General features: G+C 40.3%; 5 protein-coding genes across 5 annotated transcripts in view; 4 read left to right on the forward strand and 1 right to left on the reverse strand.

The window, feature by feature from the left end:
* Positions 1-24996: 24996 nt before the first annotated feature.
* On the reverse strand, positions 24997-29599 carry LOC145817909 (uncharacterized). Its single transcript, XM_082912771.1, has 7 exons — positions 29505-29599; positions 28351-29421; positions 26770-28155; positions 25766-25960; positions 25492-25543; positions 25244-25355; positions 24997-25121 (listed from the first exon to the last, which is right to left on the reverse strand). The coding sequence occupies exons 1-7, from the start codon at positions 29597-29599 to the stop codon at positions 24997-24999; spliced, it is 3036 nt and encodes a 1011-aa protein (XP_082768897.1).
* A 1111-nt stretch (positions 29600-30710) lies between these two features.
* On the forward strand, positions 30711-33530 carry LOC145818060 (uncharacterized). Its single transcript, XM_082912779.1, has 4 exons — positions 30711-31051; positions 31097-32473; positions 32578-32715; positions 32999-33530. The coding sequence occupies exons 1-4, from the start codon at positions 30711-30713 to the stop codon at positions 33528-33530; spliced, it is 2388 nt and encodes a 795-aa protein (XP_082768905.1).
* Positions 33531-40999: 7469 nt separating this feature from the next.
* Positions 41000-47217, forward strand: LOC145818230 (uncharacterized). The gene is made up of 4 exons (XM_082912882.1): positions 41000-42894; positions 42988-46612; positions 46837-46867; positions 46997-47217. The coding sequence occupies exons 1-4, from the start codon at positions 41000-41002 to the stop codon at positions 47215-47217; spliced, it is 5772 nt and encodes a 1923-aa protein (XP_082769008.1).
* Positions 47218-53693: 6476 nt separating this feature from the next.
* On the forward strand, positions 53694-54194 carry LOC145818290 (uncharacterized). Its single transcript, XM_082912908.1, has one exon. The coding sequence runs from the start codon at positions 53694-53696 to the stop codon at positions 54192-54194; it is 501 nt and encodes a 166-aa protein (XP_082769034.1).
* A 16141-nt stretch (positions 54195-70335) lies between these two features.
* Positions 70336-71278, forward strand: part of LOC145818747 (uncharacterized) — a 6859-nt gene continuing 5916 nt past the window's right edge. Inside the window, exons 1-2 of the mRNA XM_082912920.1 lie at positions 70336-70408; positions 70523-71215. Of these exons, the coding sequence (XP_082769046.1) occupies positions 70336-70408; positions 70523-71215 (766 nt within the window). The remainder of the gene's footprint in view (positions 70409-70522; positions 71216-71278) is intronic.

Raw genomic sequence — 71278 nt, forward strand, 5'->3', positions numbered from 1 at the left:
TGATGATAATGGATCTTAATGACCTTCTCTTAGTCTCTCTAGTAGCAAAGGGAATAATGCCAGGCCACTGAAAGTCAGGCCACTGCACATTACATTTAGCTTTGATTTCAGTCCAGATTTTAGCAGAGAAGACACAATCAAAAAAGAGGTGAGAATGAGTTTCAGTAATATGTTGGCAAAAGGGGCAAATTGGTGTAGGAGAGATGCCAAATAGTTGAAGCCTGTCACCAGTATTAAGTCTCTCCTGGACAGCCATCCAAACAACAAAACTAGCCCTAGGGATATGGTGAGCCCCCCAGATGAATTTATGCCAAACAACTTTATCAAGTTTAAGCCTCCAATGATTCCAAACATCATTAATAGTAAATTTCCCATCATAAAGAGACCAAGTAGGTTGATCATCCAGTAGAGGGTTAGGTCTACAGCTAGTGGGGGTGGAAGAAATCAGCTCCCTTATTTCCCAAGAGTTGGGGACAGGCCACTTCCAAGAAACCCCATCCACAATCTGATTGACCTTAGTCTCACTATTAAGATTAGAGTCATACAAGATTCTGTCCCTAAATTTTTTCCATAAAGGACCAAGAGGATGCCAATTATCATACCATAAAAAGGTAGAGTCACCCCTACCTATTTTGTGGATAATAAGAGGTGATATTTTATCCCTAAGAGCTAGAATCTTTCTCCAAACCCAAGATGAGTTGTGGGGTACCTTTACTTTCCAGAAACTTCTGCCCTTAAGTAAATACGATTTAACCCACTGGCACCACATAGACATCTCCCCTCCAGAGAAGAGGAACCAAATATGCTTGGTTATAGCAGCCATGTTCCAAACCTCTAAAGATTTAAAACCAAGACCACCTTCATTTTTAGGCACACAAATCTTATCCCAAGCAATTTTGGCACTATGTTTCTTGGGGAGGATGAAGAGAGAGGACCAGTAAACCTGCATAGAAAAGAGAATGGTCTGAATGAGTTGAGCTCTTCCAGCATAAGAAAGAGCTTTATTGGTCCAGCTCTTAATACGATTTGTGATCCTATCAATGAGAATTTGACAATCCGAAGCCCTAAGCTTAGTTGTAATCAGGGGGACACCAAGGTATTTGACAGGAAGAGTACCCTCAGTAAACTTAGCAATTTTGAGGATATCCTCTCTCAAATCCCCATTACAACCCGAGAAGTAAATATTGCTTTTGCTGAAGCTAGAGGTAAGGCCTGAAAGAGAAGAGAACTCCTCCAGACCTTGCATGATTAAACTAACAGTGGGAGCATCCCCACGACTAAAGATCATAAGATTGTCAGCAAAGCAAAGATTGACAATCTTAGATTTCTCACACCTCCAATGGAACTTGAATAGAGGATGATTGGACTTTTCTGCAAAAATTCTAGCAAGGATTTCCATAGCCAAAACGAAGAGATAAGGAGACATAGGATCTCCCTGTCTAAGACCTCTAGCACCCTTAAAATAACCATGCAAGCTCCCATTAATGCAAACAGAGAAAGAAGGACTTGTCATACAAGCCTTGATCGAAGATATCATAATGGGCGGAAAAGCCATGGCTACAAGGATATCAATGATAAACTCCCATCTCACACTATCATAAGCTTTCATAATATCCACTTTCATCGCACACTTAGGGGTAGTGGAATTCTTATGGTAACCCCTCAAAATTTCCTGAGACAAGAAGATATTATCAGAAATTCTCCTGCCTTGCACAAAAGCTGATTGCACAGGATCAATGAGGTCAGGCAAGACTTCTTTAATCCTGTTAGCAATGATCTTCGCTATACATTTGTATATCGTATTGCAACAAGAGATGGGTCTAAAGTCTCCCACTTTTGCAGGGTTAGGAACTTTAGGGATGAGAGCTATGATTGTACTATTGACTTCAGAGAGAAGTTTTCCAGACTCAAAAAAGGTTCTAATAGCCTGGGTAACCTCTCTACCAACAATATCCCAAGATTTTTTGAAAAAACCAGCAGGGTAACCATCAGGGCCAGGGGCCTTGTTAGGTTTAAGAGACCAAAATACATCCTTAATCTCCAGATCAGTCACTGGTCTAGCAAGGAGAGCAGATTGATCATTGGAGACCCTAGATTTAACAAGGGCATTAATTCTTTCAAACCCATCATAATGGCCAGCAATAGGAGTACCAAACAAGTCAGAGTAAAAATTTGTGAAAGCATTTTGAATCTCTTCAGGCTTGTTAGATATACTCCCATCCTTTAACTCAATATTAAGAATTTTACCCCTATTAATATTACCCTTAATAGTCTTAAAAAAGAACTTGCTATTACAGTCCCCCAATTTAAGCCACTGAACCCTAGATTTTTGGTGAGCCAAACTCTCTTCAACCATAGTCAGATCAACATACTGTTTATAGAGAGTTCTCTCAAGTCTCTGTAGCTCAGGCTTGCCAGGATCCTTATCCAACTTCCATTGTACAGAGTCCAACTCAGATTTGGTGGCCAACACTCTGGTGGAAATGTCACTGAAGTCCTTTTTATTCATGGCCTTAAAAACAGGTTTCAATTGTCTGAGTTTTTGACAAACTCTGAACATAGGGACTCCCAGAATATATTGATGCCACACTTTTGATACAGCAGGGAGAAAGTCCTCATGATTTGACCAAAAGTAAAAAAATTTAAAAGGTTTCTTAAAAGAAACAATGGCTTCAGACACAGTAACCACAGCAGGAGAATGATCAGAGATAGAGGAAGTAAGGAAAGTTGCACAAGAAGTAGGGTACAGGTCAAGCCAACCCTCATTGACCAGGACCCTATCAATTTTCGTTGCAATGTACTGACCACTATCCCTTTTATTGGCCCAGGTGAATTGGCAGCCACTATAAGAGAGCTCAGCCAAACCAGAGTGAATGATACAAGAATTAAACTCCTCCTCAGGTGACCACACAGATGTACCCCCAAATTTCTCATATTGGTACCTAATTGCATTAAAATCCCCTAGGAATACAAGGGGAACATTGGACTGAGACTGGGAAATTTTAACCATATCATCAAAAAACTCTTTCCTAATAGCATGCTTATTTTCAGCATATACAAAGCAAGCTTTAAAAATAGAGTTATCACCCAAAACAAGAATTTCACAAAAAACAAACTGGGTAGAAGCTTCAATCAAGTTAACTTGACAGAAAGCAGGGTCCCAGCACACACAAATACGCCCAGTTTTAGTTGGTTGTGAGTTAGTCAAAAAGGACCAATTTAGAAAACAAGAGGAAAGGAGTGCCTTTTCATTTGCAGCTTTTATTTTGGTCTCCAAAATGCCTAAGACTTTTATATCTTCATGTAACAAAATTTTTTTCACTTCCTTATGTCTAGAGGTATCATTGAAACCTCTAACATTCCATGATGCAATTTTAAAAGTCATATAATAATCAACAAAAAGGCAGTAACCCACAACCACTCAAAACAGAAGTTACCTTTGCTTTTTCCTCTGGCTTTTGCTGCCCTTGCCAGAGGAGTTACCTTTTGCAGCCGATTTCTGCTGGGTTTACTTTTGTATTGGGCTTTTCATTGCCTGTGTTGCTTCCACTAGACTTTCCACTTTAGTGATCAATTCAGTTTCATTGGGAAGAGCAAGCCTTGTTATTTCCACTAGGTCCTTCTGGAAATTCTCCAAATCTGTAGTGTTAGGGGAATTGACCTCCCCACCAGGACTGGGTTCAACTTTGTTACTGTCACTGGAGGTGCCCTCCCGATGTGATTTCTCTTCCAGGACTTGGGTATTATGGGCCTCTACCCCTTCTGGTATGGTCTCAGTATCTGCACCCAATTGTCCATCTACCTCTTCATTCTGCACCCCATGTTCTACACCTTCAGGATCCCCCACCTTCCTCTTACCTTTTGCTGTAACTGTACGCCACCCAGGGTCTGGATTCTCCTCAGTTTCCTTTTGGAGGTTGACCAACTTCTCAACCTGTGATTTAACACATCTAGTTGTAGCATGCCCAAAAGCTACACAATTATCACATTTTGCTGGGAGACCCTGATATTCTACTTTTACTACAATGGTATCCCCTCCACAACTAACATTAAACATAGCTGGTAGTGTAGATGCTGCATCTATTTCAACGCACACTTTGGCAAAGGAGACTCTACTACCTTTCTCAGTGAGGTTGTCCATAAACAAAGGAACTCCCACAGCACTAGATATTCGACTGAGCCCATCACTATCCCAGTATTCCATAGGCACATTAAAAAGCCTAACCCAAACAGGGACTTTGGTAGCTTTCTCCTTAGTTAGTTTCATCATCCAAGTCCACTGTTTGAGGATTAGATTAAACCCCCCAACATACCATGGCCCACCCTCAAGAACCATTTTACAGCAGTCTGGATCGTCAAAGATGAAAAACCAGAAACCTTCCCCATTTGCTAAAATCTCCTTCAAACCCTTGTATTTCCACATGCTAAGAGCACTATTCCTCATGTAATTATAGGAGACACTCTTATCCAGAAAATAACCCACTAGGCATGAATCCCATTTTCCTAGAGAGTAATGTCTAGGTGGTAATTCAACACTGACATACCCCTCATTACGAGTGGGAGGTACATACCTGAGAGGGATGGAAGATCGAGCAGACGGTGCAGCGACCTCGGCCCAAGATTTTTGTCCTCTGCCCCCCCCCCCATGACCACGTCCCCCTCTCCCTCCTCGACCTTGTGGAAACCCCCCTCGTTGAGTTAGAAATTCCTCATAGTCACTATCAACCTCTGGATCTCCCGAGTTCCCAATCGGATGCACTTCTTGGTTGGACTCATTGGCTATTGTACCCCTTTCTATCCTAATCGTAGGATCCAATGCTAGATTGTCACTAGCACCACGAACCCTAGCATCAACTCTGTTATGAGCAACAACGAGACTATCAGGAAGATTTTGGAGCACTAGGTTTCCCTCCTCTACAGAATCTGACCACCTAAGATTGGGGGGGTCCGAAGTGGAAGCAATCCTTCCCTCATTGGAAGTTGTAGGAGCCTTTAGCCTCGCTAGACGATCTGTAACTTCTTGGAATTTTTCCGATGTAACCATAGATCCCAACTTCAGATCCGTTTGCCTCATGGTTCCCCCTTTACGCGAGGCATCAAGAGTTTGATTAGGTTCAAGATCGCGATCCTTAGGACTCCCCTCCAATGGATCCATGTTTTCCGAAGACAACACTTCAAACGAGTTTTGCACAAAACCTAAAGCCTCAGTAGGTTTGACCAACCCTAAAACTTCCATCCCAATATTGCGTACACGTGCACTAAGGGAGCACTCAGATTTGGTTAGAGCATTAACTCCGATCATCACTCAATGAGATATTGAAAACCCTAGAAACAAGGAGTTTCTAGAGAGATGTGGGAGCTTCTCTCTCTAACCCATCAGGACGAATGTGAATTCCCTTTGATTTTCTTCCTACTTCTCTTTCTTTTCTTTAACTTTCTCTTCTTCTAGCTCTCAAGATAAAAGTCTCCCTCTAACTTTCTCTGTGCTTCTCCATCCTTCTCTCTTCCGTTCAAGGAACTAATTAGCTTGGGACCCTAATTGTTCCATTAGCTTAAGTGACCAAGTTTAAGTCAAACTAATCTTGCTTAGCCTCAAAGATAGAGAATTTACTAAGTAATTATCGATATTAGTGTGACTTAAGCACATCATTTAAGGTTTTTCAAGTCACCTAAGTGTTCAATTCCAAAATCCAAAAGGATGAATTTGAATTCCCATTGATTTTCTTCCTCTTTCTGTTTCTTTTCTTTAACTGTCTCTTCTAGCTCTCAAGAAAAGGGTTTCTCCCTAACTTCTCAGCGCTTCTCCATCCTTCTCCCTTTTTTGTTCGAGAAACTAATTAGCCTCGGCCCCCTAATTGTTTCATTTGTTCAAGTGGCGAAGTTTAAATCAAACTAATCTTGCTTAGCCTCTAACGAAGAGAATTTACTGAGTAATTTGTAACTTAATTTATTCACCCAAAAATTGTAACTTAACAACCATTAGTTTAACTTAAACACCTCATTTAAGGTTTTCGAAATCTCCTAAGTGTTCAATTCTCATGTCCAAAAGGTTGAATTTGAATTCCGCTTGATTTTCTTCCAATTTCTCTTTTTTTTTCTCTAACTTTCTTGTCTAGCTCTCACGAAGATAGTTTCTCTCTAACTTTCTCTCTAACTTTCTCTGTGCTTCTCCATCCTTCTCTCTTTCGTTCGTGGAACTAATTAGCTTCGGCCCCCTAATTGTTTCATTTGTTCAAGCAGCGAAGTTTATATCAAACTAATCTTGCTGAGCCTCTAACAAAGAGAACTTACTGAGTAATTGTAACTTAACAACATTAGTTTAACTTAAGCACCTCGTTTAAGGTTTTCGAAATCTCCTAAGTGTTCAATTCTCAAGTCCAAAAGGTTGAATTTCAGTTCCGTTTGATTTTCTTCCTATTTCTCTTTCTTTTCTCTGACTTTCTTGTCTAGCTCTCAAGAAGATAGTTTCTCCCTGACTTTCTCTGTGCTTCTCCATCCTTCTCTCATTCGTTCTAGGAACTAATTAGCTTGGGCCCCAAATCGTTTCATTAGCTTAAGTGGCCAGGTTGAAATCAAACTAATCTTGCTTAGCCTCTAAGAAAACGAATTTACGGGGTAACTGTAGCTTAAAGATATTAGTTCAATTTAAACATCTCATCTGAGGTTTTCAAAATCACCCAAGTGTTCAATTCTCAAGTCCGAAAGGATCAATTTGAATTCCCTGTAATTTTCTTCGTCTTTTTCTTTCATTTTCTCTAACTTTGTCTTCTAGCTCTCAAGAAGAAAGTTTCTCTCTAACTTTATCTGTGCTTCTCCACGCTTCTCCGTTCTGTTCTAGTAACTACATAGCTTGGGTCCGTAAATGTGTCATTCGCTTAACTGGCCAAGTTTAACTCAACCTAATCTTGCATAGCCACTGAGCAATAGTATTTTTCTTTCATAGCCAAGTTTAACTCCATCCTTCTTCTCACTTTTGTTCCGGGAACAAATTAACTTGCGCCCCTAATTGTTTCATTTGCTCGAGTGGCCAAGTTTAACTTAAACTAATCTTGCTTAGCCTCTCAGCAAGAGAATTTACTGAGTCATTGTCGCATAACGATCTTAGTTTAACATTAAACACCTCATTTAAGTTTTCCGAAATCACTTAAGCGTTTAATTCTCGAGTCTAAAACGATGAATTCGAATTCCCTTTAATTTTCTTCCTATTTCTCTGTCTTTTCTTTTAACTTTCTTGCCTACCTCTCAAGAAGATAGTTTTCTCTCCAACTTTCTCTGTGCTTCTCCATCCTTTTATCTTTTGTTCTAGGAAACTAATTCGCTTGGGAGCCTAACTGTTCCATTGGCTTAAGTGGCCAAGTTTAACTCCAACAAATCTTGCTTAGCATCTAAGAAAGAGAATTTACTGAGTAATTGCCACTTAACGATATTAGTTAAACATAAGCACCTCATTTAAGGTTTTCCAAATTCCCCAACTGTTCAATTCTCAAGCCCAAAAGGACGAATGTGAATTCTCTACGATTTTTTTTCCCGTTTCCCTTTCTTTCCTCTAACTGTCTCTTCTATCTCTCAAGAAAAAAGTTTCTCTCTAACTTTCTCTGTGCTTGTCCTTCTCTCTTTTGTTCTAGGAACTAATTAGCTTGGGCCCCTAATTGTTCCATTAGTTTAAGTGGCCAAGTTTAACTCAAACTAATCCTGCTGAGCCTCTGAGAAAGAGAATTTACTGAGTAACTGTAGCTGAACGATATTAGTTTAACTTAAACACCTCATTTATGATTTTTCAAATCACATAAGTGTTCAATTCTCAACTCCAAAAGGATGAATGTGAATTCCCTTTGATTTTCTTCCTACTTCTCTTTCTTTTCTCTAACTTTCTCTTCTTCTAGCTCTCAAGATAAAAGTCTCCCTCTAACTTTCTCTGTGCTTCTCCATCCTTCTCTCTTTCGTTCAAGGAACTAATTATCTTGGGACCCTAATTGTTCCATTAGCTTAAGTGGCCGAGTTTAAGTCAAACTAATCTTGCTTAGCCTCAAAGATAGAGAATTTACTGAGTAATTATTGATATTAGTTTGACTTAAGCACGTCATTTAAGGTTTTCCAAGTCACCTAAGTGTTCAATTCCCAAATCCAAAAGGATGAATTTGAATTCCCATTGATTTTCTTCCTCTTTCTGTTTCTTTTCTTTAACTCTGTCTCTTCTAGCTCTCAAGAAAAAGGTTTCTCCCTAACTTCTCGGCGCTTCTGCATCCTTCTCTCTTTTTTGTTCGAGAAACTAATTAGCCTCGGCCCCCTAATTGTTTCATTTGTTCAAGTGGCGAAGTTTAAATCCAACTAATCTTGCTTAGCCTCTAACAAAGAGAATTTACTGAGTAATTTGTAACTTAATTTATTCACCCAAAAATTGTAACTTAACAACCATTAGTTTAACTTAAACACCTCATTTAAGGTTTTCGAAATCTCCTAAGTGTTCAATTCTCATGTCCAAAAGGTTGAATTTGAATTCTGCCTGATTTTCTTCCTATTTCTCTTTTTTTTTTCTCTAACTTTCTTGTCTAGCTCTCACGAAGATAGTTTCTCTCTAACTTTCTCTCTAACTTTCTCTGTGCTTCTCCGTCCTTCTCTCTTTCGTTCGAGGAATTAATTAGCTTGGGCCCCCCTAATTGTTTCATTTGTTCAAGCGGCGAAGTTTTTTTGGGTGGATAAGTCATAAAATTAAAGACGAAAAACTTGCACCACTACAAGGGGCATACCCCAGGCCCAAACCACAACTATACAAGAATTAAAAAAAGCCAAGGAACCAAGGCCAACCCTATAAAATCCCAAAAAAAAAACGCTAACCCAAAAATAAAAGAAAAAACAAAATAAAATTGCACACCACAAAACTAGAGATCCCAAGCCTACTAGGAACAAAACAAAATGTGTTCATGGGCCGCATGCAAATCAGATGAGGAGCATGAACACACCCAGAAATCTAAGTAGCAAAAGACATACAAAATGAAAAAAAGAAAAATCCATGTTCCCCGTGTACATCCCACACAGGTAAGCCAAAAGCAGTCACACACACTAAACAAAACAAACACATAAAGTAACGTCTTTCTTCACACCGGAGGCGCATACAGCAGCCATCACAACGAAACATGTCCAGCTTCAGGCACCACTCTTTCACCCAAAAAAAAGCTTCAGGCACCACTCTAGCTGAAAACCAAAGCATGTAGCATCAACCGACGGGAACATTGCTGCCATCCCCATACAACCCGAACAATGTTCAGACTCTATAATAGACCCTGTCATCCAGCAGATATCAAACAAGATCAAACGCTGATCAACAAAGTAGTATTCAAGAATCAGTAACATTTTACAGTTTACACCACACTTATAAATGCTCACTAAACTCAACCCACAAATATATATGCTCACATCACTCGAAACACACTGCTCCATATACCTGCAAAAGAAAAAAATACAGAAAATATATAATAACATGTTAGTTCCTCTCAATGTGGCTAGTGATTTTGGGGTAAGTGATTGTTTATTCCTCACACTATTCTCAACCCTCATAACAAATGGCACAAACTCCTCATTCGGCTGCACAGTGATCCAAGCACCTATATCAATAACAAACATTAGGAAACCCCACAATGTATATGCTAAACCATCACTCAACACACAATTTGTGAACTCTCATTTCTCACATCATCCGCCGCAAGCTTCAGCACAGTGTTGGGTAATCTCCATGAACTGAGATACCATCTGTCAGATTGGTGAGACTTCAAATTGGTAATATGCATTACCCTGAATCTAACCATAACCACAATACACTTTATAACAACCTCTTCAGGGACCATATCCTTACTAAACACTCTATTATTCCTAGCAATCCACAACTGATACACAGTGCAAGTAAAAGCAAGCTTGGTAATAATGGTTCCTAAGGAATTCCCTTTAACAGATTTAGCAATGTGCTGGACTAAGTCACCCCAATGGATTGGAGGCCAATAAACATTTAGTTTACCCTTAATGCAAGACCACACCCTTTCCGAGAAAGGGCACTCAAAAAACAGGTGGTTGTGGTCTTCAAAAGGGCACTAGCAGAAAACACAAGCAGTATTTTGGGTTACGCCAAACGGCGAAGTTTATATCAAACTAATCTTGCTTAGCCTCTAACAAAGAGAACTTACTGAGTAATTGTAACTTAACAACATTAGTTTAACTTAAGCACCTCGTTTAAGGTTTTCAAAATCTCCAAAGTGTTCAATTCTCAAGTCCAAAAGGTTGAATTTGAGTTCCATTTGATTTTCTTCCTATTTCTCTTTCTTTTCTCTAACTTTCTTGTCTAGCACTCAAGAAGATAGTTTCTCCCTGACTTTCTCTGTGCTTCTCTATCCTTCTCTCATTCGTTCTAGGAACTAATTAGCTTGGGCCCCTAATTGTTTCATTTTTTTTTTTTTGGGTGAATAAGAAATAATATAAAACAGAAAATTTACAAAAATACAAGGGGCATACCCCAGGCCCTAACAACAGAAGACAACACAAGCCTCAGCCAACATGCACCGAGGCCCAAAGGATCACTAACAAAATCTAAACCAAACCTGAGAGCTACATCCGAAAAATAGAACCAAAAGAAAAAAAAAACGTTGCCAAGCAGATTGTACAAAGGCCATATCCTATGATGGATAGGGACCTTGTACAAAGGACAAACCAGCAACCAAAAAGCACCATTACAATAGTCCAAAAACTCCCTACACAACCCGTAGGGATGGGCACCAACACACCCACACGCCTCCCTACACAGGCCGTAGGGATAGGCACCTGTAACCAATAAATGTAATACAAAATTGTAACTCAAGCAAGCCGAAGAGATATACCAAGAGGGGCCCATTCTACCGAGTTGCTCAAGAAACCTATTACACGAGATACCCAAGTACACATGAAACCTCCTACTCAACCCGTAGAAATAGGCAAGCTGCAAATTACAACTGTGACCAAATAAAAATAAAAGTAAAGACCACTGATTTGCTCTCATTTGTAGCATAACAAGGCGCTTGAAGCAGCCATCGCTATGGAACGTACACACCCTGCCAACAGCCATCCAAATCTGAATAGCAATCAGCCACCACCTTCACAGTAGGAAAGAGATAAAAGAAATGAAGATAGCTAATAAACCCACTGAAATGCCTAGGCAAGGCGCTGCTAGCAGCCATCACCGAAGGGTAAATCCACACAGCATACAAGGCCAAAGAGGTGCGCTGATTGCAACCATCTTCACACCACCAGACAAACCCCAACACAGCTAGCTGCCAGAGCCCAAAAATAACCAGCGGCAGACAACTTGCATCCAACGTCCAAATCCAATGACCATCCGAGATAAGCTGCCAGAAGCAATCCCACCTTACAAGCTGCTGCTTAACCTGTGCAGCATATAAGTCATACAGGAGAAGAAACAACAAACATACAATATAGGACCTCCCCTCACTCGACCCACAATAAAATAGCACTCTCCACTCAATGTAAGGGCTCCCATCACTCGGCCCACATATTCTGTGCTCTCTCATTCCAGCCAGCTGGACAATGAACTTGAGATACCATAAACCTGCACAAAAAATTATATAATATATAGTACATGTTAGTAAAAGAAATATATACTTCCTCCCAACACTCAACCCACATTTACAAGATGAACTGTGCTGGCTCACATCACTCAACCCTCCCTTCATAGGCTCCAGATTTTGTGAATATTTGGGATCCATAATAGCTGATAGAATCTAATAATAACACCATCTGCAAGACAACACAATTTATTAGTCAAAAACACTCCATATCTGCTCACCATCACTCAACCCTCAATGTAGTGAAGCTCACACCACTCGAATTCCTTTCGGTTGCAGCAGTTTGGGACTGTAACAGGATTGTAGAAGGAATATTCCATTGTTCCATATACCAGTTGTCACCTGCAAAAGTTTTCACATTTTCCATAGAAAGGAGTCTACCCCTAACCATTTGGATGATAGAGTTAGTAACAACCTCTTCAGGTTTGAAGACCTTACTAAAGATTCTACTATTTCTCTCCATCCAAATATGGTAGACAGTGCAGAGAAAAGAGAGTTTCATAATCATAGATTTCAGAGATTTACCAGTGATGGATTTAGTAACAAACTCAACAAGTTCCAACCAGGGCAAAGGAGGCCAGTGGGAATTACACTTATCTTGGATAACAGCCCAAATCCTAGAGGAGTAGTGACACCTAAAGAACAGATGGGAATGGTTTTCCTCAGGGGCACAGCATAAAGGGCAGCTAGGGTTGGTAAGAAGACCAAAGATTTGGAGTCTATCCCCAGTGTTAAGTCTCTCATGGATGGCTAGCCATACAATGAAACTAACCCTAGGGATGACAGGAGGACCCCAAACAAGATTAGACCAAGTAACCTTAGGGCCCTTGTCCCTCCAACAATCCCAAGCAGAGTGAATAGAAAAGGAACCATCAGAAGTCAAACTCCACACAGGAATATCAGGGGAACCAATAGAAGGTTTAAGAGAAGAAGGGGTGGCCGTGATCCATTCCTGTATCTCCCAAGAGTTAGGAAAAGGCCAGTTCCAAGAATCATTTGAGATGATTGAACTAACCTTAGAATTGTCAGGAAGGTTGGTATCATACAAAATTCTAGGACCATACCGAAGCAAAAGCGAACCAAAGGGATGCCAGTTATCATGCCAGAGGAACACATTTTCACCATTGCCAAGTTTGAATTTAATAATAGGGAAGATTAAATCCCTAAGCGATAAAAGTTTCCTCCAAACCCAGGAAGGATCACTGGGCAACTTAATACCCCAGAAACTCTTACCCTTAAGAGTGTAGGACTTAACCCATTGACACCACATTGAACAATCCCCACCCGAAAACAGATACCAAACATGTTTGGCTATAGCCGCTCTATTCCAAACCTCCATATCCTTAAAACCAAGCCCACCCTCATTTTTTTTTTTGCAAACATGCTTCCAAGCAATTTTAGCACTATGCTTTTTCAGATCCGTCCCAGACCAAAGGAAAGATCTGAGCAGATTTTCAATGTCGCGGATAACCCTCTTAGGTAGAATAAAAATAGAAGACCAATAAACTTGCATCGAGAAGAGAATAGACTGGATGAGTTGGGCTCTACCAGCATAAGATAGCAATTTATTGGTCCAACTTTTAATCCTTTTAGTCATCCTATCAACCAAAATTTGGCAGTCAGACGCTTTGAGCTTAGTGGTGATCAGAGGCACACCCAAATATTTCACAGGGAGGGAGCCCTCAGTGAATTTGGCAATTTGTAAGATGTCAGCTCTAAGCTCATTACTACAACCAGAGAAATAAATGTTACTCTTATTAGGATTAGGAGTGAGACCGGACAAGTTCCTAAATTCCTCCAAACCTTGCATGATGAGATGGACAGTCCCCGGATCCCCTCTACAGAAGATCATAAGGTCATCAGCAAAACACAAATTAACAATTTTAGTCTTCTCACATCTCCAATGGAACTTAAATAGGGGGTTTCTAGATTTTTCAGCAAGAATTCTAGCCAAAACCTCCATAGCCAACACAAAAAGATAAGGGGACATAGGGTCACCTTGCCTAAGGCCCCTAGCCCCTTTAAAGTACCCATGAAGACTACCATTGATGCAAATAGAGAAAGAAGGACTAGTCATACAAGCATTGATCCAATTTATCATGCAAGGAGGAAAGTCCATAGCTGTGAGGATGTCAATAATAAACTCCCATCTCACAGTGTCATAGGCTTTCATGATGTCCACTTTCATAGCACACTTCGGAGTTTTGGAACTCCGGTGGTAACCTCTCATAATCTCTTGGGACAGAAAGATGTTGTCCGAGATTCTTCTACCCTGGACAAAAGCAGATTGCACAGGATCAATAAGATCAGGAAGCACCAATTTGACTCTATTGGCTATTATCTTGGCAATGCATTTATAGATGGTGTTGCAGCAAGAAATAGGCCTATAGTCACCAACATTCATAGGATTAGAAATTTTGGGAATGAGGGCAATGATGGTGCTATTGATCTCCGAGAGGAGTTTACCAGAGTCAAAAAATGACTTAATGGCAAGGGTAACCTCCTTCCCAACAATATCCCACGAGCTTTTGAAGAAACCAGCTGAATACCCATCAGGGCCAGGAGCTTTATTGGCTTTGAGAGACCAAAAAACCTCCTTGATTTCAGCCTCCGAAATAGGTTCAGCCAAAAGAGCCGATTGAGAAATGGAAACCTTTTTATTCACCAACGATTTAATGCGCTCAAGACCATTGTATTCCCCCGAGATAGGGGTACCAAACAACTTGGTATAGAACTGGACAAAAGTATCATGAATATCCGTTATCTTAGTGGACTTAGTACCATCTTCCATAACCACACTCATGATTTTACCTCTATTAATATTACTCTTAACAGACCTAAAAAAGAAGCTGCTATTCCTATCCCCAAGACCAAGCCATTGGACTCTGGATTTTTGAAGAGCAAGACACTCTTCCAAATTGCTAAGGTCAATGTATCTTTTCAGCTCCTCTCTCTCCTTAGATTGAAGCTCACAGTTTAAAGGATCCTTATCAAGGTTAATTTGAGCAAGATCCAAACTAGCCTTAGAGATGAGGACACGAGTGGACAGATCACTAAAATCTTTTTTATTAAGAAGCTTAAGGCTGGCTTTGAGTTGTCTTAACTTCTGACAAACTCTGAACATAGGGACACCACGAATATATTGAGACCAGGTATTTGAAACAGTGCTAAGAAAATCTGGGTGATGGGACCAGAAGTCAAAATATTTGAAAGGTTTCTTAAAGGAGCTACTGTTATCACTGATGTTGACCACAACAGATGAGTGATCAGAAATACCAGCCGGGAGAAAAGTAGCCGTAGACTCAGGAAACTTATCCAGCCAGGCCTCATTAACCAGAACTCTGTCAATCTTGGTAGCTATGAAAGCTCCCTCGCTTCTTTTATTAGCCCATGTGAATTGGCATCCACCATAAGAAAGATCAGCCAATTCAGATGAGTTAATATAAGTATTAAACTCCTCATTTTCAGAAGTCCAGGAAGGAGAACCCCCAATTTTTTCCTGTTGGTATCTTATAGCATTAAAATCACCCAAGAAAACACAAGGAATTTTGGACTTAGCACGGGAGATGTTAAACATTTTATCAAAAAATACTTTCCTCAAAGTGTGCTTGTTTGCAGCATAGACAAATACAGCAAAGAAATATTCTTTTGTAGCCAAGTCAAGAATTTTACACAAGATATGCTGATTTGACAAGGAAATCAGTTGAAGATCACAAAAATCATTGTTCCAGCACACCCAGACTCTCCCAGTTTCAGTTGGTTGTGAATTGGAGAGCATAGACCAGTTACCAAAACATTTACCACAGATTTTCCTCTCATTGATTTGCTTTATTTTAGTTTCCAAAACTCCTATGACATGAACATTTTCTTTAGCCACAAAATTCCTAACTTCTTTTTGTTTAGAGGAATCATTCAGACCTCTAACATTCCATGAAGCAATTTTTACAGTCATTAGGATACAAAAAGAGAGGTGACAAAAAACAACCACAACCAACTGAAACTGGTTACTTCTTCTTCTTCCTCTGGCTGCTGCTACCTTTGCCAGAGGACTTGTTCTTTATGTGCTGGTTTACCTGAGATACAGTAGGTGACTTCTTTACCTCTTTCAGAGCTGACTCTATCATTTCAGCAGCATTTGGTATAACCAGCTCTGTAAGTTCGAAAAGCTTCTTTTGAAATATATCCACATCACTACTGTCAGAGCTAACTTCTTCCACAGAGGAACTCTTCCCAGCCGAATCCTCCTGTATCACTTGAGTATGAACTGAAGCTGCCTGTGGCTCTACACCTGAAGTGGGTATAGGCTTCGTATCTGTTTCAGGGGACTCCACCACTTCAGGTATAGTCTCTAATTCAGGATCCCCCACTTTCCTTTTACCCTTCGCTTGAACAGTGGTCCAACCTTCTTCCTGAGGGTTAACATTCTCTTCGGTTACCTTTTGCAAGGAAATCAACTGGGCCACTTGTTTGGAAACACATTTCTCAGTACTGTGTCCAAAGATCTGACAGTGTTGACAAACGGAAGGCAGCCCCTGATATTCTGCTTTGATCAAGACAGCATCATCACCACACCTAAAGTAGCTTTGATGTAGCTTCAATCTCCACGCAGATTCTAGCAAAGGCCACCCTACTACCTCGGGCCGTAAGCTGATCCATAAAGAGGGGGTTGCCAATTGCACTAGCAATCCTGCTTAGACCATCAGGATCCCAGTATTCCAGAGGGACATTAAAGAATTTCACCCAAATTGGGATTTTAGTGGATTTCTCCTTGGCAAGCTTCATCATTCTCTTCCACTGTTTCAAGATGAGGAGGTAACCCCCAATATACCAAGGGCCTCCCTCTAGAACGTCTCTACAGCATACAGGGGTATCAAATATGAAGAACATGAAGCCATCCCCATTTGTGAGAACTTCCTTAAGGCCCTTAGTCTTCCACAACCCAAACGCACTATTCCGAAGATAATTATACCCAACTCCTTTATCAATAAAGTAGCCAACGAGACAGGAATCCCATTTCTCCAAAGGATCAGGTCTAGCTGGCATTTCTACCACAATACTATCTTCTACAGCAGTTGGAGGGACATACCTGAGCTTGATGTTTGATCGAGTAGATGTAGCAGTAACATTGGCCCATGATCGTTGGTCCATTTGCTCTACTGATCTGCTACCACTAGGGCCCCCGCGGCCTCCTCTCCCACCCCGATAACTGTTTCCCCCCTTCCTCCCCCCCCCCCCCGAGAGTAGACTCCCCGAGAGGAATCTGGATGTCTGAGTTAGGAGCCATATTAGGATCACTCAGAGTGTTCTTGGTTCCCCCCCTATTACGCGCGATCTCCAGGCTATCGGGGAGATTAAGAAAACGATTTTGCTCTTCCTCGACGATTTCAGACCAACTCATACCAATCTCATTACCAATCGGCGTAGATGGTTCCTGACCAAAACCTGGGATCAACGGGGCCTTCATTTTATCCAAACTCTGCGCTGCAACCTTAGATCCGTCATCGATTAGGGATTTAGATAGATCTGAACCCACTAATTCCGAGATCGGAACCGTAACACCCATTTCTTCAGAAAGATTCGCTTCAACATTAACTACCACTGCCTGATTATGAGCCTTCACACTGGACAGATCCTCCATCGGAGTACCGACAACGCGATCTACAGTTAAAACACCTTCACCACGGGTTGTAGATGGATCAGATTCAGAAGCCATGACGTCGCCACACAAAGCCATAAAACGATTTTTAGTGAACCCTAGCTTCCGATCGACAGGATCAGAAGTTTTAACCGACTCACCCTTAGTATTTTCCCCCACCTTTCTCTCATTAATGGTAGCATTAACTCCAGACATCGGCAATCAATGAGATATTGAACCCTAGAAAACCAGAGTTTTCTAGAGAGATGTCAGAGCTTCTCTCACTAACCCATCAATTCTCTCTTTAATTAATTGTTTCATTAGCTTAAGTGGCCAGGTTGAAATCAAACTAATCTTGCTTAGCCTCTAAGAAAACGAATTTACGGGGTAACTGTAGCTTAAAGATATTAGTTCAATTTAAACATCTCATCTGAGGTTTTCAAAATCACCCAAGTGTTCAATTCTCAAGTCCGAAAGGATCAATTTGAATTCCCTGTAATGTTCTTCGTATTTCTCTTTCATTTTCTCTAAGGTCTTCTAGCTCTCTAGAAGAAAGTTTCTCTTTAACTTTATCTGTGCTTCTCCACGCTTCTCCGTTCTGTTCTAGTAACTACATAGCTTGGGTCCCGTAAATGTGTCATTCGCTTAACTGGCCGAGTTTAACTCAACCTAATCTTGCATAGCCACTGAGCAATAGAATTTACTGAATATATGGAGCTTAACGATATCAGTTTAACATAAGCACCACATTTATGGTTTCTTAAATCATTTAAGTGTTAAATTCTCAAGTCCAGAAGGATGAATTTGAAATCCCTTTGACTTTCTTCCAATTCCTCTTTCGTTTCTCTTATACTTTCTCTTCTGGCTCTCAAAGCAGAAAGTTTCTATCTTTCTCTGTGCCTCTCCATCCTTCTCTCTTTTGTTCCGGGAACAAATTAGCTTGCGCCCCTAATTGTTTCATTTGCTCGAGTGGCCAAGTTTAACTTAAACTAATGTCGCTTAGCCTCTCAGCAAGAGAATTTACTGAGTCATTGTCGCATAACGATCTTAGTTTAACATTAAACACCTCATTTAAGTTTTTCCGAAATCACTTAAGCGTTTAATTCTCAAGTCTAAAACGATGAATTCGAATTCCCTTTAATTTTCTTCCTATTTCTCTGTCTTTTCTTTTAACTTTCTCGTCTACCTCTGAAGAAGATAGTTTTCTGTCCAACTTTCTCTGTGCTTCTCCATCCTTCTATCTTTTGTTCTGGGAAACTAATTCGCTTGCGACCCTAACTGTTCCATTAGCTTAAGTGGCCAAGTTTAACTCCAACAAATCTTGCATAGCATCTAAGAAAGAGAATTTACTGAGTAATTGCCACTTAACGATATTAGTTAAACATAAGCACCTCATTTAAGGTTTTTCAAATTCCCTAACTGTTCAATTCTCAAGCCCAAAAGGACGAATGTGAATTCTCTATGATTTTTTTTCCCGTTTCCCTTTCTTTCCTCTAACTGTCTCTTCTATCTCTCAAGAAAAAAGTTTCTCTCTAACTTTCTCTGTGCTTCTCCGTCCTTCTCTCTTTTGTTCTAGGAACTAACTAGCTTGGGCCCCTAATTGTTCCATTAGTTTAAGTGGCCAAGTTTAACTCAAACTAATCCTGCTTAGCCTCTGAGAAAGAGAATTCACTGTGTAACTGTAGCTGAACGATATTAGTTTAACTTAAACACCTCATTTATGATTTTTCAAATCACATAAGTGTTCAATTCTCAACTCCAAAAGGATGAATGTGAATTCCCTTTGATTTTCTTCCTACTTCTCTTTCTTTTCTCTAACTTTCTCTTCTTCTAGCTCTCAAGAGAAAAGCCTCCCTCTAACTTTCTCTGTGCTTCTCCATCCTTCTCTCTTTCGTTCAAGGAACTAATTAGCTTGGGACCCTAATTGTTCCATTAGCTTAGGTGGCCAAGTTTAAGTCAAACTAATCTTGCTTAGCCTCAAAGATAGAGAATTTACTGAGTAATTATCGATATTAGTTTGACTTAAGCACGTCATTTAAGGTTTTCCAAGTCACCTAAGTGTCCAATTCTCAAATCCAAAAGGATGAATTGGAATTCCCATTGATTTTCTTCCTCTTTCTGTTTCTTTTCTTTAACTGTCTCTTCTAGCTCTCAAGAAAAAGGTTTCTCCCTAACTTCTCGGTGCTTCTCCATCCTTCTCTCTTTTTTTGTTCGAGAAACTAATTAACCTCGGCCCCCTAATTGTTTCATTTGTTCAAGTGGCGAAGTTTAAATCAAACTAATCTTGCTTAACCTCTAACAAAGAGAATTTACTGAGTAATTTTTAACTTAATTTATTCACCCAAAAATTGTAACTTAACAACCATTAGTTTAACTTCAACACCTCATTTAAGGTTTTCGAAATCTCCGAAGTGTTCAATTCTCATGTCCAAAAGGTTGAATTTGAATTCCGCCTGATTTTCTTCCTATTTCTCTTTTTTTTTTTTTTCTCTAACTTTCTTGTCTAGCTCTCAAGAAGATAGTTTCTCTCTAACTTTCTCTGTGCTTCTCCATCCTTCTCTCTTTCGTTCAAGGAACTAATTAGCATGGGCCCCCCTAATTGTTTCATTTGTCCAAGCGGCGAAGTTTATATCAAACCAATCTTGCTTAGCCTCTAACAAAGAGAACATACTGAGTAATTGTAACTTAACAACATTAGTTTAACTTAAGCACCTCGTTTAAGGTTTTCAAAATCTCCCAAGTATTCAATTCTCAAGTCCAAAAGGTTGAATTTGAGTTCCATTTGATTTTCTTCCTATTTCTCTTTCTTTTCTCTAACTTTCTTGTCTAGCTCTCAAGAAGATAGTTTCTCCCTGACTTTCTCTGTGCTTCTCCATCCTTCTCTCATTCATTCTAGGAACTAATTAGCTTGGGCCCCTAATTGTTTCATTAGCTTAAGTGGCCAGGTTGAAATCAAACTAATCTTACTTAGCCTCTAAGAAAACGAATTTACGGGGTAACTGTAGCTTAAAGATATTAGTTCAATTTAAACATCTCATCTGAGGTTTTCAAAATCACCCAAGTGTTCAATTCTCAAGTCCGAAAGGATCAATTTGAATTCCCTGTAATGTTATTCGTATTTCTCTTTCATTTTCTCTAAGGTCTTCTAGCTCTCAAGAAGAAAGTTTCTCTCTAACTTTATCTGTGCTTCTCCACGCTTCTCCGTTCAGTTCTAGTAACTACATAGCTTGGGTCCCATAAATGTGTCATTCGCTTAACTGGCCGAGTTTAACTCAACCTAATCTTGCATAGCCACTGAGCAATAGAATTTACTGAATATATGGAGCTTAACGATATCAGTTTAACATAAGCACCACATTTATGGTTTCTTAAATCATTTAAGTGTTAAATTCTCAAGTCCAGAAGGATGAATTTGAATTCCCTTTGACTTTCTTCCAATTCCTCTTTCGTTTCTCTTATACTTTCTCTTCTGGCTCTCAAAGCAGAAAGTTTCTATCTTTCTCTGTGCCTCTCCATCCTTCTCTCTTTTGTTCCGGGAACAAATTAGCTTGTGCCCCTAATTGTTTCATTTGCTCGACTGGCCAAGTTTAACTTAAACTAATCTTACTTAGCCTCTCAGCAAGAGAATTTACTGAGTCATTGTCGCATAACGATCTTAGTTTAACATTAAACACCTCATTTAAGTTTTCCGACATCACTTAAGCGTTTAATTCTCAAGTCTAAAACGATGAATTCGAATTCCCTTTAATTTTCTTCCTATTTCTCTGTCTTTTCTTTTAACTTTCTCGTCTACCTCTGAAGAAGATAGTTTTCTGTCCAACTTTCTCTGTGCTTCTCCATCCTTCTATCTTTTGTTCTGGGAAACTAATTCGCTTGCGACCCTAACTGTTCCATTAGCTTAAGTGGCCAAGTTTAACTCCAACAAATCTTGCATAGCATCTAAGAAAGAGAATTTACTGAGTAATTGCCACTTAACGATATTAGTTAAACATAAGCACCGCATTTAAGTTTTCCAAATTCCCTAACTGTTCAATTCTCAAGCCCAAAAGGACAAATGTGAATTCTCTATGATTTTTTTTCCCGTTTCCCTTTCTTTCCTCTAACTGTCTCTTCTATCTCTCAAGAAAAAAGTTTCTCTCTAACTTTCTCTGTGCTTCTCCGTCCTTCTCTCTTTTGTTCTAGGAACTAATTAGCTTGGGCCCCTAATTGTTCCATTAGTTTAAGTGGCCAAGTTTAACTCAAACTAATCCTGCTTAGCCTCTTAGAAAGAGAATTTACTGAGTAACTGTAGCTGAACGATATTAGTTTAACTTAAACACCTCATTTATTATTTTCCAAATCACATAAGTGTTGAATTCTCAACTCCAAAAGGATGAATGTGAATTCCCTTTGATTTTCTTCCTACTTCTCTTTCTTTTCTCTAACTTTCTCTTCTTCTAGCTCTCAAGATAAAAGCCTCCCTCTAACTTTCTCTGTGCTTCTCCATTAGCTGAAGTGGCCAAGTTTAAGTCAAACTAATCTTGCTTAGCCTCAAAGAAAGAGAATTTACTGAGTAATTATCGATATTAGTTTGACTTAAGCACGGCATTTAAGGTTTTCCAAGTCACCTAAGTGTTCAATTCTCAAATCCTAAAGGATGAATTTGAATTCCCATTGATTTTCTTCCTCTTTCTGTTTCTTTTCTTTAACTGTCTCTTCTAGCTCTCAAGAAAAAGGTTTCTCCCTAACTTCTTAGCGCTTCTCCATCCTTCTCTCTTTTTTGTTCGAGAAACTAATTAGCCTCGGCCCCCTAATTGTTTCATTTGTTCTAGTGGCGAAGTTTAAATCAAACTAATCTTGCTTAGCCTCTAACAAAGAGAATTTACTGAGTAATTTGTAACTTAATTTATTCACCCAAAAATTGTAACTAAACAACCATTAGTTTAACTTCAACACCTCATTTAAGGTTTTCGAAATCTCCTAAGTGTTCAATTCTCATGTCCAAAAGGTTGAATTTGAATTCCGCCTGATTTTCTTCCTATTTGTCTTTTTTTTTCTCTAACTTTCTTGTCTAGCTCTCAAGAAGATAGTTTCTCTCTAACTTTCTCTATGCTTCTCCATCCTTCTCTCTTTCGTTCGAGGAACTAATTAGCATGGGCCCCCCTAATTGTTTCATTTGTTCAAGCGGCGAAGTTTATATCAAACTAATCTTTTTTTTTTTTTTGGGTAAGTAAGTCATAAAATAAAGACAATGAAATATACAAGTTTACAAGGGGCATACCCCAGGTACGCCCAGCAACAAATAAATAAAAGATTACATAACCAACATAAACTACTAAATGCACCCCGTAAAGATGGGGGAAGAAACACAAGAACAACAGAAAAACAAAATAACCCAACTTTGCCCATATATCCATTTGTCCCAAAGTATATCAAACTAATCTTGCTTAGCCTCTAACAAAGAGAACTTACTGAGTAATTGTAACTGAACAACATTAGTTTAACTTAAGCACCTCGTTTAAGGTTTTCAAAATCTCTTAAGTGTTCAATTCTCAAGTCCAAATGGTTGAATTTGAGTTCCGTTTGATTTTCTTCCTATTTCTTTTTCTTTTCTCTAACTTTCTTGTCTAGCTCTCAAGAAGATAGTTTCTCCCTGACTTTCTCTGTGCTTCTCCATCCTTCTCTCATTCGTTCTAGGAACTAATTAGCTTGGGCCCCTAATTGTTTCATTAGCTTAAGTGGCCAGGTTGAAATCAAACTAATCTTGCTTAGCCTCTAAGAAAACGAATTTACGGGGTAACTGTAGCTTAAAGATATTAGTTCAATTTAAACATCTCATCTGAGGTTTTCAAAATCACCCAAGTGTTCAATTCTCAAGTCCGAAAGGATCAATTTGAATTCCCTGTAATGTTCTTCGTATTTCTCTTTCAATTTCTCTAACTTTGTCTTCTAAGCTCTCAAGAAGAAAGTTTCTCTCTAACTTTATCTGTGCTTCTCCACGCTTCTCCGTTCTGTTATAGTAACTACATAGCTTGGGTCCCATAAATGTGTCATTCGCTTAACTGGCCGAGTTTAACTCAACCTAATCTTGCATAGCCACTGAGCAATAGAATTTACTGAATATATGGAGCTTAACGATATCAGTTTAACATAAGCACCACATTTATGGTTTCTTAAATCATTTAAGTGTTAAATTCTCAAGTCCAGAAGGATGAATTTGAATTCCCTTTGACTTTCTTCCAATTCCTCTTTCGTTTCTCTTATACTTTCTCTTCTGGCTCTCAAAGCAGAAAGTTTCTATCTTTCTCTGTGCCTCTCCATCCTTCTCTCTTTTGTTCCGGGAACAAATTAGCTTGCGTCCCTAATTGTTTCATTTGCTCGAGTGGCCAAGTTTACCTTAAACTAATCTTACTTAGCCTCTCAGCAAGAGAATTTACTGAGTCATTGTCGCATAACGATCTTAGTTTAACATTAAACACCTCATTTAAGTTTTTTCAAATCACTTAAGCGTTTAATTCTCAAGTCTAAAACGATGAATTTGAATTCCCTTTAATTTTCTTCCTATTTCTCTGTCTTTTATTTTAACTTTCTCGTCTACCTCTCAAGAAGATAGTTTTCTGTCCAACTTTCTCTGTGCTTCTCCATCCTTCTATCTTTTGTTCTAGGAAACTAATTCGCTTACGACCCTAACTGTTCCATTAGCTTAAGTGGCCAAGTTTAACTCCAACAAATCTTGCATAGCATCTAAGAAAGAGAATTTACTGAGTAATCGCCACTTAACGATATTAGTTAAACATAAGCACCGCATTTAAGGTTTTCCAAATTCCCTAACTGTTCAATTCTCAAGCCCAAAAGGACAAATGTGAATTCTCTATGATTTTTTTTCCCGTTTCCCTTTCTTTCCTTTAACTGTCTCTTCTATCTCTCAAGAAAAAAGTTTCTCTCTAACTTTCTCTGTGCTTCTCCGTCCTTCTCTCTTTTGTTCTAGGAACTAATTAGCTTGGGCCCCTAATTGTTCCATTAGTTTAAGTGGCCAAGTTTAACTCAAACTAATCCTGCTTAGCCTCTGAGAAAGAGAATTTACTGAGTAACTGTAGCTGAACGATATTAGTTTAACTTAAACACCTCATTTATGATTTTCCAAATCACATAAGTGTTGAATTCTCAACTCCAAAAGGATGAATGTGAATTCCCTTTGATTTTCTTCCTACTTCTCTTTCTTTTCTCTAACTTTCTCTTCTTCTAGCTCTCAAGATAAAAGCCTCCCTCTAACTTTCTCTGTGCTTCTCCATCCTTCTCTCTTTCGTTCAAGGAACTAATTAGCTTGGGACCCTAATTGTTCCATTAGCTGAAGTGGCCAAGTTTAAGTCAAACTAATCTTGCTTAGCCTCAACGATAGAGAATTTACTGAGTATTTATCGATATTAGTTTGACTTAAGCACGGCATTTAAGGTTTTCCATGTCACCTAAGTGTTCAATTCTCAAATCCAAAAGGATGAATTTGAATTCCCATTGATTTTCTTCCTCTTTTTTTTTGGGTGAATAAGACATAAATTAAAGACAAAGGATATACAAGATTACAAGGGGAATACCCCAGGCCCTACAACAACTATACAGGAAGATCAGTAACCCAGAAAACCAAAAAGCTAACGCAAAGAGAAACCAAAATCCAAAAAAAAAAAAATACACACTGTTCAGCAGCCATATCAATAGAGATAGGGATAATGAACACTGCGAAGGACAGCTAAAAACCGAGACCAAAACAAACCCATAGCATCACTAAACATCGGCACCAAAACCGAGAAACAGGTTTGGTGAACAAAACAAAACCTGCGAAAGAATAGCCCAAAGCCGAGGGATGAACAGCCCCATAATAGCAAAACGAAATATAACCTGTGGACTACCTAATCCAGAACCAACAGTAAAGCAATAAAAACAAAATAGGTCAAAGATGGACCACTTAATTCCTAGCACACCCCGCTAGGATAGGTAAAATAGCTAAAGTTGTTAAAACAGAAATGAAAACAGCTTATATCCCTGATGAAACAACCAGCGGCGCATTCAGCAGCCAGCTTCGAGCCGAATATCCCAAGAATCAAAACCAAGATGCAGACCTCCACTAGACAATATAGAACTTCCTGCCAGAATTGAGTAAACAAATCCATTAGTGATCCTGAAGGATTCCAGTAAAAACAGATAACCACAATATATGTCTCACATCACTAAACCCACAATAATCTCGCATCACTCAGTAGAATTTGGGATTTAGCACACAGTATATAAACTCTCATCACTCAATCCACACAGCAAAGCATTACTCCATAGCCTGCACATAAAGCTTACAATATATATAAACATTAGATAAAAACATTTGTGAGAAGCTATTTCACTCAACCCACAATTCTGTCTGTTGTAAATTATTGGACTCACAACACTCAACCCTCACTGATCCAAGCACTTCTCATTACTACACATGAAGAAAACAGTTAGGAAAGAACACTCTGTTTGCTTACAATCACTCAACCCTCATATAGTGAACTCACATCACTCAGCAGCCCTCCCAGTGCCGAGAGCATGGGGCTTCAGGACAGTAGCAGGCAAATTCCAATGGTCAATGTACCAGTTGTCACCTGCATTTCTAGGAACATTTGTGATAGACAACAATCTACCCTGAATCAGTTGGACAATTATTTTAACCGCCACTTCTTCTGGCTTGAATTCTTTGTTGAAAATTCTGTTATTCCTTTCAAGCCAGATTATATAAATAGAGCACAACAATGACAATTTGATGATTATGGATCTTAATGATCTTCTCTTAGTCTCTCTAGTAGCAAAGAGAATAATGCCAGGCCACTGAAAGTCAGGCCACTGCACATTACATTTAGCTTTAATTTCAGTCCAGATTTTAGTAGAGAAGACACAATCAAAAAAGAGGTGAGAATGAGTTTCAGTAACATGTTGGCAAAATGGGCAGGTTGGTGTAGGAGAGATGCCAAATAGCTGAAGCCTGTCACCAGTATTAAGCCTCTCCTGGACAGCCATCCAAACAACAAAACTAGCCCTAGGGATATGGTAAGCCCCCCCGATTAGTTTATGCCAAACAACTTTATCAAGCTTAAGCCTCCAATGATTCCAAACACCATTAATAGTAAATTTCCCATCAGAAAGAGACCAAGTAGGTTGATCATCCAGTAGAGGGTTAGGTCTGCAGCTAGTGGGGGTTGAAGAGATCAGCTCCCTTATTTCCCAAGAGTTGGGGACAGGCCACACTTCCAAGAGTCCCCATCCATAATCTGATTGACCTTAGTCTCACTGTTAAGATTAGAGTCATACAAGATTCTGTCCCTAAATTTTTTCCATAAAGGACCAAGAGGATGCCAATTATCGTACCATAAAAAGGTAGAGTCACCCCTACCTATTTTGTGGATAATAAGGGTAGAAATTTTATCTCTAAGAGCAAGGATCTTCCTCCAAACCCAAGAAGAGTTGTGGGGAACCTTTACTTTCCAGAAACTTCTGCCCTTAAGTAAATACGATTTAACCCACTAGCACCACATAGACATCTCCCCTCCAGAGAAGAGGAACCAAATATGCTTGGTTATAGCAACCATGTTCCAAACCTCTAAAGATTTAAAACCAAGACCACCTTCATTTTTAGGCACACAAATCTTATCCCAAGCAATTTTGGCACTATGTTTCTTAAGATCTGTGCCCGACCAGAAAAAAGCTCTAAGGATACCCTCAATCTCTCTAATAACCCTCTTGGGGAGGATGAAAAGAGAGGACCAGTAAACCTGCATAGAAAAGAGAATGGTCTGGATAAGTTGAGCTCTTCCAGCATAAGAAAGAGCTTTATTTGTCCAGCTCTTAATACGATTTGTGATCCTATCAATGAGAATTTGACAATCCGAAGCCCTAAGCTTGGTTGTAATCAGTGGGACACCAAGGTATTTAACAGGAAGAGTGCCCTCAGTAAACTGAACAATTTTGAGGATATCTTCTCTCAAACCCCCATTACAACCAGAGAAATAAATGTTGCTTTTGCTGAAGCTAGGGGTAAGGCTTGAAAGAGAAGAGAACTCCTCCAGACCTTGCATGATTAAACTGACAGTGGGATCCCCACGACTGAAGATCATAAGATCGTCAGCAAAGCAGAGATTGACAATCTTAGATTTCTCACACCTCCAATGGAACTTGAATTGAGGATGATTGGACTTTTCAGCAAAAATTCTAGCAAGGATTTCCATAGCCAGAACGAAGAGATAAGGAGACATAGGATCTCCCTGTCTAAGACCTCTAGCACCTTTAAAATAACCATGCAAGCTCCCATTAATGCAAACAGAGAAAGAAGGACTTGTCATACAAGCCTTGATCCAGGATATCATAATGGGCGAAAAAGCCATGGCTTTAAGGATATCAATGATAAACTCCCATCTCACACTATCGTAAGCTTTCATGATATCCACTTTCATCGCACACTTAGGGGTAGTGGAATTCTTGTGGTAACCCCTCAAAATTTCTTGAGACAAGAAGATATTATCAGAAATTCTCCTGCCCTGCACAAAGGCTGATTGCACAGGATCAATGAGGTCAGGTAAGACCTCTCTAATCCTATTTGCAATAATTTTAGCTATACATTTGTATATCGTATTACAACAAGAGATGGGTCTAAAGTCTCCCACTTTTGCAGGGTTAGGAACTTTAGGGATGAGAGCTATGATTGTACTATTGACTTCGGAGAGAAGCTTCCCAGACTCAAAAAAAGTTCTAATGGCTTGGGTAACCTCTCTACCAACAATACCCCAAGATTTTTTGAAAAAGCCCGCAGGGTAACCGTCAGGGCCAGGGGCCTTGTTAGGTTTAAGAGACCAAAAAACATCCTTAATCTCCAGATCAGTCACTGGTCTAGCAAGGAGAGCAGATTGATCATTGGAGATCCTAGATTTAACAAGGGCATTTATTCTTTCAGTCCCATCATAATGGCCAGCAATAGGGGTACCAAACAAGTCAGAGTAAAAATTTGTGAAAGCATTTTGAATCTCTTAAGGCTTGTTAGATATACTCCCATCCTTTAACTCAATATTAAGAATTTTACCCCTATTGATATTACCCTTAATAGTCTTAAAAAAGAACTTGCTATTACAATCCCCCAACTTCAGCCACTGAACCCTAGACTTTTGATGAGCCAAACTCTCTTCAACCATAGTCAGATCAACATACTGTTTGTAGAGAGTTCTCTCAAGTCTCTGAAACGCAAGCTTACCAGGGTCCTTATCCAACTTCCATTGTACAGAATCCAACTCAGATTTAGTGGCCAACACTCTGGTAGAAATGTCACTGAATTCCTTTTTATTCATGGCCTTAAAAACAGGTTTCAGTTGTCTGAGTTTTTGACAAACTCTGAACATAGGAACTCCCAGAATATATTGATTCCACACTTTTGAAACAGCAGGGAGGAAGTCCTCATGATTTGACCAAAAGTCAAAAAATTTAAAAGGTTTCTTAAAGGAAGTAATGGCTTCAGACACAGTAACCACAGCAGGAGAATGATCAGAGATAGAGGAAGTAAGGAAAGTTGCACAAGAATTAGGGTACAGGTCAAGCCAAACCTCATTGACCAGAACCCTATCAATTTTTGTTGCAATGTACTGACCACTATCCCTTTTATTGGCCCAAGTGAATTGGCAGCCACTATATGAGAGTTCATCCAAACCAGAGTGGATAATACAAGAGTTGAACTCCTCCTTTTCAGGAGACCACACAGATGTACCCCCAAATTTCTCATATTGGTACTTGATTGCATTAAAATCCCCCAGGAAGACCAGGGGTACATTGGACTGAGACTGGGAAATTTTAACCATGTCACCAAAAAACTCTTTCCTAACAGCATGCTTATTTTCAGCATATACAAAGCAAGCTTTAAAAATAGAGTTATCACCCAAAACAAGAATTTCACACAAAATAAACTGGGTGGAAGATTCAATCAAGTGAACTTGACAAAAAACAAGATCCCAGCACACACAAATACGCCCAGTTTTAGTTGGTTGTGAGTTAGTCAAAAAGGACCAATTTAGAAAACAAGAGGAAAGGAGTGCCTTTTCGTTTGCAGCTTTGATTTTGGTCTCCAAAATGCCTAAGACTTTTATATCTTCATGTAACAAAAAAATTTTCACTTCCTTATGTCTAGAGGCATCATTGAAACCTCTAACATTCCATGATGCAATTTTAAAAGTCATAAGATAATCAACAAAAAATAGTAACCCACAACCACTCAAAACAGAATTTACCTTTGCTTTTTCCTCTGGCTTTTGCTACCCTTGCCAGAGGAGTTACCTTTTGCAGCCGATTTCTGCTGGATTTGCTTTTGTGTTGGGCTTTTCATTGCCTGTGTTGCTTCCGCTAGACGTTCCACTTTAGTGATCAATTCAGTATCATGGGGAAGAGCAAGCCTTGTTATTGCCACCAGGACTGGGTTCACTATCACTGGAAGCGCCTTCCCTATGTGATTTCTCTTCCAGGACTAGGGTATTATGGGCCTCCACCCCTTCTGGTGTGGTTTCAGTATCTGCACCCAATTGTCCCTCTGCCTCTTCATTCTGCACCCCATGTTCTCCACCTTCAGGATCCCCCACCTTTCTCTTACCTTTTGCTGTAACTGTACTCCACCCAGGATCTGGATTCTCCTCAGTTTCCTTTTGGAGGTTGACCAACTTCTCAACCTGTGATTTAACACATCTGGTTGTATCATGCCCAAAAGCTACACAATGATCACATTTTGCTGGGAGACCCTGATATTCTACTTTAACTACAATTGTATCCCCTCCACAGCTAACATTAAACATAGCTGGTAGTGTAGATGATGCATCTATTTCACAACACACTCTGGCAAAAGAGACTCTACTACATTTCTCAGTGAGGTTGTCCATAAACAAAGGAACTCCCACAGCACTAGCTATGCGGCTAAGTCCATCACTATCCCAATATTCCATAGGCACATTAAAAAGTCTAACCCAAACAGGGACTTTGGTAGCTTTCTCCTTTGTAGCAGACACACAATTCAGAAAATTAGGATGCTTAGACCAAAAGTCAAAGTATTTGAAAGGTTTTTTAAAAGAGGTTTTGGTCTCACTAATATTAACAATAGCAGGAGAGTGGTCAGAAATTCCAGATGGTAGAAAAGAAGAACTAGACTCAGGGTATAGGACCAGCCAGTCCTCATTAATTAACACCCTATCAATTTTAGTAGCAATATAGTCACCAGCACCTCTCTTATTAGCCCACGTAAATTGACAACCACCATAAGAGAGGTCAGTCAATTCAGATGAGTTAATATATGTGTTAAATTCTTCATTCTCATTAGACCAAACCGAAGAACCCCCTATTTTTTCCTGTCGATATCTTATGGCATTGAAATCACCCAGGAAAATGCAAGGGGAATTGGACTTAACATGGGAGATGCGAACCATTTTTTCAAAAAAGGTTTTCCTCATAGTATGTTTATTATCAGCATAGACAAATGTTGCAAAAAAACTGGCTTTAGTTGCAAGAACCAAGATTTCTTCCAAGAAGCTACAGAAGATACATCGAAGCACGAGTCTTCACGACCTCAGGGTGATGGAGATCGTGGGTTAGCGGGTTTGAAAATGGTAAATCAGAGAAGATCTGTGGAAACGAAGGGGGCTATACCAGATTCTGGGGGGGGTCGTCCTAGTCTTATCACTGAGTCAACTCAGCTGATCACGAGTTCAACGAATCTTCCGTCCGGAGCAACGATTGACGAGGGTAATCCCTTCTTGACTCCGGTGGGTCAAGGTACTAACCCTAGATGGTCTGAGTAAGTGGAAGAGGAACATAATAGGTTTCGGGATCTCCCTAACAGTCTCGATGTAGCCAGGAATCGAGGAGAGGGCAAACAAAAGGTGAATCCAAGGGAGGCAGAGAAGATTACAGATACTGAAGTCCCGTTGGTGGACCATGGTTACAACCCTAATCCCCAAGGAGGGCGTGGGAGGGGAGGAGGTAGTTATCGAGGAGTGAGAGGAGGGCGTGGTGGAGCGGGGAGCAGCAGATTTATGGAGGAAGGGAGACCTGCACAACAACGGACATGGGCTAATGTAGCTGCATCGTCAAGGTCGAGTGTTAAACTCAGGTATATCCCTCCTTCATCTGTTGATGATGCGATAGTCGTGCATATGCCTCCTAGATCTGAGCCACTTGACAAATGGGACTCCTCCCTTATTGGTTACTTTGTTGATAAGGGAGTGGGGTATAACTATCTGCGTAATAGTGCCTTTGGGCTTTGGAAGTCTAAAGGATTAAAGGAAGTTCAAACAAATGGGGATGGGTTTATGTTTTTTATTTTTGATTCCCCAGAAAGCTGTAGAGAAGTGCTTGAAGGGGGGCCTTGGTATATTGGAGGCTACCTTCTTATTCTCAAGCAGTGGAAGAGAATGATGAAGTTGGCAAAAGAGAAGTTTACCAAAATTCCAATTTGGGTAAAATTCTTCAACATTCCAATGGAGTACTGGGACCCCGACGGGTTTAGTAGAATAGCAAGTGCAATTGGTAATCCCCTCTTTCTGGATCAGCTCACGGCTAGGGGTAGCAGACTGGCTTTCGCTAGAGTTTGTATTGAAATCGAGGCAACTTCCAAATTGCCTACTTATTTCCAGATCTGGTGTGATGATGAAGCTGTCTTAATCCGTGTAGAATACCAAGGCCTTCCTGCTATATGCCAACACTGTCAGATTTTTGGGCATGAGACTGCTAAGTGTGTTTTAACCCAGGTTGCCCACTTGATCTCTTTACAAAAAAACACTGAGGAGCAAACTACGGAGTTGGTAGATGAGTGGACAACTGTTACAGCTAAAGGTAAAAGAAAGGTGGGGGAACCAGAACCAACTCTCAGCCCCGTCTTGGAGGAGGAAACAGATCCTATCAACATGATGGAGGAGTTGGCTCCTAACCTAGTGGTAGAGGAGGCTCCTCAACCTTTCCAAGCAGTGGTGGATCTCTCAGAAAGTTCGGAGGAGACTAATGCAGTGATGGACCCGGCTAAAGAAATGGACAAGTTTACAGAAAAAGTTATGGAAATCATGAAGCTGGTTATTCCTCAGACAGCTGAGCACATGGAGTCAGTGATCGCTGAAGTCAAGTTGGCAAGGGAAATAAAAAAAGCTTCTACTCACCAAGTAGCTAATCAGATGAGTGGTAAGTCCTCTGGCAAAGGTACCAGCAGCCAGAGGAGGAAGAAAAGGTAACCCAGGTTGTAGTTGGTTGTGGTTTGGCTTTTGTTGAGTCTCGTTTTTTTTTTTTTTTTTGTATCCCAATGACTGTTAAAATTGCTTTTTGGAATGTTAGAGGGTTGAATGACCCTTCTAAACATAAGGAAATTAAAAATTTGGTTCTCAATGAAAATATCAATGTCATGGGTGTTTTGGAGACTAAGATCAAACAAGTTAATGAAAATAAAATTTGTTCCAAGTGTTTTGGTGATTGGTCTTTTTTGTCTAACTCCCAACCAACTGTAACTGGTAGGGTGTGGGTGTGTTGGAATAATGTTATTTGTAATGTCCAATTGATTTCTATGTCTAACCAACATATTTTTTGCAAGATAACAGAGTTGGCTACAAATGATGATTTTTTTGCAACTTTTGTTTATACTGAAAATAAACACAATTTAAGACTTCCTCTTTTTGAGAGTTTGGCTCAGATCTCCCGGTCTAAATCCAAATCCCCCAGTATTTTTTTGGGTGATTTCAATGCTATTAGAATTCGTCAGGAAAAAGTTGGGGGGTCTTCAAACTGGTTTTCTGAGCATGAGGCGTTTAAATGAGTCTGAATTGGCTGATCTTTCCTATGGGGGATGCCAGTTCACTTGGTCTAACAAAAGGTGTGGTGGTGAATATATAGCCACGAAAATTGATAGGGTGTTAATCAATGAGGCTTGGTTAGACAAATTTCCAGAGTCTACTGCATTCTTCCTCCCTTCAAGGGTCTCTGATCACTCCCCTGCTGTGGTCAACACCTCTATTGCTAAGACCTCTTTCAAAAAGCCTTTTAAGTTCTTTGATTGTTGGTCTAAACATCCGGAGTTTATCTCTACTGTGTCCTCTACTTGGAATCAATATATTAGAGGTGTCCCTATGTTTCGGGTGTATCAAAAACTGTGGCAACTCAAGGTCAAACTCAAACTCTTAAACAAAAAGGACTTTAGCGATATATCGCTCCGTGTTCAAGCATCTAAGACCAATTTGGACCTTCTCCAATTTAAATTAGATAAGGACCCGTTGAATTTTGTGCTTCAAGGTTAGGAGAGGGAGGAGCATAAGAAGTATTTAGACCTTAGCCAGGTGGAAGAGAATCTTGCCGTTCAGAAATCTAGAATCCAATGGCTCGGGCTTGGGGATAGGAATAGTAGCTTCTTTTTTAGAACTGTCAAAAGTAATATAAATAGGGGGAAGATTCTGAGTGTTGATATGGGTAATGGCCTTAGATCCACTGAAAGTGGTGACATTCACAATGCTTTCATTCAGTACTTCACTAATCTTTTTGGTTCCCCTTTTGAGGATGAGTATCATGGCTTTGAGAGAATCAGATCTCTGGTGCATTCCAAGGTCTCTGATGATCAATCTGCTATGCTGAGTAGGCCTGTTACTGATGGTGAAATTAACGAGGTCTTTTGGTCCCTCAAGGCTAATAAGGCCCCTGGCCCTGATGGCTACTCAGCGGGCTTCTTTAAGAGCTCTTGGGATATTGTGGGTAAGGAGGTGACTACTGCTATAAGGTCTTTCTTTGAGTCTGGCAAGCTTCTCACGGAAGTCAATAGCACTATCATTGCCCTTATCCCCAAGATTCCCAATCCCATGAAGGTGGGTGATTACAGACCCATTTCATGTTGTAACACTATTTATAAATGTATTGCCAAAATCATAGCGAATAGAGTTAAGCATGTGTTGCCGAGTTTGATTGATCCTGTTCAATATGCTTTTGTTCCTGGTAGAAGGATCTCGGATAATATATTTCTGTCCCAAGAGATCATGAGAGGTTACCATAGAGACTCCAAGGTCCCTAGATGTGCTATGAAAGTGGACATCATGAAAGCCTATGACAATGTTAGATGGGAGTTTATCCTTGATATCCTCAAAGCTATGGACTTCCCTCTAAATATGATTAATTGGATCAAGGCGTGTATGACCAGTCCCTCTTTCTCTATTTGCATTAATGGTAGTCTTCATGGGTACTTCAAAGGTGCCAGAGGGCTTAGACAGGGAGACCCTATGTCCCCTTACCTGTTTGTGCTAGCTATGGAAATTCTTGCTAGAATCCTTGCTGAAAAAGCCAAGAGTCCTATGTTTAAGTTCCATTGGAGGTGCGATAAGACCAAAATTGTGAACCTTTGTTTTGCTGATGATCTGATGATTTTCAGTAAAGGTGATCCTGGGACTGTGAACCTTATTTTGCAAGGATTGGATGAATTCAGAAGGCTATCAGGCCTTACTCCGAGTCCTAACAAGAGTAATATTTTCTTCTCTGGCTGTAACAGGCACCTCAGAGAGGAGATTCTTCATATTGCTAAGTTCAATGAGGGGACTCTCCCGGTTAAATACTTTGGAGTTCCTTTGATTACCACTAAGCTCAAGGCTTTTGATTGCCAAATTCTGATCGATAGGATAACGAAGCGTATTAGGAGTTGGACTAATAAACTTCTATCCTATGCGGGTAGAGCTCAACTCATTCAAACCATCCTCTTTTCGATGCAAGTGTATTGGTCCTCTATGTTCATCCTTCCTAGAAAGGTTATTAGAGATATTGAGAGCCTGCTTAGAGCCTTTCTTTGGTCTGGGTCTGACTTGAAGAAGCATAGTGCTAAGATTGCTTGGAGCTCTATATGTAAACCCAAGAATGAGGGGGGTTTGGGTTTCAAAGACATGGGTATTTGGAATAAGGCTGCTGTAGCTAAACATGTTTGGTTCCTCTTCTCTGGTGGAGAGGGCTCTATGTGGTGCCAATGGGTCAAGTCCTACTTACTCAAAGGTAGGAGTTTCTGGTATGTTAAAGTCCCTAGTGACCCCTCATGGGTCTGGAGGAAAATCCTGAAGCTTAGACATCTCCTTCTCCCCCTTATTAAACTTAAAATTGGTAATGGGGAGCAAGCTTTTCTATGGTTTGATAACTGGCATCCCTTTGGACCATTGTGGAGCAGGTTTGGGCCCAGAATTGCCTATGATTCTGGTCTTGACTGTAACTCTAAAGTTAGCTCCATCATCTCTAGTGGTGCTTGGAAGTGGCCTTTCCCTAATTCTTGGGAGATCCGAGAGTGGATTGCATCTACTCCCACCACTTTTAAACCCTCTGTGAACACTCAGGATTGTCCTTGGTGGAGTCTTACTGGTGATGGGCTTTTCACTATTCAGTCTACTTGGGACTGCTGGAGGGATAAGGGTCCTAAAGTCTCTTGGAGTAAATTGCTCTGGGGGCATCCCTATATTCCTAGGGTTAGCTTCATTGTTTGGTTGGCTATTCATGAGAGATTGAACACTAGGGATAGATTGCAGGTGTTTGGGCTTGTTACTCACCCTAGTTGTCCCCTCTGCAATGATTCTACGGAGAGTCATTCACATCTTTTCTTTAGGTGTGCCTATTCATCACAGATCTGGGCTGCTATTCAGGGTAAATGTAATGTGAGTTGGCCTAACCTCAACTGGGCTGACAATGTTGAGCTGGCTGTGACTTCTACTAAAGGTAGATCTCTGAAGTCTGCTATTACTAAGTTGTCCTTTATGTGTACGGTGTATCACATCTAGAGGGAGAGGAATAGTAGAGTTTTTAGTCAAACTAGTATTCCTGCTGAGATTGTCACCAAACAAATTATCCAAATGGTGAGGGGTAGGATTATTTCTTTGAGTAATGTGATGTTGTCTACAGGTGATAGCTGGTACTTGTCACAATGGAATCTGCCAACAACAATCATGAGTTTGCCTATTGCTGGAAGAGGCACGAGGGATGTGAGATCACCTATATTTTGAGGGTTGAGTGAAAGTAGCATATAGTGAGTGTTTCTTAAATGGTTATTATTTTGCAGGTACAGTTGACAATCAGATTCTTTATGCTGTTTAATCTAAGGAATGGACAGGTCAAGACTCATTGTGGGTTGAGTGAAGTGAGCCAGTACATTATACACTCTAAATGTGGGTTGAGAGATGTGAGTAGTACCAAAGCTGGCTTTCTAATGAGTTTGTATATATGTTGTATATTTTCTATTTTGCAGGACAGGGATGCTCTTTCAACTCAGCTACTATTCCAGATGGAATCTATATCTGTGAGTTGTGGGTTGAGTGATGTGAGACACTATATGGAGAGGAGAGACATATTTTATTGTGGGCCGAGTGTAGTGAGAATTTATATAATTTATGTTCTTTTTTTGCTCCTATTTGATCATAAAAACAGTTTCAACTTCTATATGTGGCTGTCTTTGGTTCATGATTATAGTTCTATGTACAGGGGGAGTTTCTGTGACATCAAGCTGTGCAAATCTGGAAGATGCAGTTTTGTTTCCAAAATGTTTTACTGGTGGTGGAGAGGTGGCAGCATTTTGCGCCCTTCTTGGTGGCTTCGTGATGATTGGAATTCCTTTTCGGCGATGGCAGCTAAATGCGCCTTGTCTAGAATCCTCAAAAAGTCAAAGAATTGGTCTTCTTATGGCTGTATAAATTATTTTGTGTCCTCTTGGTGTTTTGTTTTTGGTTGTAATTTGTACACTTCCTGGTTGTTTGTAGTCCATTTAGCTAGTGTGTGGGCCCCATTTTGGGCTGTTTATTTTATTTTTTATGTTGTTTGGACTTGCTCGTTGCCTTTCATGGTGGCCTTGTGCAGGCCCCCTGTTTATCATGGACATGGCGCCTGAACAGGTTTTATGCGGTCTGTTTTGTTTGTAAGTCTGTTCGATTGGGTTCTTGTGATGTAGCTTGGTTGCTGCTCCTTTTGGTGTTTTTGTTGTAGTAGTGGTAGGGCCTGGGGTATGCCCCTTGTATTCGTGTAAGTTTTGTTTTGTTTTATTTATTCTTATTCACCCAAAAAAAAAAAGAACCAAGATTTCACAAAAAATGTGTTGGTTAGACATCGAACACAGTTTGACATCACAAATCTCACTGTTCCAACACACCCACACCCTACCAGTTTCAGTTGGTTGGGAGTTAGACAAAAAAGACCAATTACCAAAACAATTATTAAATTTTTTTTTTTTCATTACTTTGGCTGATTTTGGTCTCCAAAACACCAATGACATGGATATCTTCATTAAGCACAAATTTTTTAAGTTCTTTATGTTTAGAGGGGTCATTTAACCCTCTAACATTCCAAGAAGCAATTTTAAAAGTCATTGGAAACAAAAACAAAAAGAACATCCCACAACCAACTGAAACAGCAGTTACTTCTTCTTCTTCCTCTGACTGCTATTACCTTTGCTAGAGGATTTGCTACCTTGATCATGCTTAGCCTTAAGGGCTTGAGCAACCCCTGATGAACTCACCGTAGCTGGCATGGTATCAGCAATCACTGCCTCCAAAAGTTCTGCAGCCTGCGAGAGCACCACTTTAGTCAGTTCCATAACACTGTCATGGAACATAGTAACTTCTTTCCTTGGTGTCTCTAACTCCTCCTCTGATGAGCTCACTGCCACAGCTGGGATAGGACTTTCCACTACGGGAATGGTTGTTGTAGGAGCAATAGGCACCAGAGGAGGGACATCCACATTTTCATCCGGATCCCCCACTTTCCTTTTCCCTTTGGCTTGGACAATAGTCCATTCCTCTTCTGGCACCTCAATTGCTTCCTCAGAGTTCTTTTGGAGAGCAATTAGGTGAGCCACCTGTTTAGATACACACTTCTGAGTTTCGTGTCCAAAAATTTGGCAGTGTTGGCAGATGGAAGGCAAGCCGTAGTATTCAACACGGATCAGAACTGCTTCCTCATCACAGCGAATCTGAAAATAGGTAGGTAGTTTGGAGGTAGCCTCTAGCTGTGAGTTGATCCATGCAAAGAGGACTACCAATAGCACTAGCAATTCTACTAAGCCCATCTGGATCCCAATACTCCAATGGAATGTTGAAAAACTTAACCCAAACCGGAATCTTGGTAGATTTTCCTTGGCTAGCTTCATCATCCTTTTCCATTGTTTTAAGATGAGTAAATAACCACCAATATACCACGGCCCCTCTTCAAGCACCTCCCTGCAGCATTCCGGGGAATCAAAAATAAAGAACATAAAGCCATCCCCGTTGGTTAATACTTCCTTGAGGCCTTTGTTTTTCCACAACCCAAAGGCACTATTACGAAGGTAATTATAGCCAACACCCTTATCTATGAAATAGCCTACCAAACATGAGTCCCATTTCTCCAAAGGGTCGGATCTCCGAGGCATATTAACCAAAACAACATCATCAATTTGAGTAGGGGGATATACCTTAGTTTGATGTTGGATCGAGTTGATGCAGAAGCCACGTTGGCCCATGACCTCTGCTGAGGCTGATTAGGCCCCGCATCATTCGAGGATCTCCTACCTCCATTACCCCCTCGACCCCCTCTTGCCCCACGGTAACTTCCTCCGCCCCTTCCTCGACCATCAAACTGGTTAGGAACATTCACATTAGGAATTTCAGGATTATTACCCACATGTATGACATCGAGAACTGGTCGACTCCTCCCTTCTCCTCTGATTCTTGTAACATCAAGGCAATCTGGAAGATTTTGGAATCTGTAGTCTTCGTTGTCAACACTTTCGGACCACCTAGGGTTAGAGATCTGACCTATCGGAGTCGAAGGGACGACGTCTCCACCTACCTTCTCTGAAGTTAGGGACTATTATTACCAAGCTTGCATTTACTTGTACTGTGTACCAGTTATGGGTTGCTAGGAATAATAGAGTGTTTAGTAAAGATATAGTCCCTGAAGAGGTTGTTATAAAGTGTATTGTGGATATGGTTAGATTCAGGGTAATGCATATTACCAATTTGAAGACTAACCATAATGACAGATGGTATCTTAGCTCATGGAAATTGCCTCATACTATGCTGAAGCTTGCTGCTGTTGATGTAAGGAATAAGAGTTCATAAAATGTGGGTTGAGTGAAGGTTAGAAACTACATTGTGGGGTTTCCTAATGTTTGTTATTCATATAGGTGCTTGGAGTCCTGGAAAGTCGATTGTTGAGTGTATGCCAATCAATCTGAGGGTTGAGTTTCGTGTGAGGAATAAACACTCCATATCCCCCCCACATTACTAGCCACATTGAGAGGAACTAACAAGCTTTTATATATTCTCTGTATCTTTTCTTTTGCGGGTGTATGGAGCTTTGTTTTTCCGAGTGATGTGAGCATAGATACTTGTGGGTTGAGTGTAGTGAGCAAATATATGTGTGATGTTTAAATGTTTCATGTTTCTGAGTCTCGCAAAGTACTCTGTTCATGATTATTTAATTCTGTTTGGTCTTTGCTGGATTACAAGGTCTACTATAATGTGTAGAATCTGTTTGGGTTACATGGTTTAGCAGCAGTTCTTGGACGGTGCTGCATGGTTTGTTCTTCAGTTTGGGTTGACTCGCAGCTCGAAGCTGGATATGATTGTGTTGATGGCTGCTATATGCGCCTCGTGTGTGAAGATTGACTTTCCATTATGTTTGTTTTCTTTAGAGTGTGTTGGTATTTTTGCCTACCCGTGTGGGATGTACACGGGTGTCCGTGATTTTCTGTTTCCATCCGACTTTTTGCTACTTAGATATCGGGTGTGTTCATGTTCCTCATTACATTTTCATGCGACACATGAACACACTTTGGTTACTTCCTATTATGTATGGTTTATTTAGTTTAGTTTTTGTCTTATTTTATTTATTTTGTCCAGATAGATATGGTTTGGTCGTCAGTCTTTTTGGGTAATTCTGGAATGGCTTAGTCTTCTTGTTTTTCCTGTGCTTTGGTTAGGGCCTGAGGTATGCCCCTTGTCGTGGTGCAAGTTTTTTGTCTTTTATTTTATGACTTTTTTTTTGGGTGAATAAGAAATAAATAAAACAGAAAGATTTACAAGAATACAAGGGGCATACCCCAGGCCCTAACAACAGAACAACAACACGAGCCTCGGCCCAAAGCCACCGAAGCCCAAGAAAACACAATACAGAAAAAACACTAAACCAAGCCTAGGAGCTACATCCGAAAATTAAGAAAAAAAATTAAGAGAGCCAATTGAATACTAGCCAAACGATCTGTACAGAGGCCATATCCTATGATGGATAGGGACTTTGTACAAACGACAAAGCCAGCAGCCAAAAAACATCACCACTTCAACAAAACCCCTACACAACCCGTAGGGATAGGCACTATCACAACAACAAACCTCCCTACACAACCCGTAGGGATAGGTACCTGTAACAAAATAGATATCATACAAAAATAACAACCCAAAAGGAACCGTAGAGATGAGCCAAGAGAGGCCCATCCTACCGAAGTTGCTCAAAAATCGATTACACGATACACCAAAATGCACATAAAGCCTCCTACACAACCCGTAGGAGTGGGCAAACTGCACAGTAAAATTATTAACAAATAACAGGAAAGACCACTGATTAGCTCTCACTTGTAGCATAGCAAGGCGCTTGAAGCAGCCATCACGTTAGAGACGTACACAACTTATAAGAGCAATGGGTTAGAGTGAGAAGCTCCTCCTTCTCTCTAGAAACTTCGTTTCTAGGGTTTGCATTCAATTCTTCATTGAGCTGCGGGGTATTTACTGATATGGAAACAAACGAATTGGTATCTGGTACTTTGGGTTCCGTAAGTAATAAATTGAGTATACTAACCGATGAGAGAGTAAATGCGATAAGTGGTTTGAGTGAATCTTATGGTGTGCATAGCCCTAAGAGTTTACAGCTATCTGGAGAAGAGTTAGAGACTTTGGTGGTGCTTGCAAGTAAGTGCGAGAAGAAAGAGCGAGGGGTCACGGCGGAATCTATCCAAGAGATTTCCGATCGGCTTGCAGCGATCAAGGCGAGATCTGCTATGGAAGAGAACACCCAGACTAGTCGTCCTTACCTTACATCTATTCTCGCAGATGTATCAACACCGTTATCCCAAGGGGCTAAATGGTCGGATAGGGTGGAGGAAGAACAACGATCAAAGCTTCTGGATCTCCCAGATAGTGTCGAGGTTGCTAAAAATCGTGTTCTTGCGCATCAAATCGCCTCAATGGGTGTTTCGATTGGGAAACCAACGATCCCCCCTGTTGTTTCGGAAGATATGGAGATTCTTGATCTGGTTTCACAAGATCTGGATCTTCATGTGGGTGTAGAGGGGAGATCTAGAGAGATTGCAAGTCAACATGATCTTGGGTCAGATGAATCAGGTTCGAACCCTAGGGGGTCTGAAGGTAACTCCCGTGGTGGGCTTCAATATCGGGGTCGTGGGGCAAATACCAACTACCGGGGTGGCCGTGGAGGTAGAGGGCAGAACAGAACTACCGAGGTGAGATCGTGGGCAAATGTGGCCTCTGCCTCAGTCAGGTCAGAGGTTTGTCTCAAATATTATCCTCCTAAAATGGAGAATGATAAACTTGTTGTTGAAATGCCTCCTTATTCCCCCATGGTTAAATGGGAAGCTTGCTTGGTTGGGTATTTCATTGATAAAAACCTTCCGTATACCCTAATCAAGAATAATGCTCTCAATATGTGGAAGAATAAGGGGCTTGTAGAGATTCTGAAGAATGATGATGGTTTTATATTTTTTATGTTTGAAAATCGGGACTGTTGTATTGATGTGCTAGAAGGGGGGCCGTGGTATGTGGGAGGTTTTCTTCTTATCCTTAAACAGTGGCATCGCATGATGAAACTGTCTAAGGAAGACAAGAAAACTATTCCTGTATGGGTGAAATTTTTCAACGTGCCTCTGGAATACTGGGATGGGGATGGTTTAAGTAGGGTTGCGAGTGCAGTGGGGGTCCCATTATTTATGGATCAACTTACATCATCTGGAAGCCGTATCTCTTTTGCTAGAGTATGTGTGGACATCCCAGCAGATTCTGCTTTCCCTGATAGCTTTGCTCTTACAAATGGCGATGACTCTATCAATATCCATGTGGAATACCAAGGAGTTCCATCTAGATGCTTGCATTGTCATGTGTTTGGGCATGACACAAAGACCTGCCTATCTGCTCAAGTGGAAAAACTTGTTGAATTACAGAAGAATACTGAAGAAAGGGTTGAATCTGATGGGGGCTGGGTAAAAGTTAAGGATAAGGGAAAAAGGAAAGTTGGTGACCATTTATCTCCTATTCAGGATGTCCAGGTTGAAGAGACAAGCTCAACTGCATCAAAGGGTCACGGTGTGGTGGCTGAACCTCAGCCTGATCATACTGAGTTTGAACAAACTGTTACCACTGCTACTGTTCAGATAGCTGCATTCCAGCCTGAGGGTGTGGACCATCCCGCAGCAGCAGATTTTATTAGCAGCATTGAGCATGGGGGAACAGAGGCAGAAAGAGCTTCTTCCGTGGAAAAGCAGGGTGGACAAGAGACAGAAAGGCCTAAATCACCGGAAATACTTGGAGGAAAGGGTGTTAGTGGGAAAAATGTGGGCAGTTCCACCAAGAGCAGGTCCTCTGGCAGAAACTCAGGAAGCCAGAGGAAGAAAAAGAGGTAATTTTGTGTGTATTTTTGTGGTGATCTGGTTGTGTCCCGACTTTTTGTTGTGTTAATCATGTCTATAAATCTTTCTTGTTGGAATGTTAGAGGGTTTAATCACCCTTCAAAACATAAAGAAGTCATTGATTTTGTGAAAAAAGAAGATATTAAAATTATGGGGGTTTTGGAGACAAAAATTAAACTGGAAAATGAAGCTAAAATTTTTGAACAAAGCTTTAAAAACTGGAAATTGTTGTCCAACGCACAACCAGATCTGCCAGCTAGAATTTGGATTTGTTGGGACCCAAACTTTTGTGATATTTTGGTGGTTCAACAGTCAAACCAATTCATTTTTGTTAAGGTGACTGTTTTTGAAAGCGACCTCAGTTTTTTTGCTACTTTTGTTTATGCAGAAAATAAGCATGAGTTGAGACTTCCTTTTTTTTGTGATGTAAAAAAAATTGCTATCAACCATGCTAGTCATCCATCTGTCTTCCTTGGAGACTTTAATGCTGTTCGGTTTTCGTATGAAAAAATGGGGGGCAAGGAGGGCTGGAATAGTGAAAATGGTGTTTTTAATAATCTCATTTTGGATTCTGAGTTGGAAGATTTGTGTTATACTGGGTGTCAATTTACTTGGTCTAACAAGAGGGGGGGTGGAAATTTTATTACCTCTAAAATTGATAGGGTTCTTGTTAATGAGAGGTGGCTTACTGTTTATCCTAACTCGCATGCTCTCTTTTTGCCTCCTGGAGTCTCTGATCATTCTCCTGTGATTGTGAATTTTGGTTCTAGTGCTGTTAAGCTTAATAAGCCCTTTAAGTTCTTTGATTTTTGGGCCGACCATGTTGAGTTTCTTCCTAAAGTGTATGATGTGTGGCGTAAGTATGTCAGGGGCTCTCCTATGTTTAGGGTCTGTCAAAAGCTTAAATCTCTGAAACCTATTTTAAAAGCTTTGAACAAAAAGGAGTACAGCGAGATTTCTACCAGAGTTGGGGTGGCTAAGGATCAGTTACTTAATTCTCAGAGTAAGCTTGATAAAGATCCGATGAACTTAACCCTTCAAGAGGAGGAAAGGAATGCCTATGGTAGATATGTGGACCTCAGTAAAGCCGAGGAAAGTCTTGCCCATCAGAAATCCCGGGTCCAATGGCTAGGTTTAGGGGACAGGAACTCCAAATTCTTCTTTAGAACTGTTAAGGGGAATGTGAATAGGGGGCGGATTCATAGTGTTGTCCTTCCTGATGGGGTTAGAGTGACTAAAAGTGATGAGGTCCATAAATCCTTTGTGGACTCTTTCACTAGTTTATTTGGGAAGCCTTTTACTGACCAGTACAATGGGCATGATAGGATTAGTAATCTCATCACCAAAAAAGTGTCTGAAGCTCAGTATCATATCCTTTCTCGGGAAGTTACTGTGAAAGAAATCACTGATGCTTTTCGATCCCTTAAAGCAAACAAGGCCCCCGGCCCTGATGGGTTTTCTGCTGGCTTCTTTCTGAAAGCTTGGGATATTGTGGGTAGAGAGGTTGTTGAAGCTATCCAATCTTTTTTTACTTCGGGGGAACTCCTTCAGGAAATGAATAGTACCACCATTGCTCTTATTCCTAAGATCCCCAATGCTGAAAGAGTGGGAGATTTTCGTCCTATCTCGTGTTGTAATACTTTGTATAAGTGTATCTCTAAGATCATTGCTGACAGAATTAAAGTTGTTCTCCATGATCTTATTGATCCTGTGCAATCAGCTTTTGTCCCTGGGAGGAGAATTTCTGATAATATCTTTCTTTCACAAGAACTTATGAGGGGCTATCATAGGTCTTCTCCTTCTCCCAGGTGTGCCATGAAAGTGGATATTATGAAAGCCTATGATAATGTTAGATGGGAGTTTGTTCTAGATGTTCTTAGTGCTATGGGGTTCCCCCCTAATATCATTCTTTGGATAAAAGCTTGCATGACTAGCCCTACATATTCCATTTGTATTAATGGGCAAGGAGACCCCATGTCTCCGTATCTTTTTGTCATTGTTATGGAGATCCTCTCTAGGATTTTGGCTGAGAAGGCCTCTCACCCTGACTTCAAATTTCATTGGCGGTGTGAGAAAACAAAGATTGTTAATTTGTGCTTTGCAGATGATTTGATGATGTTCTGTAAGGGGGATGTGTTCACTGTTCAGTCTATCAAAATGGGCTTAGAGGAATTTGAAAGCTTATCTGGGTTGTCCCCTAGCCCTAATAAGAGCCACATCTTCTTCTCGGGCTGTGAAACGAAAATGAGGGATGAGATCCTTCGGGTTTGTAATTTTAGCGAAGGTGCTTTGCCTGTGAGGTACTTAGGGGTTCCTTTAGTCTCTACTAAACTCAAAGCTGCTGATTGTGATCAGCTTGTGGAGCGTATCACTAAGAGAATTAAAAGTTGGACTAATAAGTGCCTTACCTATGCTGGTAGAGGCCAGTTGATCCAATCTGTCCTTTTTTCTATGCAAGTGTACTGGACTTCGTTGTTTATTCTTCCTAAGAAGGTCATCCGTTCTTTAGAGAGTCTTTTTAGAGCTTTTTTCTGGTCCGGGTGTGATCTGAAGAAGTATGGGGCTAAGGTGTCTTGGGATAGAATGTGCTCCCCTAAAAATGAAGGGGGCTTGGGGTTTAAATCTCTCCAAGTGTGGAACAAAGCTGCTATTGCTAAACATGTCTGGTTCCTTTTTTCTGGGGGTGACCAATCTATGTGGTGTCTCTGGATTAGATCGTATATCCTCAAGGGTAGAAGTTTTTGGAGGGTTAGGGTGCCAAATGACCCCTCCTGGGTTTGGAGGAAAATTCTTTCTCTTAGGCCCATTATTTACCCTTTAATCAAACATAGGGTGGGTGATGGTTCTAGGGTCTTTCTATGGTTTGATAATTGGCACCCTATGGGTTCTTTGTGGGATAGTTTTGGGCCCAGAATTGCCCATGATTCTGCTTTGGGTATTGATGCTAAGGTTAGCGAGATTGTGGCAGGTACTACTTGGAAATGGCCTTTCCCATCTTCGTGGGAGATAATGGACCTCATTTCTAGTACTCCTCCCACTCTCCTCCCTTCGGGTGGGCCTGATGATGTGAGCTGGAGCCCTACTGCTAATGGTAAGTTCACTATTCAGTCCACGTGGCATGTTTTGAGGACCCATTTTGTTCCTGTGATCTGGTCTAAGCTCCTTTGGGGCCCTCATAATATCCCCAAAGTGAGTTTTGTGGTGTGGATGGCTATCCTTTGCAGATTGAACACTGGGGATAGGTTAAAAATTTTTGGTGTGACCCAGACTAGTGAGTGTGTTTTCTGCCAGCACTTTTGTGAAGATCACAATCATCTCTTCTTTGAGTGTCCATTCTCTGATAGAGTGTGGACCTGCATAAAAGGTAAGATGAATGTTAATTGGCCATCAATTCCTTGGGGTGACTTGGTTCAGCTTATTGCAACATCTGTAAAAGGGAAATCTCTAGGGACTATTATTACCAAGCTTGCATTCACATGTACTGTGTACCAGTTATGGATTGCTAGGAATAATAGAGTCTTTGGTAAGGATATGGTCCCTGAAGAAGTGGTCATAAAGCATATTATGGACATGGTTAGATTCAGGGTTATGTACATAAACAATCTGAAGCCTCACCATACTGATAGATGGTACTTGACTTCGTGGAAGATTCCTCATACTGTGCTGAAACATGCCGAACCTGCTGTGAGGGATGTGATTTCACAAAATGTGGGTTGAGTGAAAGTAAGCAAATACATTGTGGGGTTTCCTAATGTTTGCTATTGATATAGGTTTGCGGCTAATTGGGAAGGAGCAACTTGAGTGTGTGCCATTTTTTTATGAGGGTTGAGTATAGTGTGAGGAACAAATTTAATCCTAACCCACAATCACTAGCCATATTGAGAGGAGCTAACATGTTTATTTTGAATATTCTCTGTATATCTATTTTGCAGGTGTGTGGAGCATCGTTCTTGAGTGATGAGAGTATATATATTTGTGGGTTGAGTGATGAGAGCATATATATGTGTGTTGTTACAAGTAATATGCCCCTGTCTTATGAGTGCTATCGGTTTGGGGATTGGCTAATCCTGTCTTGGTATTTGATTTTGACAGGGTTTATTATAATGTCTAACCACTGTTTTCGGTGTATGGAGTGGCATCAGTGTACCCGTATTGATGCTGCCTGTTTCGGTGATCAACCTGGGTTAGTGAAAGCTGCGGAAGTGTCTATGATCGTGTTGATGGCTGCTGAAGGCGCCTCTGTGTTTGAAGAAAGCTGTGGAATTGCCTGTTATGCATTGTTTGGACGGTGCTGCATGGGTTGCTGGATATGATTGTGTTGATGGCTGCAAGATGCGCCTCGTGTGTGAAGATTTAATTTCTTTTATGTTTGTCTTCTTTAAGAGTATGTTTGGTACTTTGCCTACCCGTGTGGGGTGTACACGGATGTTCTATGTTTCCTTCCGACTTTTTTGCTACTTAGATATCGGGTGTGTTCATGTCCCTCATTGCTTTTTCATGCGGCACATGAACACACTTTGGTTCCTTCCTATTTTGTATGTCTGCTTTATTTTAGTTTCTGCTTTTTGTTAATTTGTCTAGTTTGATAATGGTTCGGTGTTAGTCTTTCTGGGTAATTTCTGGATTGGCTTAGGTTCTGTTTTCTTTTGGTTCTTGTATAGTGCTTGGTTAGGGCCTGGGGTATGCCCCTTGTCGTGGTGTAAGTTTTTTGTCTTTTATTTTATGACTTATCCACCCAAAAACAAAAAAAAGCAGCCATCACCATGGTACATACACACCCTGCCAACTGCCACCCGAACCTATGCAGCAATCAGCCAACACTCCTCCACTGCATGAGATAAAAACACTGTCAACAGCCTCAGGTAACTACGGATTAAGGAATCACCACACCTCCGCACCACGACGTAAACCACCAGCCATGGGTTGAAAGTACCACATCTGTAATGAAGATCATAGAGCAGCAGAAATAATAAGCACACTGTATAGGACCTCCCCACACTCGGCCCACAATAAAGCATGTCATTCCACTCCATATAGAACCTCACATCACTTGACCCACACCTTACAAGATTTCTCAAAAGAAAAAGATGGACAGTATACTTAAAAGCTCCATAAACCTGCACAAAATATATATAATATATAATAAATGTTAGAGCAAAACATGTATACTGTCTCTCATCACTCAACCCACAGTGGTTATTCACCCAAAAAAAAAAAAAACCCACAGTGGCAGAAAATATTTTGCTTGCTCACATCACTCAACCCTCCAATCAGCCACTTCAATGATATAGGATTCATCATAACCTGCTAAGGAAGGAAAGAACCTACAAAAAGAACACCCAATTAGTAAAACCACACAGTATGTGCTCACCATCACTCGACCCTAATTGTAGGTGAACTTACACCACTCATTCTCCTGCCATCTGCAATAGCATTGGTCGGCTGCATGATTTTGTAGGGTAGATTCCATTTCTCCAAAAACCAATGATCACCTGCAGAAGGTTTAATATTTTCCAAAGAAAGGAGCCTACCCCTAACCATTTGGATAATAGAGTTAGTAACAACCTCTTCAGGTTTGTGGACCTTACTAAAGATTTTATTTTATGACTTATCCACCAAAAAAAAAAAAGAGAACTTACTGAGTAATTGTAACTTAACAACATTAGTTTAACTTAAACACCTCATTTAAGGTTTTCGATATCTCCTAAGTGTTCAATTCTCAAGTCCAAAAGGTTGAATTTGTGTTCCGTTTGATTTTCTTCCAATTTCTCTTTCTTTTCTCTAACTTTCTTGTCTAGCTCTCAAGAATATAGTTTCTCCTTGACTTTCTCTGTGCTTCTCCATCCTTCTCTCTTTCGTTCTAGGAACTAATTAGCTTGGGCCCCTAATTGTTTCATTAAGTGGCCAGGTTGAAATCAAACTAATCTTGCTTAGCCTCTAAGAAAACGAATTTATGGGGTAACTGTAGCTTAAAGATATTAGTTCAATTTAAACATCCCATTTGAGGTTTTCAAAATCACCCAAGTGTTCAATTCTCAAGTCCAAAAGGATCAATTTGAATTCCCTGTAATTTTCTTCGTATTTCTCTTTCGTTTTCTCTAACTTTGTCTTCTAGCTCTCAAGAAGAAAGTTTCTCTCTAACTTTATCTGTGCTTCTCCATGCTTCTTCATTCTGTTCTAGTAACTAATTAGCTTGGGTCCCGTAAATGTTTCATTCGCTTAAGTGGCCAAGTTTAACTCAACCTAATCTTGCATAGCCACTGAGCAATAGAATTTACTGAATATTTGTAGCTTAACGATATCAGTTTAACATAAACACCACATTTATGGTTTCTTAAATCATCTAAGTGTTAAATTCTCAAGCCCAGAAGGATGAATTTGAATGAATTCCCTTTGACTTTCTTCCAATTCCTCTTTCTTTTCTCTTATACTTTTCTCTTCTGGCTCTCAAAGCAGAAAGTTTCTATCTTTCTTTGTGCCTCTCCATCATTCTCTCCTCATTTAAGTCTTTCGAAATCACTTAAGCGTTTAATTCTCAAGTCTAAAACGATGAATTTGAATTCCCTTTAATTTTCTTCCTATTTCTCTTTCTTTTCTTTTAACTTTCTCGTATAGCTCTCAAGAAGATAGTTTTCTCTCCAACTTTCTCTGTGCTTCTCCACCCTTCTATCTTTTGTTCTAGGAAACTAATTCGCTTGGGACCCTAACTGTTCCATTAGCTTAAGTGGCCAAGTTTAACTCCAACAAATCTTGCTTAGCATCTAAGAAAAAGGATTTACTGTGTAATTGCCACTTAACGATATTAGTTAAACATAAGCACTGCATTTAAGGTTTCCCAAATTCCCCAACTGTTCAATTCTCATGCCTAAAAGGACGAATGTGAATTCCCTATGACTTTTTTTCCCGTTTCTCTTTCTTTTCTCTAACTATTTCTTCTATCTCTCAAGAAAAAAGTTTCTCTCTAACTTTCTCTGTGCTTCTCCGTCCTTCTCTTTTTTGTTCTAGGAACTAATTAGCTTGGGCCCCTAATTGTTCCATTAGTTTAAGTGGCCAAGTTTAACTCAAACTAATCTTGCTTAGCCTCTAAAAAAGAGAATTTACTGAGTAACTGTAGCTGAACGATATTCGTTTAACTTAAACACCTCATTTATGATTTTTTTTTTGGATAAGTAAGTCATAAAATAAAGACAGTAAATGTACAAGTTTACAAGGGGCATACCCCAGGTACGCCCAACAACAAATAAAGACGAACAAAAAACACCACAAATTACCACTGGACATCCTACAACATATAATCACACTCGCAAAAAGTGAAAGAACAACAGAAAAAATAGAACCCCACTTTGCTCATATATCCTAAATTTTCCCAAGTAACCCCTACTATCAAAGATAATAGATGGGAACTTGGGGTGGATATATGGGCAAGTAAACAAAAACACACCACAGACTCAAGAACATAACAAACAAACACACAATACAAATGTAACAAACTAAACACCCAACAAGACCAATCGATAATGATAACTGTCCCCGCTTGCTCCCAGTCTCTACTTCGGATGAAAGCATGGAATCTAATAAGCATCTCGCTTCTCAGAGCCGTGACATCCTAGCCACTCAACCAAAGCTATGACGAAGGAAAATATCTATCCCATGAAAGATCCTGGCTGATCACATGAAGCCTGCATAGTCAATCACCATAATCAACGGTCTTGAGAAGTTTAGTGAAAAAGCAATAGCCCCGCTGCAACAAACCAATACATAGCCAACAAAACATGAGAGCAATCATCACATCCCCCAGTCCCTTCCGTGGTAGATCACAAGCCTCAAGCCCCACGGCAGTGTCCCCTTCACTCCATGTCAGGCGTGGCAATACAATCAATTAGGATGGGTCACATGAAGACAAGAAGCGACCAGCAAACTGGTAGCTAGCCTCCCGCTCATCTCCCAGTCTCTAACTCGGCTAGTTATCGAATTCCCCAAAGCAGTGACTCCCCAATCACTCTTGGTGGAGATGGCTCAAAACCACCCTAATATCGAGTCACATGAGGATCACACAATCAATCATCATGAAATAACTGACTACAAAAGGTCCGCTGCATTGTGGCTAATCAAAAATTAAAGGCCCACCAATTTCCAAAACAAAACCACTCACCCACTTGGATTTATCAACAACAAAGAAGCACAGCCCAGGCAAAATGTTGTCCACACAAGAGCCAATCAAAATCCAATTAACTCACCATACATCTCCCAGTTCCAGCAATGGCAAAATTCCACACCTCAATTCCCCATGGCAGTGTCCCCCTCACTCCACACCAGAAGAGGTCAGAGAACTGCTCTAAGCCAAATCACATGAATATGTACGGATCAATAACCAAAAACCAAATGTAGTAGACAGCAAACTTCATGGACTAAACAAATTTCTAATTTACCTTAATTGGCCGTGGACCATAAAAACAATGGAGGCCACGGACAGCACACACTTGCACTAATCAAAATCGCACGGTATTGAAGAAACCCACGGAGCTATGCATCAAAAAACCTTTACAAACCAATTACAGCACAAGCCCAAAGAACCCACTGATTTGAAATCCAAAGACCCACTAAGAAGTCCACCGTGGGCCCACCCACACCATCAAAACCAATTAAAAAAAAAATAACCACCGTGGGCCCACCCACTCCAACTCAAAACCACGGCCACACCATCAAAACCAACTTAAAAATAACCACCGTGGGCCCTACCACTTGCAAAGGCCATTTTTCCGTCCTTAAATGATGGACCCACGTGACAATCCATACTACTCCTCCAGCTCACTTTTGTGGCTTTACCAACAATGTGTAGTGGCGGGCCCCATCTCCAAACAAGCCACTATACAACCTCATTGCTGGGTAATAAACAATATCAAACTTGGCTGGCCCCACCATAAATCAAGATCACCAAACCAAACCATGTGCTTGTTTTGAAACCCAAAACCGTGGGCCAAAATTCACTCACGTGTAACTCCACTAAAACTTCTGATGGCCACCAAACAAACTTGCTGTGCCAGGTGAGAACCCACTTTGCCGAATATATATAACTATATATATTAACAAATATCACGATAGAGTGAAGTACATCAGCACCATACGCTTTTCTTTACATCACATCCCACACTTACAGCTGCCAAAAAACGGCGGGAAAGCTGGACTCCATTACCAACTTCCACCACACACGCGCAGCTGTAACGTGTGTAGCCACTCATCACTTTCAACACGTTCCTTGCCCACCCAAACAGCCATGGATGGGCACTCACACCAAGTTTTTAGAACCACGGTGAACGACGCCGGAAGCCGTAGTACACAACTCAGAAATAAACACCGGTGACAGCCCAACAGCAACACGGGTTACCAACACGGAGCTAACAGAAATAAACACCCCTTGCACCACGAGTTACCATCACGGAGCTCAGTGTATGAACTCCAACAGCAACACAAACACCGGTGACAGCCCAGAAATCACTTGAACCACTAAGGTAGAAACTCTGCGCTTGCCTCCAAACTTCAGGCCATGCGTGAACCCAACACAACCAATCGGACAAAACACTGTCCAGAAACGGAACAAGCAACAAACCCTCCTAAATCTGGACAAAAAAATATGACCAGATTCAGTAACAACAACCAGCACCACCCAAACCAGACTAATAATCTGATAAGGGAACCTCAAGACTCCATGGGTAAATCCACCCAAAAAAAGACTCCATGGGTAACAACGGAGAGAGCTTTCTCTCTCTAGAAACTAGTGAGAGAAGCTCTCAACCTAATCCCCCTCATTTATGATTTTCGAAATCACCTAAGTGTTCAATTCTCAACTTCAAAAGGATGAATGTGAATTCCCTTTGATTTTCTTCCTACTTCTCTTTCTTTTCTCTAACTTTCTCTTCTTCTAGCTCTCAAGAAAAAAGTCTCCCTCTAACTTCCTCTGTGCTTCCCCGTCCTTCTCTCTTTCGTTCAAGGAACTAATCAGCTTGGGACCCTAATTGTTCCATTGGCTTAAGTGGCAAAGTTTAAGTCAAACTAATCTTGCTTAGCCATAAAGACAGAGAATTTACTGAGTAATTATCGATACTAGTTTGACTTAAGCACGTCATTTAAGCTTTTCCAAGTCACCTAAGTGTTCAATTCTCAAATCCAAAAGGATGAATTTGAATTCCCATTGATTTTCTTCCTCTTTCTGTTTCTTTTCTTTAACTGTCTCTTCTAGCTCTCAAGAAAAAGGTTTCTCTCTAACTTCTCGGCGCTTCTCCATCCTTCTCTCTTTTTTGTTCGAGAAACTAATTAGCCTCGGCCCCCCTAATTGTTTCATTTATTCAAGTGGCGAAGTTTAAATCAAACTAATCTTGCTTAGCCTCTAACAAAGAGAATTTACTGAGTGATTGTAACTTAATTTATTCACCCAAATATTGTAACTTAACAACCATTAGTTTAACTTGAACGATTAAGGTTTTCGAAATCTCCTAAGTGTTCAATTCTCATGTGCAAAAGGTTGAATTTGAATTCCGCTTGATTTTCTTCCTATTTCCCTTTTTTTTCTCTAACTTTATTGTCTAGCTCTCAAGAAGATAGTTTCTCTCTAACTTTCTCTGTGCTTCTCCATCCTTCTCTCTTTCATTCTAGGAACTAATTAGCTTGGGCCCCTTAATTGTTTCATTTGTTCAAGTGGCGAAGTTAATATCAAACTAATCTTGCTTAGCCTCTAACAAAGAGAACTTACTGGGGCCCCCACAATATCCCTAAAGTGAGTTTTGTGGTTTGGATGGCGATTCTGGGCAGACTGAACACTGGGGACAGGTTGCACCTTTTTGGTGTGACACAATCTGCTGTATGTGTATTTTGTCAGTACCATGATGAAGACCATAACCACCTTTTCTTTGAGTGTCCATTCTCGGAACGGGTGTGGTCTTGTATTAAAGGTAAAATAAATGTTGATTGGCCATCCCTCCTTTGGGATGATTTGGTCCAGGTCATTGCTAAATCTGTGAAAGGGAATTCCTTAGGGACTATTATTACCAAGCTTGCATTTACTTGTACTGTGTACCAGTTATGGGTTGTTAGGAATAATAGAGTGTTTAGTAAAAGATATGTGGTCCCTGAAGAGGTTGTTATAAAGTGTATTGTGGATATGGTTAGATTCAGGGTAATGCATATTACCAATTTAAAGTCTAACCATAATGACAGATGGTATCTTAGCTCATGGAAATTGCCTCATACTATGCTGAAGCTTGCTGCTGCTGATGTGAGGAATAAGAGTTCATAAAATGTGGGTTGAGTGAAGGTTAGAAACTACATTGTGGGGTTTCCTAATGTTTGTTATTCATATAGGTGCTTGGAGTCCTGGAAAGCCGATTGTTGAGTGTATGCCAATCAATCTGAGGGTTGAGTTTCGTGTGAGGAATAAACACTCCATATCCCCCACATTACTAGCCACATTGAGAGGAACTAACAAGCTTTTATATATTCTCTGTATTTTTCTTTTGTGGGTGTATGGAGCTTTGTTTTTTGCGAGTGATGTGAGCGTAGATACTTGTGGGTTGAGTGTAGTGAGCAATTATATGTGTGATGTTAAATGCTTCATGTTTCTGAGTCTCGCAAAGTACTCTGTTAATGATTATTTAATTCTGTTCGGTCTTTGCTGGATTACAAGGTCTACTATAATGTGTAGAATCTGTTTGGGTTTCATGGTTTAGCAGCAGTTCTTGGACGGTGTTGCATGGTTTGTTCTTCAGTTCGGGTTGACTCAAAGCTCGAAGCTGGATATGATTGTGTTGATGGCTGCTATATGTGCCTCGTGTGTGAAGATTGACTTTCCATTATGTTTGTTTTCTTTAGAGTGTGTTGGTATTTTTGCCTACCCGTGTGGGGATGTACACGGGTGTCCGTGATTTTCTGTTTCCATCCGACTTTTTGCTACTTAGATATCGGGTGTGTTCATGTTCCTCATTACATTTTCATGCGGCACATGAACACACTTTGGTTACTTCCTATTATGTATGGTTTATTTAGTTTAGTTTTTGGCTTATTTTATTTATTTTGTCCAGATAGATATGGTTTGGTCGTCAGTCTTTCTGGGTAATTCTGGAATGGCTTAGTCTTTTTGTTTTTCCTTTGGTTCTTGTATAGTGCTTTGGTTAGGGCCTGGGGTATGCCCCTTGTCGTGGTGTAAGTTTTTTGTCTTTTATTTTATGACTTATCCACCCAAAAAAAAAGAGAACTTGCTGAGTAATTGTAACTTAACAACATTAGTTTAACTTAAACACCTCATTTAAGGTTTTCGATATCTCCTAAGTGTTCAATTCTCAAGTCCAAATGGTTGAATTTGTGTTCCGTTTGATTTTCTTCCAATTTCTCTTTCTTTTCTCTAACTTTCTTGTCTAGCTCTCAAGGAGATAGTTTCTCCCTGACTTTCTCTGTGCTTCTCCATCCTTCTCTCTTTCGTTCTAGGAGCTAATTAGCTTGGGCCCTAATTGTTTCATTAGCTTAAGTGGCCAGGTTAAAATCAAACTAATCTTGCTTAGCCTCTACGAAAACGAATTTACGGGGTAACTGTAGCTTAAAGATATTAGTTCAATTTAAACATCCCATCTGAGGTTTTCAAAATCACCCAAGTGTTCAATTCTCAAGTCCAAAAGGATCAATTTGAATTCCCTGTAATTTTCTTCGTATTTCTCTTTCATTTTCTCTAACTTTGTCTTCTAGCTCTCAAGAAGAAAGTTTCTCTCTAACTTTATTTGTGCTTCTCCATGCTTCTCCATTCTGTTCTAGTAACTAATTAGCTTGGGTCCCGTAAATGTGTCATTCGCTTAACTGGCCAAGTTTAACTCAACCTAATCTTGCATAGCCACTGAGCAATAGAATTTACTGAATATTTGTAGCTTAACGATATCAGTTTAACATAAGCACCACATTTATGGTTTCTTAAATCATTTAAGTGTTAAATTCTCAAGCCCAGAAGGATGAATTTGAATGAATTCCCTTTGACTTTCTTCCAATTCCTCTTTCTTTTCTCTTATACTTTCTCTTCTGGCTCTCAAAGCAGAAAGTTTCTATCTTTCTCCGTGCCTCTCCATCATTCTCTCTTTTGTTCCGGGAACAAATTAGCTTGTGCCCCTAATTGTTTCTTTTTTTTTTTTGGGTGAATAGGAAATAAAATAAAACAGAAAGATTTACACAATTACAAGGGGCATACCCCAGGCCCTACAAACAAAACCTAGCACAAACCTTGGCACAGAACACAAAACTATACAAGGCCGAGAGACACTAATCTTGTCTGTGGCCAAGTTTAACTTAAACTAATCTTGTTTAGCCTCTCAGCAAGAGAATTTACTGAGTCATTGTCGCATAACGATCTTAGTTTAACATTAAACACCTCATTTAAGTTTTCCAAAATCACTTAAGCGTTTAATTCTCAAGTCTAAAACGATGAATTTGAATTCCCTTTAATTTTCTTCCTATTTCTCTTTCTTTTCTTTTACCTTTCTCGTATAGCTCTCAAGAAGATAGTTTTCTCTCCAACTTTCTCTGTGCTTCTCCACCCTTCTATCTTTTGTTCTAGGAAACTAATTCGCTTGGGACCCTAACTGTTCCATTAGCTTAAGTGGCCAAGTTTAACTCCAACAAATCTTGCTTAGCATCTAAGACAGAGGATTTACTGAGTAAATGCCACTTAACGATATTAGTTAAACATAAGCACCGCATTTAAGGTTTCCCAAATTCCCCAACTGTTCAATTCTCCAGCCCAAAAGGACGATTGTGAATTCCCTATGATTTTTTTTTTCCCGTTTCTCTTTTTTTTCTCTAACTATCCTTCTATCTCTCAAGAAAAAAGTTTCTCTCTAACTTTCTCTGTGCTTCTCCGTCCTTCTCTCTTTTGTTCTAGGAACTATTTAGCTTGAGCCCCTAATTGTTCCATTAGTTTAAGTGGCCAAGTTTAACTAAAACTAATCTTGCTTAACCTCTGAGAAAGAGAATTTACTGAGTAACTGTAGTTGAACGATATTCGTTTAACTTAAACACCTCATTTATGATTTTCGAAATCACCTAAGTGTTCAATTCTCAACTTCAAAAGGATGAATGTGAATTCCCTTTGATTTTCTTCCTACTTCTCTTTCTTTTCTCTAACTTTCACTTCTTCTAGCTCTCAAGATAAAAGTCTCCTTCTAACTTTCTCTGTGCTTCTCCATCCTTCTCTCTTTCGTTCAAGACTAATCAGCTTGGGACCCTAATTGTTCCATTAGCTTAAGTGGCCAAGTTTAAGTCAAACTAATCTTGCTTAGCCTCAAAGATAGAGAATTTACTGAGTAATTATCGATACTAGTTTGACTTAAGCATGTCATTTAAACTTTTCCAAATCACCTAAGTGTTCAAATTCAGCAAGTCATCAAACCACTATTCCCCAAAGCAGTGACCCCTCAATCACTCTTGGCGGAGAAGGCTCAAAACTCACCTCGTATTGAGTCACATGAGGATCACACAATCAATCAAAATGAAAAAATCAACTATGAATAGTCCGTTGTAATGTGGCTAAATAGAAATAAATGAGCACACCAAAACTCACTTAAACAAACCCAATATAGCATAGCCCAAACTGCTGAGAATAATAAACTGGGCCACTGATGAAAACACACAAAAGATAGTGAGCCCAAGAAATGCCCACTTCCTTCACCAATAATCCAGCCCACAGATAGTCCACACTAACAGATAAAAGTTGCACCGTGGGCCCCCCCAAAAAAAGTAAACCGTGGGCCAACAATAGCCACATTTTGCCGGGCCCCACATCCAACCAACATACGCAATCAACAACCCACTAAGATATATATATATATATATATATAAATATAATATATATATGAACTCACTCAGTTTGAAGCCAAAAAGAATTACCTTCCAGCTACCTACACGACGTCAGGTACATCTCCCTTGAAAATGAGGAAGGAGCCCCTAGTCTGTTACCTCCACTCTGAACACAATAGCTTGATGATGATAATCAAGCAGAACACACGCAATCGCTAATCGTGAAACACACGCATCACCAACCTCACGCACTACACGCGTGAGAACGTGAAGTATACCCAATACCACCACTACCACAGCAACGGCTCTGGTAACCAGGCAAAGCACGCTGGCATAGATACACAGACTATATCGCCGGTGCAACACCAACCCAGTGATGCAGCCAAAACCCACACCAGAAATGGACGGTGTAATCTGAGAGCAGAACCCAGCAGAATACCACCTGTCAGCTCCAAAACCTAAATAACCACAGCTGAAATACCCACCAGCGATAATAACAAAAATGTGTACTCACCGCCAGCGAAGAGTAAACCACCGGAGACCTGGAAAGCTACCAGCGAAGCAACACCGACAAGCTAACCACCCCGTGAAATTCATGAAAGATCACGAGACTAACTTCATCTTACCCAGCGATCTTGATAACCCCGGAGGACCATGAGACCCACAGCCGGAGCACCACCAAATGGGCTACTCTCACAATGTCAACTTTCTCTCTCTAGGACTAGAGAAAGAGAGACTCTGTAAAAATAACCGGAATGAACACCGGACTGAGCAGAGCTAACCCAAACCCACTAGCACCACAATGGAAGGAATACAGCCCCACCATGAACGCCGAGACCAAAACCTCCACGGAGAACAACCAAAACCCATCTACAGCGAAGAAACATCACCATAGAATAACACCCACGAGTTCAACTACCTCCGACCTCTTGCCATTGAAAATCATTATCGATCCAACAACCCACTAACAAATGAGCTACCAGATGAGATATCCTTAATGCAATAGTCAAAAGTCAAAATAATGTGTGCAAACACTAAGCTCAGACAGAAAACATGCTCACCCCAACTCAGATTACTGAGAGGAGGAGCTAAACAAACTGGCCGAAAATGCACCAGAACACACCACCATGGATAACCCCCGGGGGGAGCTTTCTCTCTCTAGAATCTAGAGAGAGGCTCTGCTTTCTTCGCTGACCATAAGGACTTTAGCTCTGTGGTCTCTAGAGTTTGGAATCAGTATATTTATGGTGTTCCTATGTACAGGGTGTGCCAAAAATTGAAATATTTGAAGCCTGAATTAAAGGCTCTGAACAAGAAAGACTTTAGTTACATAACTACTAGAGTCCAAACCTCAAAATCTAAGCTCTTCTCTGCTCAATGTAAGTTGGACAAGGATCCGAGTAATAGTGAGTTGCAAAAACTTGAGCGCAATATCTATAAGCAGCATGTTGACCTCCTGGCTGTTGAAGAGAGTTTGGCTCACCAGAAATCTTGTGTCCAGTGGCTTAGTTAGAGGGACAGAAATAGCAGCTTCTTCTTCAAAACTATTAAGGGTAATATCAATAGGGGTAAAATTTTGAATCTTGAGACGATGGATGGCCAAAAATCTTCTAAACCCGAGGACATTCAGAATGCTTTCACCAACTTTTTCTCAGGTTTATTTGGTACCCCGTTTGATGACCAGTATAATGGTTTTGCTAGAATTCAGTCCCTGGTTAAGACCCGTATTTCTCCTGATCAATCTCTTGTGCTTGCTAGCCCTGTGGCTGACCAAGAGATCAAGGATACCTTTTGGTCTCTTAAGGCCAATAAGGCTCCCGGCCCTGACGGCTTCTCTGCGGGTTTTTTTAAGACATCCTAGGATATTGTTGAGAGAGATGTTATTTAAGCCATTAGAACTTTCTTTGAGTTTGGTAAGCTTTTGTCTGAAGTTAATAGCACCATTATTGCGCTCATTCCCAAAGTCCCTAACCCTGCAAAAGTGGGTGACTTCAGGCCTATTTCTTGTTGCAACACCATCTATAAGTGCATTGCCAAGATCATAGCTAATAGGATTAAATCTGTTCTCCCTGATCTTATTGACCCTGTCCAGTCAGCTTTTGTTCAGGGTAGGAGAATTTCTGATAATATCTTCCTATCTCAAGAACTTATGAGGGGGTATCATAGGCATTCCCCTACTCCGAAGTGTGCTATGAAGGTGGATATCATGAAAGCTTACGATAGTGTGAGATGGGATTTTATTCTTGATATTCTCAAGGCTATGGCCTTTCCTCCTGTCATGGTTTCTTGGATCAAGGCCTGCATCGCTAGCCCTTCTTTTTCAATTTGTATCAATGGTAGCCTTTATGGCTATTTTAAAGGGGCTAGAGGTTTAAGACAAGGTGACCCTATGTCCCCTTACTTATTCGTTTTGGCCATGGAAATCCTGGCCAAAATCTTGGCGGAGAAAGCAAAGCATCCTTTCTTTAAGTTCCATTGGAAGTGCGAGAAGACAAAAATCATCAATCTTTGCTTCGCTGATGATCTCATGATCTTTAGCAGAGGTGATGCCTCTATTGTTAAGCTCATTATGGAAGGCCTTAAGGAGTTTTCATCCCTGTCTAGCCTAATTCCTTTTTTTTTTTTTTTTTGGGTAAGTAAGTCATAAAATAAAGACAGTAAAATGTACAAGTTTACAAGGGGCATACCCCAGGTACGCCCTACAACAAATAAAGACGAACAAAAAAAAAACACCACAAATTACCACTGGACATCCTACAACATATAATAACCACACTCGCAAAAGCGAAAGATTAGCAGAAAAAATAGAACCCCACTTTGCCCATATATCCTTTTTGTTCCCAAGTAACCCCTACCATCAGAGATAATAGATGGGAACTTGGGATGGATATATGGGCAAGTAAACAAAAAACACACCGCAGACTCAAGAACATAACAGACAACCACGCAATACAAATGTAACAAACTAAACACCCAACAAGACCAATCGAGAATGATAACTGTCCCCGCTTGCTCCTAGTCTCTACCTCGGATGAAAGCATGGAATCCAATAAGCATCTCGCTTCTCAGAGCCGTGACATCCTAGCCACTCAACCAAAGCTATGACGAAGGAAAATATCTATCCCATGAAAGATCCTGGCTGAGTCACATGAAGCCTGCATAGTCAATCACCATAATCAACGGTCTTGAGAAGTTTAGTGAAAAAGCAATAGCCCCGCTGCAACAAACCAATACATAGCCAACAAAACATGAGAGCAATCATCACATCCCCCAGTCCCTTCCATGGTAGATCACAAGCCTCAAACCCCACGGTAGTGTCCCCTTCACTCCATGTCAGGCGTGGCAATACAATCAATTAGGATGGGTCACATGAAGACAAGAAGCGACCAGCAAACTGGTAGCTATCCTCCCGCTCATCTCCCAGTCTCTTACTCGGCTAGTTATCGAACCACTATTCCCCAAAGCAGTGACTCCCCAATCACTCTTGGTGGAGATGGCTCAAAACCACCCTAATATCGAGTCACATGAGGATCACACGATCAATCAACATGAAATAATCGACTACAAAAGGTCCGCTGCAGTGTGGCTAATCAAAAATTAAAGGCCCACCAATTTCCAAAACAAAACCACTCACCCACTTAGATTTATCAACAACAAAAAAGCATAGCCCATGCAAAATGTTGTCCACACAAAAGAGCTAATCAAAATCCAATTAACTCACCACACATCTCCCAGTTCCAGGAATGGCAAATTCCGCACCTCAATTCCCCATGGCAGTGTCCCCCTCACTCCACACCAAAAGAGGTCAGAGAACTGCTCTAAAACCGAATCACATGAATATGTACGGATCAATAACCAAATAATGAAAAACCAAATGTAGTAGACAGCAAACTTCATGGACTAAACAAATTTCTAAAACCAATATACAATGAGCCCAAGAATTAGCCCATAAACCTTGGATAATAGACCCAAATAATAATATAACCAAGAAGTCCAAATAGGCCCCACCAATATCTTCTAAAAAACCAAGAGGTCCACTGCCAACAATTTGCCGTGGCCTTTAAACACCCACCAAACCGTAGCCAATAAACAAATCAAATATCCAAAGAAAATCCAATGTGGGCCCACCCACTCCCAAAAAAACAACCCACGGCCAAACACACTTTACACCTAAAAAATTAGCTTCACTTTACACCCATGTGAGCCCCCTCCAAAAAAAAAAAAAAAATCAAATGGGACCCACAATCCACTCTACACAAAACCACCAATAAAATCAGTAGTATCTTCAACAAAATCAAACTTGTGGGCCCAAATAAAAGCAAACCCACAAGAAGTCCAATGTGGGCTCACCCACTCCATCCAAAACAATTAAAACTACCCACGTGGACCCACATACACCAACTAAAAACCACGGCTATACATAATATCCACCACGACACACCAAATATATATAATAATACATATTGAAACCAATAAACAAAGCAATCACGTGGGCACTGACCCTTTCCCAAATTGAAATTACCTCCAACTTGTACACGGCCTCCCATGTGAGGTATGAACCATACTTGCCAACCCACAATTTGTCTTCCCCATAAAGAGAAACCCACTGATTGTAGCTAGCAAGGTCAGGACAAAATCGTGCAACACGGCACATCACGATACACATCCCGATCCTCTCAACGTCCCACCAAACTGTGTAAGCATGAGTTTGAACACGCCATTACAGCTTAGCAGCGCGTGACTAGCAAACATCTTCTCCAAATACCATTGACAACGGCACCGGAGAAATTTCAGCAAAGTTTACATGCAATAACTGTAACGTACCGAAGCACCATCAACAGCGTCGCAACTAGAAAACGAACCAGCACCCAGAACCCATGTAACGCAAAAGAAAAACCCCATGCACTAGCAACCACCACCCCATATCTCCAGCGGCAACCACCGGCGCTCACCCGATAGGATCTTCATCACACAACAAGATTGCACAAGCTAAACATGGAAGGGTGACCTTTAAACCAATCGCACATACATAACTAGCACCACCACGGTGAAGGATAAACCCATCTCCGCGACGAGCCCACCTCCACGAACCAGAAAAGAATATCAAGATGAAAACTGCCCAACAACACTTTGACCGATAACGACCAGAACTGGCCACTTCTACACCAAGAGCTACCGGACAAGGAACCCAAGCTCACTAACACACATAGTAGTATAGGAGCTAAAACAACTGGCCAAAAAAAGCACCAGAACTTCTTCTTCACGATAGCAACGACCCAAAACAGCTTCAAAACCTCCTGAATCTGGAAAAAGGAAGACCAGATTCAGTAACAACACACAGTATCACCCAAATCAGACAAAGAATCTGATAAGGAACCTCAAGTACTCCATGGGTAACAACGGAGGGAGCTTTCTCTCTCTATATTCTAGAGAGAGAAGCTCTCAACCTAATCCCCCGTCTGGCCTAATTCCTAATCCCAGCAAAAGCAACATCTACTTTTCTGGTTGTGATATGGGGTTGAGAGCTTCTATTCTTGAGATTGCTAAGTTTAATGAAGGTACTCTGCCTGTTAGGTATCTTGGTGTCCCTTTAATTACCACTAAGTTGAGAGCTGTTGATTGTGGTCCTCTCATTGAAAGGATCACCAAAAAAGTGAAGAGTTGGACCAATAAAGCTTTGTCTTACGCTGGTAGAAGCCAGCTCATTCAATCCATTCTCTTTTCTATGCAAGTGTACTGGTCCTTCCTTTTCATTCTTCCCAAGAAGGTCATTAGGGAGATTGATAGTATTCTTAAAGCCTTCCTTTGGTATGGTACTGATCTTAAAACTCATAGTGCCAAGATTGCTTGGGATTCCGTGTGTGCTCCTAAAAATGAGGGAGGTTTGGGCTTTAAATCTTTAGATATTTGGAATAAAGCGGCCATAGCTAAACACATTTGGTTTTTGTTTTCTGGGGGTGAGGGATCGATGTGGTGTCAGTGGGTCAAATCCTACTTATTAAAGGGGAAGAGTTTCTGGAATATTAAGGTTCCTAATGATCCTTCTTGGGTATGGAGAAAATTATTGTCTCTTAGGAAGTCGGTTTCCCCTCTGATTAAGCATAAGATTGGGTGTGGGGATGCTACTTTCCTTTGGTATGATAATTGGCACCCTCTTGGTCCATTGTGGAACAAATTCGGGGATAGAATTATTTATGATTCTGCCCTTAACAGTGAAACAAAAGTCAGTAAAATCATTGATGGGTCTTCTTGGAACTGGCCTACTCCCAACTCTTGGGAAATTCAGGAGTTAATCTCTTCTACTCCTGTGTGCTTTAATCCCAATCCTTCCAGCACTGATAAAGCTCTTTGGAATATTACTACTGATGGTAAGTTTTCCATTCAATCAGCTTGGAATCATTGGAGAAAGAAATTCGATAAAGTGGTTTGGCATAAGCTTGTGTGGGGCCCTCATAGAATCCCTAAAGTCAGCTTTATTGTTTGGGTGGCTCTTCACAATAGACTTTATACTGGTGATAGACTCCGTATGTTTGACTTGACCACTAGCTCTCAATGCCCTTTTTGCCTCATCCTGGAGGAAAGCCATTCGCATTTATTCTTTGAGTGCATCTTCTCTAGCAGAGTCTGGAGTGCCATTGAAGTTGCTTGTAACATTAAGTCGCCTGTTCTTGGTTGGCCTGACAGTGTTACTTTTGCTACTAAGGAGACTAAAGGTAACTCTTTGAGGGTCAACATCATTAGTAATGCATTCTTATGCTCTGTTTACTTTATCTGGATTGAAAGAAATAATAGAATTTTTAACAAAGAACTCAAACCTGAAGAGGTGGTCATTAAATCTGTTATCCAAATGGTTAGAAATAGAATGTTGTCAATTAAGAATATTCCTAGATCCACTGGTGACAGATGGTTTCTAGATCAATGGAATTTGCTGGAGACAATTTTGAAGCCCCATAGCATCAGAAATGGGAGGGCTGCTGAGTGATGTGAGTTCACTATATGTGGGTTGAGTGATGGTGAGCTTAAATGAGGGCTTTATGTATTTGAGTTTTTTTTGCAGGTGTAATTTGGTGTTTCAAGTGGAGCTATCTATCCTTGAGGGTTGAGTGACCAGAGTTACTTTATATTTTTTCCAGTTTGATGTGGGTAGAGTGATGTTGGCTATAAAATTTTTGCTAATGCCTATATATACTGTAAATTTTTATGTGCAGGTTAAGGGTGCTAATTTTGAGTGGTGTGAGCCCCTAAAGTGTGGGCCGAGTGATGAGAGTTCCTACATTCCTTGTTATCACTGGACGTACTCATTTTTGATTGTTTCTACAGGGTTTATTACAATGTTTAAGCACTGCGGTGGCTGTCTGGATAGGGATATATATGCTATTCGTCTGATGGCTGTGGCTGCGATGATACTCCTCTGCTGGGCAGATTGGGTTGGATGTCTACTGGGTTGGTGTGTTGGCTGCTGGAAGCGCCTTTGTTTAGCACTATCTTTCATTTCTTTATGTTAATTGGGCTGTGTCTGGACCTTAGTTGTTTGCTGTGTCTATTTTCCTTTTGGCCTATCCGTGCGGGTTGTGCATGGCTTTTGTTCGTTTTTGGCTTTTGGATATGTGTGCTATTAGTTTATGTTTGCTTTGTGGTTCTGCCGTTCCACGGATTTGGGCTGTTTCTGGATGTGTTCATGGTCCTCATTCGATGGTATGCGGGTCATGAACATATTTTTTGGGGTATTACATTTATATGCTTTGCTGTAATTTTCTTTCTCATTTTGAGCCTTTTATTTGAGTTTCGTTAGGTAGGTGTTGGGCTCCTGTTTTTGTTCTTGTATAGTTTCTGTTAGGTCCTGGGGCATGCCCCTTGTAGCTACGTATTCTCTGTTTTTCTTTTATCTATGTCTTATTCACCCAAAAAAAACTAATTAGCTTGGGTCCCGTAAATGTGTCATTCGCTTAACTGGCCAAGTTTAACTCAACCTAATCTTGCATAGCCACTGAGCAATAGAATTTACTGAATATTTGTAGCTTAACGATATCAGTTTAACATAAGCACCACATTTATGGTTTCTTAAATCATTTAAGTGTTAAATTCTCAAGCCCAGAAGGATGAATTTGAATGAATTCCCTTTGACTTTCTTCCAATTCCTCTTTCTTTTCTCTTATACTTTCTCTTCTGGCTCTCAGAGCAGAAAGTTTCTATCTTTCTCTGTGCCTCTCCATCATTCTCTCTTTTGTTCCAGGAACAAATTAGCTTGCGCCCCTAATTGTTTCATTTGCTTGAGTGGCCAAGTTTAACTTAAACTAATCTTGCTTAGCATCTCAGCAAGAGAATTTACTGAGTCATTGTCGCATAACGATCTTAGTTTAACATTAAACACCTCATTTAAGTTTTCCGAAATCACTTAAGCGTTTAATTCTCAAGTTTAAAACGATGAATTTGAATTCCCTTTAATTTTCTCCCTATTTCTCTTTCTTTTCTTTTAACTTTCTCGTCTAGCTCTCAAGAAGATAGTTTTCTCTCCAACTTTCTCTGTGCTTCTCCATCCTTCTATCTTTTGTTCTAGGAAACTAATTCGCTTGGGACCCTAACTGTTCCATTAGCTTAAGTGGCCAAGTTTAACTCCAACAATTTGAATTCCCATTGATTTTCTTCCCCTTTCTGTTTCTTTCCCTTAACTGTCTCTTTTAGCTCTCAAGAAAAAGGTTTCTCTCTAACTTCTCGACCCTTCTCCATCCTTCTCTCTTTTTTGTTCGAGAAACTAACTAGCCTCGGCCCCCCTAATTGTTTCATTTGTTCAAGTGGCGAAGTTTAAATCAAACTAATCTTGCTTAGCCTCTAACAAAGAGAATTTACTGAGTGATTGTAACTTAATTTATTCACCCAAATATTGTAACTTAACAACCATTAGTTTAACTTTAACACCTCATTTAAGGTTTTCAAAATCTCCTAAGTGTTCAATTCTCATGTGCAAAAGGTTGAATTTGAATTCCGCTTGATTTTCTTCCTATTTCTCTTTTTTCTTCTCTAACTTTCTTGTCTAGCTCTCAAGAAGATAGTTTCTCTCTGACTTTCTCTGTGCTTCTCCAACCTTCTCTCTTTCGTTCTAGGAACTAATTAGCTTGGGCCCCCTAATGTTTCATTTGTTCAAGTGGCGAAGTTAATATCAAACTAATCTTGCTTAGCCTCTAACAAAGAGAACTTACTGGGGCCCCCACAATATCCCTAAAGTGAGTTTTGTGGTTTGGATGGCGATTCTGGGCAGACTGAACAGTGGGGACAGGTTGCACCTTTTTGGTGTGACACAATCTGCTCTATGTGTATTTTGTCAGTACCATGATGAAGACCATAACCACCTTTTCTTTTAGTGTCCATTCTCGGAACGGGTGTGGTCTTGTATTAAAGGTAAAATCAGTGTTGATTGGCCATCCCATCGCGATCTAGCAAATGGAGAAGGCTTTAGCTTCTTCATTTTTGAGAGCCCTGAGTGTTGCAATGCAGTCCTTGAAGGAGGGCCATGGTACATTGGTGGTTCAAATCTTTTTCTGAAAAAATGGACTTGGATGATGAAGCTTTCGAAGGAAAAAGTTACTATAGTTCCAATATGGGCTAAGTTTTTCAACGTGCCTTGTAGGTACTCCTCTGTTTATGGACCAACTTACTGAACAGGGTAGTAGAGTGTCCTTTGCCAGGGTCTGTGTGGAGGTTGAAGCGTCATCCAACCTTCCATCGATGTTCAGAGTGAATTGTGAAGATGCTTAACTCAAACTAATCTTGCTTAACCTCTGAGAAAGAGAATTTACTGAGTAACTGTAGTTGAACGATATTCGTTTAACTTAAACACCTCATTTATGATTTTCGAAATCACCTAAGTGTTCAATTCTCAACTTCAAAAGGATGAATGTGAATTCCCTTTGATTTTCTTCCTACTTCTCTTTCTTTTCTCTAACTTTCACTTCTTCTAGCTCTCAAGATAAAAGTCTCCTTCTAACTTTCTCTGTGCTTCTCCATCCTTCTCTCTTTCGTTCAAGACTAATCAGCTTGGGACCCTAATTGTTCCATTAGCTTAAGTGGCCAAGTTTAAGTCAAACTAATCTTGCTTAGCCTCAAAGATAGAGAATTTACTGAGTAATTATCGATACTAGTTTGACTTAAGCATGTCATTTAAACTTTTCCAAATCACCTAAGTGTTCAATTCTCAAATCCAAAAGGATGAATTTGAATTCCCATTGATTTTCTTCCTCTTTCTGTTTCTTTTCTTTAACTGTCTCTTCTAGCTCTCAAGAAAAAGGTTTCTCTCTAACTTCTCGGCGCTTCTCCATCCTTCTCTCTTTTTCGTTCGAGAAACTAATTAGCCTCGGCCCCCTAATTGTTTCATTTGTTGAAGTGGCGAAGTTTAAATCAAACTAATCTTGCTTAGCCTCTAACAAAGAGAATTTACCGACTGATTGTAACTTAATGTATTCACCCAAATATTGTAACTTAACAACCATTAGTTTAACTTGAACACCTCATTTAAGGTTTTTGAAATCTCCTAAGTGTTCAATTCTCATGTGCAAAAGGTTGAATTTGAATTCCGCTTGATTTTCTTCCTATTTCTCTTTTTTCTTCTCTAACTTTCTTGTCTAGCTCTCAAGAAGATAGTTTCTCTCTGACTTTCTCTGTGCTTCTCCAACCTTCTCTCTTTCGTTCTAGGAACTAATTAGCTTGGGCCCCCTAATGTTTCATTTGTTCAAGTGGCGAAGTTAATATCAAACTAATCTTGCTTAGCCTCTAACAAAGAGAACTTACTGGGGCCCCCACAATATCCCTAAAGTGAGTTTTGTGGTTTGGATGGCGATTCTGGGCAGACTGAACAGTGGGGACAGGTTGCACCTTTTTGGTGTGACACAATCTGCTGTATGTGTATTTTGTCAGTACCATGATGAAGACCATAACCACCTTTTCTTTTAGTGTCCATTCTCGGAACGGGTGTGGTCTTGTATTAAAGGTAAAATCAGTGTTGATTGGCCATCCCATCGCGATCTAGCAAATGGAGAAGGCTTTAGCTTCTTCATTTTTGAGAGCCCTGAGTGTTGCAATGCAGTCCTTGAAGGAGGGCCATGGTACATTGGTGGTTCAAATCTTTTTCTGAAAAAATGGACTCGGATGATGAAGCTTTCGAAGGAAAAAGTTACTATAGTTCCAATATGGGCTAAGTTTTTCAACGTGCCTTGTAGGTACTCCTCTGTTTATGGACCAACTTACTGAACAGGGTAGTAGAGTGTCCTTTGCCAGGGTCTGTGTGGAGGTTGAAGCGTCATCCAACCTTCCATCGATGTTCAGAGTGAATTGTGAAGATGCTTAACTCAAACTAATCTTGCTTAACCTCTGAGAAAGAGAATTTACTGAGTAACTGTAGTTGAACGATATTCGTTTAACTTAAACACCTCATTTATGATTTTCGAAATCACCTAAGTGTTCAATTCTCAACTTCAAAAGGATGAATGTGAATTCCCTTTGATTTTCTTCCTACTTCTCTTTCTTTTCTCTAACTTTCACTTCTTCTAGCTCTCAAGATAAAAGTCTCCTTCTAACTTTCTCTGTGCTTCTCCATCCTTCTCTCTTTCGTTCAAGACTAATCAGCTTGGGACCCTAATTGTTCCATTAGCTTAAGTGGCCAAGTTTAAGTCAAACTAATCTTGCTTAGCCTCAAAGATAGAGAATTTACTGAGTAATTATCGATACTAGTTTGACTTAAGCATGTCATTTAAACTTTTCCAAATCACCTAAGTGTTCAATTCTCAAAACCAAAAGGATGAATTTGAATTCCCATTGATTTTCTTCCTCTTTCTGTTTCTTTTCTTTAACTGTCTCTTCTAGCTCTCAAGAAAAAGGTTTCTCTCTAACTTCTCGGCGCTTCTCCATCCTTCTCTCTTTTTCGTTCGAGAAACTAATTAGCCTCGGCCCCCTAATTGTTTCATTTGTTGAAGTGGCGAAGTTTAAATCAAACTAATCTTGCTTAGCCTCTAACAAAGAGAATTTACCGACTGATTGTAACTTAATGTATTCACCCAAATATTGTAACTTAACAACCATTAGTTTAACTTGAACACCTCATTTAAGGTTTTTGAAATCTCCTAAGTGTTCAATTCTCATGTGCAAAAGGTTGAATTTGAATTCCGCTTGATTTTCTTCCTATTTCTCTTTTTTCTTCTCTAACTTTCTTGTCTAGCTCTCAAGAAGATAGTTTCTCTCTGACTTTCTCTGTGCTTCTCCAACCTTCTCTCTTTCGTTCTAGGAACTAATTAGCTTGGGCCCCCTAATGTTTCATTTGTTCAAGTGGCGAAGTTAATATCAAACTAATCTTGCTTAGCCTCTAACAAAGAGAACTTACTGGGGCCCCCACAATATCCCTAAAGTGAGTTTTGTGGTTTGGATGGCGATTCTGGGCAGACTGAACAGTGGGGACAGGTTGCACCTTTTTGGTGTGACACAATCTGCTGTATGTGTATTTTGTCAGTACCATGATGAAGACCATAACCACCTTTTCTTTTAGTGTCCATTCTCGGAACGGGTGTGGTCTTGTATTAAAGGTAAAATCAGTGTTGATTGGCCATCCCATCGCGATCTAGCAAATGGAGAAGGCTTTAGCTTCTTCATTTTTGAGAGCCCTGAGTGTTGCAATGCAGTCCTTGAAGGAGGGCCATGGTACATTGGTGGTTCAAATCTTTTTCTGAAAAAATGGACTCGGATGATGAAGCTTTCGAAGGAAAAAGTTACTATAGTTCCAATATGGGCTAAGTTTTTCAACGTGCCTTGTAGGTACTCCTCTGTTTATGGACCAACTTACTGAACAGGGTAGTAGAGTGTCCTTTGCCAGGGTCTGTGTGGAGGTTGAAGCGTCATCCAACCTTCCATCGATGTTCAGAGTGAATTGTGAAGATGCAGAAGCTATAGTGAAGGTCGAATATCAGGGTTTACCCCCTAAGTGTAACCACTGTGTAGTGTTTGGGCATGACACTACCAAATGCGTTAAGACCCAAGTGGCTGCCCTGATAAACCTCCAGAAACAAACAGAAGACAACCCAGATCCTAGATGGGAAACTGTCAAGGCCAAGGGTAAGAGGAAGGTGGATGTCCCCGAAACTCCTACAACGACAGATAATCATGCAACTTCAAAGGAGGATGGCCTACAGGAACCTGATGTAGGGCAGAGTCAACAGCAAGAGCACATTCAGGAGGAGCCTGTGGAAACCAATCCAGTCCTACCAGTAGTGTCTACCCCAACTGAGGGGGAGATTGAGGTTCACAAAATGGATGGCTTGGAGGCTTTGCAGAAGGGTCTGCTGGAAATTACCAGTTTGGTTCTTCCCAATGATGAAGAATTGCTGGCTAAAGTGGAGAAACTAGTGGAAACCACCCCTGGTAGTTCGACCACAAGCAGGCCCAAATTGGCACTAAGGCAAAAGGAAGCTCCTCTGGCAAAGGCAACAAAAGCCAGAGGAAGAAACGCAGGTAAATCCCAGTTTATCTGGTTGTGGGTTTCAGATGTTGTTATTTCTAATGTCTTTAAAAATT

This window comes from Camellia sinensis, chromosome 1, assembly GCF_055761805.1.
Source record: "Camellia sinensis isolate YWXY chromosome 1, ASM5576180v1, whole genome shotgun sequence".
NCBI classification, from domain to species: Eukaryota; Viridiplantae; Streptophyta; class Magnoliopsida; order Ericales; family Theaceae; genus Camellia; species Camellia sinensis.

Excerpts from the sequence above, each read along its gene's own strand:
- LOC145818230 (XM_082912882.1), top strand. The coding sequence starts at position 41,000 with ATGGAAACAAACGAATTGGTATCTGGTACTTTGGGTTCCGTAAGTAAT. Across the intron at positions 42,895-42,987 it reads AGCCAGAGGAAGAAAAAGAG|AGGGTTTAATCACCCTTCAA; the intron begins GTAATTTTGTGT and ends TTGGAATGTTAG. Across the intron at positions 46,868-46,996 it reads ATCGTTCTTGAGTGATGAGA|GGTTTATTATAATGTCTAAC; the intron begins GTATATATATTT and ends TGATTTTGACAG.
- LOC145818290 (XM_082912908.1), top strand. The coding sequence starts at position 53,694 with ATGGCGATTCTGGGCAGACTGAACACTGGGGACAGGTTGCACCTTTTT.
- LOC145817909 (XM_082912771.1), bottom strand. The coding sequence starts at position 29,599 with ATGAAAAGCCCAACACAAAAGCAAATCCAGCAGAAATCGGCTGCAAAA. Across the intron at positions 29,422-29,504 it reads AGCCAGAGGAAAAAGCAAAG|AGGTTTCAATGATGCCTCTA; the intron begins GTAAATTCTGTT and ends ATGGAATGTTAG. Across the intron at positions 25,544-25,765 it reads GGCACTGGGAGGGCTGCTGA|GCTATGGAGTAATGCTTTGC; the intron begins GTGATGTGAGTT and ends CTTTATGTGCAG.
- LOC145818060 (XM_082912779.1), top strand. The coding sequence starts at position 30,711 with ATGTTTATTATCAGCATAGACAAATGTTGCAAAAAAACTGGCTTTAGT. Across the intron at positions 32,474-32,577 it reads AGCCAGAGGAGGAAGAAAAG|AGGGTTGAATGACCCTTCTA; the intron begins GTAACCCAGGTT and ends TTGGAATGTTAG. Across the intron at positions 32,716-32,998 it reads TCCAAGTGTTTTGGTGATTG|GAAAAAGTTGGGGGGTCTTC; the intron begins GTCTTTTTTGTC and ends AGAATTCGTCAG.